General features: G+C 46.8%; 2 protein-coding genes across 2 annotated transcripts; both read right to left on the bottom strand.

Moving 5' to 3' along the window:
- Nucleotides 1–454: 454 nt before the first annotated feature.
- LOC144094579 (uncharacterized) lies at nucleotides 455–10,996 on the bottom strand. The gene is made up of 5 exons (XM_077628499.1): nucleotides 10,733–10,996; nucleotides 7,720–7,855; nucleotides 6,166–6,311; nucleotides 2,170–2,293; nucleotides 455–1,477 (listed from the first exon to the last, which is right to left on the bottom strand). Exons 1-5 carry the CDS (start codon nucleotides 10,767–10,769, stop codon nucleotides 1,231–1,233), a joined length of 690 nt encoding a protein of 229 aa, XP_077484625.1. The 5' UTR covers nucleotides 10,770–10,996; the 3' UTR covers nucleotides 455–1,230.
- Nucleotides 10,997–14,555: 3,559 nt separating this feature from the next.
- On the bottom strand, nucleotides 14,556–24,867 carry LOC144094578 (uncharacterized). Its single transcript, XM_077628498.1, has 5 exons — nucleotides 24,721–24,867; nucleotides 21,213–21,306; nucleotides 19,093–19,203; nucleotides 16,798–16,917; nucleotides 14,556–15,031 (listed from the first exon to the last, which is right to left on the bottom strand). The coding sequence occupies exons 2-5, from the start codon at nucleotides 21,295–21,297 to the stop codon at nucleotides 14,919–14,921; spliced, it is 429 nt and encodes a 142-aa protein (XP_077484624.1). The 5' UTR covers nucleotides 21,298–21,306; nucleotides 24,721–24,867; the 3' UTR covers nucleotides 14,556–14,918.
- Nucleotides 24,868–60,948: the final 36,081 nt, after the last annotated feature.

The following is a 60,948-nucleotide window of genomic DNA, read 5'->3' as shown; positions in this document are numbered from 1 at the left end:
TATGGTCGGTTCAGCGACCTTTCCCTCCTAACATTCTTAGCCGTACCACTTACCTTCAATAAATATCTCTTGTTAATATTTTCAGGTCACGTACGTGATTTAAAAATTGTGGTGATATATGCCTCGCTAGGTTTTAGAACATATCCATGTCTACATTTGTGTATTCAAAATATTTACATACCGCGCGCCAGAAATCCAAAGGAAGTAGAACCATTGGAAGGAAAACGTGGCCGTTTTCTAAATATGATGCGTGCACATGATGTCACCAGTTTTGTCATTTTTGGGTGTGGTGCGTGCGTGCTTGACGCCGGTGAGGCACGCCGAACGCGCCTTCTCCTGCTGGAAGAGAAACGGCTAACAGCGCCGGCCCCTCGAGAACAGACAGGAGGACCAAGCATGCTGCCCAGCTGAAAAAACAGAAGCGGGTGGTGGTGGCAGTACCTCCAGCAATCAAAGGTTCCGGCTGATGCCACTGCGTGGCTATATCATATTTTATGAGCCGTCCTACAATGTGGCATCCTCTGCAATGCATTTCATGCGTGCACGTACTCTTTACGGCAGCAGTTTTTTTTAATCGTCACCGCCACGTGACAATACAGTGTCAGACGCTGAAGGCAGGTAAGGCGCCGAGCACCTAAGTAGTCGGGAACCTGAGAAGAATGGATGTAGTTCGAGAGGGAGATGTTTTAAACATATATGTCTCAAGCTAAAACAAAAGGATTTGGTCAATTATATACACAGTTTATCATTGAATAATTCAGCCTACTTAATTATTCAATCAATTTAGTTAATGAGCTATTTAGGTAGTCAGTCAGTTAGTCAGTTAGTTAGTTAGTTAGTTAGTTAGTTAGTTAGTTAGTTAGTTAGTTAGTTAGTTAGTTAGTTAGTTAGTTAGTTAGTTAGTTAGTTAGTTAGTTAGTTAGTTAGTTAGTTAGTTAGTTAGTTAGTTAGTTAGTTAGTTAGTTAGTTAGTTAGTTAGTTAGTTAGTTAGTTAGTTGGGAAGGAAGGACTAACGAACGCGTAATGATAATTGATAACTTTAGCAGATTACGGCTGGAAACCAAGAAGATAAATTTTCCAACACTGCTTTCAGCGCCACACGCATCTCATTATAATTGACCACATGCAGCGGAAAAAAAAAGGTCATAACAACGTAACGCCATTGCAGCGGTGTAGGAGCAGGTCTTCAACACGGGCGAGGCGTCCCACTATTAGTGCTTATCCGGCTGCTCACGACTCCTCGAGAATGATCTTCAGCTGTCTCGAGAGCACGGTGCCCCTGGGCACCCTGTCCCGGTCGACGGCGATGTAGGGCGCGTTGCGGCACCTCTCGGATCCGGGAATGTTGTGGCCACAGCTGGCCAGTATGGGCGCCTGGGCCATGCCGTTGATGAGGTCCATGACCATGTCGGCGGCGCTCTCACCGCACGCCTTGGTGATGGAGGCGCGGGCGCACAGCGAGTAGAACTGCATGTTGCTGTCAGGAAGAAGAGAGGAGGGCAAGTTACGCTTAGTCTTAAAAAATCATCACCACAGAGAGGCCGGCTGTTTTCAAAGAATCTGAACTGAAATATTTTCGTTAAAAAAATTGAACAGACACTTAAGCTCCGCCTTAAAGATATGACGGGATAGCTTTAATGGGTTAATGCTCATATATACGAAACTGTTCGTTCTCTACTTTTCGCTTATTCTGTCTTGTGTTGGCTCTAAAACTGCGTTAAGTACTCTAGCTTTCTATTCTTCACGTTTCGCTCTCCCGAAATTATAATAACTACTTTATTTCAATGCGTTCCTCTTCGGCGTTTCAAAATGCTGGCAAAAAAAGAAATTCAGCCGTTTGCGAAGAACTTGACGCGTCCAATCTCGTAATCTTGAAGAATGAGGAAAGCAAGGTTTCGAGCTTTCTTTTTCTAACTTGGTGGTCTCAACCTAAATCATTCTTGAAGGGTTCCGGATTCCATTTTGGATACGTTTTTTGTTTCGTTATTGCCTTGTACCTCTGGTTTCCTTCAGGGCGGGAAAAGAAGAATGACGTTGAGGTTAACCAGACATGATATCCGGTTCGTCCCAGAACTCCCTCTGTATAGGAAAACTGATACTTTCAAAGGCTAGCAGGGCGTCAACACTACGGAGAAAATTTTAAAAACTCAGAGTCCAAAATTTACCCACCAGCACGCCATCTGCATTTTGGCCGTTGAGTTGGATCCGGCGATTGAGTCGAGCTGGTTGATGTACATGTACATGCACTGCCTTGCTGGGTTCCTCTGCACGCACTGCGCGTTGCGGAGGTACACTGCAAGCAAGAGAGTCGCTTGTTGAACTCGTTTATGTTGCAGTGAATGGAATCCATTATTGACCCGTTTCAAGAACGCTGCAGGAGTCGGAGGTGCGCATCTCCTCACAGACAGCTGTGTGGTATAAGTAGATGAGGTGTGCAATGCAAAAAATACCAATAGCATTACTCACTTCGTGTAGCACTAAATCAGAAAATCACGCCTGAGTCGCTGCTGTGGCTCAGTGGCTATGGCGCTCGGCTGCTGACCCGAAAGACGCGGGTTCGATCATGGCCGCGGCGGTCGCATTTCGATGCAGGCGAAATGCTAGAAACCCGTGTACTGTGTGATGTCAGTGCACGCTAAATATCCCCAGGTGCTCTAAATTATTCTATTTCCCTATGAATTCACTACGGCGTCTCTCATAGTCTGTATCGCTTAAGCGTGTTAAACCTCACAAACCAAACTAACCATACCTCACAGTTGCCATTCTGTACAACAAACATCCAGCTGCTATCGAAAGGCAATGCTAAATAATAAAAAATATTTCTTCAAGAACGAAAAACCGTTACCGCAGCTTTACCGCTAGGCTTAATTAAAAATCCCAGCACAAAAGCAGCAGTTCAACTTCCCAAAACATTTAATTAAATCGAAATCCGTTCCAGCAAGTTCGTTAATAGAATTATCTCTCTGCATCCAAATCTATTTCCTTAACCCTGCATTTAAAACGCACGTCCGTAGGAGGTCGGCATCTGCCACGATTTCTTTTCGATGATGAAGACACCTTTCAACAAAATTATCTATAAGCTTGCAAAACATGCGCATTCCTTTAGGCATGCATGAAGTCAGTGGAAAGAGCATTCTACTTTATTTGGCTTCAAATTAACTTATTTAAACATTAGTCGGCCTGTATTTTTTATACATCTCTGATTATAAGTTCTGTGAACTTAACAGATTCTCAAAGTCGCTCAAGAAAAGTGAGTTTACCGCAACGCGATCGATCATGTATGTCTCACCTTACCGTGACGTTTCAAATTTCAGTAAAGAGTTCTTAAATATAAAGATCGCTTCTGCTAAACACATCATGTAAAATGTAAACATCAAATCATCAAATTTAAACATTGTAAACAAATATAAACAAATGTAAACACATCAAATGTAAACATTAGTCGGCGTGTATTTTTTATACATCTGTGATTATAAGCTCCGTGAACTTAACAGATTCTCAAAGTCGCTCAAAAAGTGAGTTTACCGCAGCGCGATCGATCGCGTATGTCTCACCTTACCTTGACGTTTAAAATTCCAATAAAGCGTTTTTAAACATAAATATCGCTTCTGCTAAACACGTCATATTTAATTTGTTTTGAGCAGGTTAAGGTCAGAAACTGGTCGCAAAGTTGCACGCAAGAAATGAGAATGCTGTTCAGAGAATGAAGATATAACGCGCTGCAAAAACGCTGAAATGTAGCTTCTTTGCTGCCATCATGTTTGACGCAATGCCCTTTCTCGCTTATTATAACTATACACACGACATAGTAAACCACGCCGGGTTTGATAATTTTAAACCGTACCTTTCTACATGTGCTTCAAGCGGACTAGCTTTATTGCCACTATTTCATTCAGTGCAGCACAACAGTCTCATAAGGAAACTCGGGACACCTCCAGCACGTCATTGTTCTGAATAAAAATTGATTTCCGAGCTTTTCTTGGAGACGTTGACGCTTTTTCTCTCAGCAGATGAAGCCTTTATTGCCGGGGATGTTGAATTTTAGAAGTCTTCCCGCCAGTCGGTCCGAACTCATGGAGTTCTTAACAAAAAGGACGGAAACATGAAAGGAGCAAAGTGGGACTAAGCTGCCCTCTAGCGCACTCTCTTTACGGGACAGGATATTCCGCCCAAGCCCTGAGGTGGATTTCCGTCAATAAAAATATGGAATGCTTACGGTTGGGAACGGAAACAACTTTCCTTTTCAAAACAGGCTAATTTCTAGCCGCTACAAAAACTTTAACCGAGGTTTCAACCCCTTGTATTCGCTAACCTCCACACCTCCGGTGCCATGTTTAAAAGCCTCCTCCAGTAGCTAAATGCATCAAGCTACAATGCTTTGGAGTGGGAATATAGCTGCGTTGCCAACAGTAAGTATCCCGTATATTTAGTGATCGAAATCTACTCCGGAGCACGGGCCAAATACTCTGCCCCTTAGAGGGGGTGCGTTAAAGGACAATTTACTCCCTTTCCGTGCAAAAGCACTACTTCATTAACAATCCTGAAAAAAGGCGATGTTTGCCTGAAGCCTATCACACACCTGCACAAATGAAATTAATATTTCCGCGACTGGGTTTCGGATCCACGGCGGCACGAACACGTCAGCTTCTCTGGCCACAGCACGAGGGCACTATGCTATCTCTGCAACCGATCACGCCTCGTGTTAAACTGCCACACTTTCGCGCTGTGCATTGCACGTCGTCGTTTTCATCAACATCCATTCGTGCGCAAAAAGCAATATTAGACTCCTACCCCGCAAAATCCGCAGGTGGACGTGAAGTTTCTGAGACTATCACGAAAGGAAAGGAAACGCCCGTAACTGGCTACCTGGGTGAGTGGACATCTCTTTCATGTTTTGAGCTACGTGGCGCTAGTGACAGGGAGATGTGCGTTGCATGCGTTGATAGAAACGCGGCAGACTCTGATGATTTTGAAGACAGGAAAGGCGAATAACTGCAACCCCGCATCAGTGGACACCTTAATCGCGCGTTGAGGCACGTGGAGGTGGTGTCCGCATTCAAAAAAAAAACGTGCGTTTGCACAATATTCAATCTTTGGCAATGCTAAACCACCGGCTGGAATTTTTTACTCCCACACAGGCTTACTCCCGTGTAGAGTGTAGCCTCCGGGATGCACGGCCAAGATGTTCCGGTGTCGACGCATGCATTTTAGTTGCGAAGTCGGCCGGTGATGGCGACACATGTATTTCGTTTCTTGATCTTTTCTCTCTTTAAAAAGCTCCGTTTTTGGTGAGTGTCCTCATTGTGATTAGAGCGCGGAACACTATGAATACAGGTAAACTTCCATTTGTTGCCAGTGTCCCTGTAACAAACAATGTGAGAAGAACTTTTGCTCTTCTTGTCTCACAGTGAACATCTCTTGTTTTTTTTTGTTTTGTTTTTTTCCCTCAAGCTATCAGCGCAGAACAAGCCGAAAAGGCCTACTCCGATTTATTTTCATGGGATGAAACGTGTGTACAGTTTTAAAATAGATGTTTATTTAAATTCACTATGTTGTACAAGCGGAGCGAACTCCATAGAGGATTACGCAGGGCTTTTAAAAGACACTTACAGGGACACTTTATCAGATAACCACACTGTTCTCATCAACATGAGTAAGGAAGTATTTGTACCGGTGACCCAGTGAACCGACGTTGAAAGAAACATGCGCTCCTAACTCGGTAACGAAACGACGCTGTTGCCTGATGTATAAGCTTCGACAAAAAAAAAATACCGTCTGTTCGATTTTCGGGTTAAATCAACTGCTTTCTGTTGCCTGTCATCTAAGGGTTAAAAAAAGATTTCATTCTAGCCGGCAAAATCACGGGACCGTTAAACTTAGCAAAAAATAAAAAAATTCACTGAGTTCTTTTGAGCTATTTTGCCACTTCGCAATTCGTTTGAAGTGAGTCCAAGAAAACAGGCATATCTTATGCGCAGCCAATGTGGAAACTTTATTAGAAAAAAATTTATTACGTAAGCTTTCCCAATGGTTCTGCCTTTTTCATCCACGTCACTACGAAAGCCGCGATGGCGCTGGCGAGCCCGAACACAAAGACTGCGAGCAAAGCGGCTGTCTTGATCGGTTCGTCAAGAACCATTGTCACGTGACGCAGCAAGGACGTACCCGCGTGCTTTTCCAAATTGTGCTTCTTGCAGAGGTCTTCGTAGGCGACCTTCAGACCTTCCATGGTAGCTTCCAAGAAGGACCTCGCTTTGTCTGGACACCCCTCGGACTCCCGCATAATGCAGCCTCTCGCCTCGACTACTCTTCTGGAATGGCGAAGAAGACGCGCCACAACACTTCAGTCTCTCAAAATGTAATCTGAATGGCCTTGTTAAAGTTTATCAATGCACAACCATTTTCAAATGTGTAAAGGCACTAAGCACGTGACCATAACTTCTGTCGGGCCTCACGATGGAACGACCCTAGAGGTACTCATAATGCTCACGCACTCTAACACGCGAGAAAACTTGCTTTTCGTGTTCATTCGAGTTTTATATTGCCTGGAGCTCTCCAAAAGCATAACGACACAACACGTCATAGAGACAGCTTTGTTTTATGCTTTGCAGATTATTCCAAAGCTCGCTACAGCTCTTCACAGATATTGCTTTAACACGTCGATAGGTATCCTCTCATTTCAGGAGTACCTCCCTCTGGGTTGACAAGCCTTTTTTTATGGCGCAACAAATTTCTCTGCTGTGAGAGGTGGAATTTCCAATGTTATACTTGTAAGTACAATGCTTCTGACCAAAACTAGCCTAGAATCTCTGCCAGAATTAGCAGAGAAGGGTTCCAGTCTGTAAAAACCAATGAAAAGCAACCGCTGTTAAAGTTAATACGAGCAGCCATTAAAGATACAGCCATGATGCATCTTTAAAAAATCCTATTGGGATGAAATGCTCTACCAACGAGTTTCGCAGTGTGCCCCTTGCATACTTTATAGAGGCTCTACCCTTGGTCTCTGATGAAATAAGAAAGAATGAAAAGAAAACTTTTGCATGCTTGTTGTCCATCGCCTTTTTTGGCATGCCTAAATGTTCAGATACATCGTTTATCTCATTTTAACTGGCCAGTGTCTGCACATTCTTTTCTGCACTGAAATGTAATCACACGAAATTCTCTGGAGCCATTGACTACGTGTTTTAGCAACACCAATATCTGGTCTAGCCGGTGTCGTGTGTTGGCAAAACAGCCCCAAATGCAACGGCACAGCGAGAAGGGATCGGGCCTTTACTAACTCTCAACTGAAGTTTTATCGGAAACACACACAGATATAGGAAAATGCGAAAGCTAACCTCTAATTTAGAAGTATAACAAATAACTAACATCTGGAACGTGAGCATGAATGCGCTTTGTTGATTATTATTACTGCGCATTCGTGATAAAGCATTAGTTGATAATCAGTGCTGGATTTGTTCTTTTTTTCTGCCCCCTTTGTTCTTCGCACTGTTTTTCTAAATGTCTGGGTATATATACTGTATTAGTCATTATTCACACGTTGCATGTCCCTCAACAACTTCCGTAGCACTTCCATTTTTGCCCCTCTTGCGAAACTGTCTACCGCACATGGTGCAAGTGCGATGTCAAAATTGGGGCTTACACGTGTTTGCTGCATGACGTTACAAACGCGGGGATGGGCTGCAAGCAGCGCTCAGCGAATACGTCATGTATACGCACGTGCAGAAGTGTGTCAGTTGCTCGGCGCTGAGTGGCAGGAAGGCGGGGTCACCCTGGGAGCTGTCGTAGACCCCTTTCACGCAGTGGTCTACATTCTCCGCCTCACACGCGTCGCCGTGTACGAAATCCGCCAGCGCTGGGGGACCGCGTTGTTGGCGAGAGAAGAAAAAAATGGAGCATAAACATTTAAAAATCCTCGTTCACGACAGTGTGGGATATGAATGACAAATCAAGCGCTTATAGAGGCAAAAACTGCACAATGTCATGCAGCGTAAATCGCTAACCTAAACGAGAGCATGGCGTCCGGGATCTGAGTGCGCTAGGCTGCAGCACCAGGAGGCCCAACTCGTCACTGGCGTTACAACTAAGTATTACAGACGGCTGCAATCATTGGTGCATAGATCGCGTCATCGCCGCTATGTGCTCTAAGGCTGTGTCAACTTAAAACTACCATTCCTTAAAGTTCCGCATCTTCCAAACACCGTAAACTACACTCCTTTCGTACCTTCAACAATGCCGTGCTGTCTCTCGCTTAGAAGCTATCGTAGGCAGCTCCCTCCCTGTGCGACACACCCCACGTTACCACGGTGGTTAGTGCGCTCGGCTACTGAGCCGGAGAACCCGAAATAGATCCCCTTTGCGGCGGCCGCCTTTCGATGGAGCCGAAATGCAAAAGGCTCCGGATGCTGTGCGATGTCAGTGCCAGATCACCAGGTTGTCCTGGTGATCTCTCTACTATGGCACCTCTTGCTCTACTCTTTCGCTCCTTCCTCCGTCGCCTCCCTGCCAGCACGGCTGAGGTGTCCAGTGAGAAGTGAGACAGTTCTGCGTCATTTCCTTTTCTCTTTTTTCTGCGCGAGGCTTTGTGTGTAGGTACTCGTTACTTAGCCCACCTGACTCGATGACTCACTGGTTAGTTGTCCGGCAGCTGATTTGGAAGGCATCCGATCAAATGCCGGCCGCGGCGGCCACGTTTCCGTGGAAGGGAAATGCTAAAAGACGCGCCCGTGTGGTGTTGTTGAAATTAATCCTTTAAAATCCTTTAAATTAAAAATGTATTACCGGCGAAATAAAATTGTTGGAAGAGTTCGAGTGGTGTTCCGAACATCTTCACCCCTCTCTTCTTTGTCTCCTTAAGGACTGGTTTTGTCCTGGCGTTGAGACTCCGTGAGGTGGCGTCTCGCAACCTCCAAAGAGCGCAGCACGCTCCCCTTATGAGTTTGAGAGATCAAGCTCGTTATGATTATGATCATCAAGATTTTTAGATTACGGGTCAATTATTTTGTGACTCAAAACTTAATAGGATGAGTAAGCACGGTCAGTTGTGATCCAAAGGTCCTAAAATTTCTGTGAGAAGTTGTCCTTTTTTCTATCAGTAAAAGATAATGACGTGCATTTTCCAGTGAGCTTCGTGGTACTTGTCTGGGTACCTTTAGCTGCACCCCAAATTATCAACATATTCTTTTTATTTAGCCCGCATTTCGTTAGGACGGTTCGGACTAAACACCAATAGAACTAGAAAATTCGTTTTGGCTGTTTCTTGTCCATGAAATGTAAGTTCATGTTTTCCTTTCTATCTCCGAAAAATTGTGAGTGTACTTGTGAGCAAGCTCATGTCTCCGTACTGTGCGAGTGCCCCAGCCCAACTTTCTCAAGTGTGAAGCCGTAAGCGGTGCCTGTGGCCAGGCTTACTTTTCAGTCGCCATCGAAGACTTAACACCTCTCTACCCATAATTCCGAAGTCACCAGCCAGAAATCATTAGTCGCTCAAGTTCCTCTAGAAACTCAGTGGTACATGTGCCAAATCTGTATTGCGCCAGGCACTTATTAATGAAAACTGGGGATAACTAAACAAAATTGTTGGTCTTAGTAAAATTCGATTTGTCTTTTTGGGACAGTGTTTGACTTTGTTTGGCAGCAAAAAATATTTGTTTTCGAAATACTTTGGTTTAGTTTAGGTTCTCTTTCCCGCCGCGCGATTTATTCTCGTTTCGCTGATGATGATGTCGAGTGGTTTCGAGACTGCGATCGCCAACGGGAGCTGCTTGGCGGTGTGGTCGAGCCTCAGAGATCCTCAAAATATAAATGTACTTGATGTCATTGCAGCTACTTTGTGCAAACCCTGTGTGGCGGTGATACTTACCGTTCATTTTTTGTTCTTTTATAGTCTATGAAAGCTGCATTTTCCATGAAAGCAACCTATTTCTCTTCAGAACACGGTAATCAGTCGATACAGACGAACTTGAAATTTGGCTCGGTGTACTTGTAACAAGTCGAATCTGGAAAGCTCAAACAAGTGATGTCTATTTTCTTCATTATGTTTTGTTTCCATGTCAGCTGCACCGCTCTTCTCTACAAAATGCACTCACGACTGTGTTGTCGTAACATGATGAACAAGCTTGTTGTAGACAACAAAATTTGATTTCCTTAATATCGCAGGCCAAACGGCTCTTCGCGGTCCTCACCGCAATGTTTGCTTTTTTTTTGTCGAACAGGTGACGTGAGACTAGGCTGTCAGTGCGTGTCCACGCCTAATATACTTCATTTGTTCATTGAAGATGAATAGAGAGCTGGGGGGTTGGTAATAGTGGTTTACTGTGGGTGGTACAGCACGAAACAGACGAAAAACAAAAATATAAGACGAGAACTCATCTGCGTCGTCTTCTACTTTTGTCATTCGTCTTTTTCGCGCTGTACCACTTATGTGTGCAGATTAAAATAAACACTGATGATGTTTTTGAAATCTTCACGCTACTTCGCATACTTTGAAACACAAGTAATGCAGTTGTGCTCGTGGCGTTTCAAGAAAAGAAAAAAGAACTCTCTAATTTAGCTGCTTTCATTTCCGAAAATTCGTCGATTAATGGCGATCAATCAATTGTCTCGTCTTTCGCTTAGTTCGGTAGACTGCAGTTTTTATCCGTGCTCATAAATACTAAACTTTTGAGACACACGACGTTCAATTCTGTGCATTATATGACACGATTAAGGTATGAGGAATGTTGCAACTTACCCAATGCGCCCAGAAGCACGATGAGGTAGTTGGCCATGCTCCAGCTCTTAGAGAGCCACTTGTCAGCAGCCAACTTTTGTCTTATGCAGAAAACAAAATGAGGCTCCGTAACGCTGTGAGTGGCAGGTGAAAGTGCCCGCGATGCCAGCCCGTTCTTCTGGCAGGAATCTCTTGAACTGGACTGCCGCAGCAGTGACGACGTCGCCTCGCAAGACGACACTCCAGAGAAAACGATACGTGCACAGGAACCGGCAGTGTACTGGTACTCTACTGCTACGGTCTTCCTGAACGCGTGTACAGTGCGCACGAAGCGAACGCGGCGCTGAAAGCTTCGGTACAGCAACGCGACTGAAGGAGTTCAACGTTCGCGCATTAGGCTTAACTTGTTTGAATTGTGACTTTTCATCGCAGCTTTTCTACTGCTGTTCTCCTTTTTTTGTTTTTTTAGAAGACGCAAACTGTTTTTGAGTTTTCTCTTGCTGTGGCCACTTTTGCACAAACGCAAATTCCTGTCCTCACAGCAAACAAAAACGGACTAGCCTGGGTCAGTACACACTCGGTTGATCGCCTTCCTACCGCATCATACTTTACCCTTGACCGTTGAGAAGCACCATATCGAAGTTCAATGTGTATTACAGTATTCATAAGAGGCTGCATTTTGTGGGCATTCTTTTTCTTGTTGATGTCGTTCCGGGCCGCACCTGCTATCACTGAAGAAAAATAAACGGCAAACCAGTTTTACGACAGAGCAAATTATAGACGGTGATTTTGATTAGTGGGTTTTAGTGCAAAGTATGTAGCCGCGCCCACAGGAATCGCGGAGTAAAGAGCGCATTAACACTCTGTTGTTACCGTATTCGGCCATTGGTAGCGAAATACACTGCATTCCCTCCGCTACTCAAGGTTCACTAACGCCACTACGAAAAATATGCTTGTTATAAAGCAAGCCCTCAGAATTTTAATCCGTCAGTCAAAGGTGGTGAATGTTAATGCAGAGAAGACTGGAGCAAGCGGCTGCTGTTTCGGTGCAGATTAAATGCATGTAAAAAAAGAGGCAACAAGAAAGGTTAATATTTCTACTCACACTACGACCCATAAGTTTAGCAGGCTTTAGAACAAGTGGCCATTACCCCTTCCGCGTACTTGCATACCCTGCTTCCGCCTCGGTCCAGGCTGAGTATCTATGAATACGGTTTAATGTCTATCAGCTGCCGGCACATCTTTCTTCAGTCAAGTCAGCCCTGTGCTTCATATCTCTGATTCTCTTTATTTTTTAGCACTAATGATTCGGGCGTTCGCAGTTCCGGCACACCTTCGGCACTCAGAAGCAACGGCCGCAGGCAGCCCCGCGTATCCATTCATTTTACATCAAAAGCTTCCTTTTCTCCTTCTTCACTGCGACGGCTTTGAAAGCCCCGTCACGCTGCTATTATGCAGCCCCGGCCGTGAAAGACATCTGGTACAGCCGGCGCGAGGCGCCAAAATTGATTACTTCTTCAGTGACAACGACTGCCCGGGGGCGATGGGGCAGGCTCAGGCCGTGCAGCCGTCTGTGGACGGCAGCGAAGCTAACGATCTCGGCAGTGTTGAATGAACGGGGCTAAGCGGGAAAGGGCTTCGATATTCCTTTGAAGGCGTCCCGAGAAATAACCGTATAACGACGGCTTTAGTTAGCGCGCCTGCAAGTAAAACGTCGAGAATCAGACTTGCGGTAGGAAATGAAAAGAAGAAATTCTCATATTTCAGAGCACATTCCATCAGGGAATTCTTATTTTCCAGCTTTCCATAACAGAGAATGACGTAAACGAGAAAAGTTATTTGTTTGCATGTGCACATTCACCCCCGTCGATGCTTTCGAAAAGCTTCATTTTCTGTGACCTTTAGCGGACTTTTGCGTAAGCAAATAGGCGCATTCCCGGTTTTATTCTTGGTCTTTCCCCGACCATATTTTTTTCCAATAATGCTGTATAGTAAATGTTATTTCTTTTCTCTTGCTTCCAAATAAGTTATACAGGGTACTTAAAGTTGAGGAGCTCTGCCGAGTGAGTGTGCTCCCACAAAATGCCTATAACTTTTTGCTATTTTCTAATTATTTAGTGTGTCAAAGAAAAAACAGCCAAGCTTTCTCCCTTCAGAGGGAACGAAACAACGATTACGGTATGAAACCTCCCCCGACGCCCCCTAGCCACAGGCCCGACTCGCAAGTATCACGTGACCATAACAAAGGCACATTCTGGAAAGTAGCTAAATGCAGGCCCACCGGATGGGTGATCCCCTTCTCTTACCGAAGACAGACAAACGGACGGACGGACGGACGGACGGACGGACGGACGGACGGACGGACGGACGGACGGACGGACGGACGGACGGACGGACGGACGGACGGACGGACGGACGGACGGACTTGTATCGGGGTAGTGATCGTCTACAGAAGCCATGTTATATTGCGCTAAGACCCCAACACAAAAGAGAAGAACACATAGCACAGGACGAGCGGTTACTGGTTGAGCATCCGCCTCTCATGCGGGAGTTGCGAGGTTCGATCCCCAGTGCCGGCGGGTACCGACCGGTGATACAATGGGTACAAGCTTTCCCCTGGTCTGGTCCTTGGCTTATTTAGGGTGAAAGGCTTGCGAAATTGCTCTTCGACCCCACCTTGAGAAGTCGAAAATATTCTGTGCCATGGCGCTCTTTGGCCATAATTCCCTTGCGCCATAAAATCCATAATCATCATCAGGTTAGCTTAGGTTAGGTTAGGTTGGCTTAGATTAGCTTAGGTTAAGTTAGGTTAGGATGGTTTAGGTTAGGATGGTTTAGGTTAGCTCAGGTTAGGTTGGTTTAGGTTAGGTTAGCTTAGGTTATGTTAGTTAGGTTAGGTTAACTTAGGTTAGCTGAGGTTTGGTTGGCTTAGGCCAGGTTAGGTTAGTTTAGGTTAGCTTAGGTTAGGTTGGCTTAGGCCAGTTTAGGTCGGCTTAGACTAGATTAGGTTAGTTTAGGTTAGCTTAGGTTTGGTTAGGTTAGGTTTGGTAAGGTTAGGTTAGCTTCGCTTAGGTTACGTTAGCTTAGGTTATGTTAGGTTAGATTAGCTTAGGTTAGGTTAGGTTAGGTTAGGTTAGCTTAGGTTACGTGAGGTTGGCGAAAGTGCTTGATGGCGAGGTACACAGCGAGCAGTTCTCGACCGAAGTTGCTGCATTTAGTCTCAGGTGGCTTCAACTTTTGGGAGAAAAAACCGAGGGGCTGCCGACAAGAGACGTGCTTCTCGAGAACTGCGCCGACGGCAATGCTCGAGGCGTCGGTGACGAGGCGCAGTGGAGCGTCAGGAACTGGATGTATGAGCAAAGTGGCGTCTTCTAGCGGCTTCTTGACACCAGAAAATGCAGCGGTAGCGTCCTCAATCAACTCAAGTGGCGCAGCAGAATCTTTTTTGGCAGCCAAAAGATCGGTCAGAGGCTTCGGGAAAGATGCGCACTTCGGGAGAAAGCGGCGATGAAAGTTCAGGAGGCCCAAGAATTCTCTGAGCTTTCTAAGCGATGTGTGGGCAGGAAAATCTTGAATGACTTTGACTTTCCTGTCAAGAGGCCGAATACCTTGTGGAGTGACAAGGTGACCGAGAAACTGTCCGACAGTCCACTGCCGGGAGGGGGGGGGGGGGGGGGGAGCAATTACTGGCTTTCGTTTTCAGTCGCGAAAACTGAATTAAAAAGGAACGCGAAAAATGCTTACTTCTCTTCATTATTGATTCTGTTCATATAAAACTGTAGTTCAAAAACTTTATAGATATCGACGGCAGGAGCACACCTTTATTCTGCGAATGCACCGCTTGGGAAGCGTAAAGGCCTTTTAGTGAGAGGCAAGAAGACAGAACTGAAAATTTGGCAACCAATAAAACTAAGCATCGTTATAATTATTTTCGCTGATGAAGCTAGCTGTGAAGACTAACTGACAAGGACAAGAAGTCCGACGCTTTGAATTATCTATGGTGACGACCCTCTTGAGCACAATTCAAGCAGGCGGAGTTGGGTAGGTCGCAAAGTTGTCTATTTTCACACAGCACCACACAGGGATCAACATTTTCTAATCAGATATTTGTACACAGCCCATTTTCCCTGACGCACGCACAATACTTAAAATGTGTTATTATGGGTGACAGACCACGTCTGTCGGTATTAAAACAACCGAGGAGAAACTAGTTGGGGTCTGCTAATGGCAGGTTCGCTTCAGTCAGCTCGTCCTTTGAAGGCGTGCCCAGTACGATGTCCTTTGTTCCCAGCAACGCCAACAGCACATTCCTGACCAGATCTGGAAAGTCAAGCGTACGTGTTGAATTAATAAGCAGTTTAACAGACATATGTGACCTTGCCTTATCTCATATTCGGTAAGCCTTAGAAGGTATGAGAACTTTTCAATACAAGTACAGGGTCTATTATGCTCGAAAATGAAGAATCAATATAGTCCAGCAAAGATATATTGTGCCCGGATATATCAAATTGTTGTTTATATCGAACAGTGCGAACATCCCCTTTAAATACATATGCCAAAGTATAGCCTTACTATTCCCGTTCATCGAACTCGTGTACAGCGAATAATTCGATATAGAACCGTGCACCACGCCCCTGCAATTAGCGCTTCTCTTAACGGCGCTCCTGCGATCACTTTTTGATCGCGGAGATGGGTCGGCTGAGCAATCTTGGTGTATTCACCATAACCTTGAGCCCCTCTTGGCAGCACCAGCGCAGCGAAACTGCATGCCGAGGTAAACAATAGGTGGGCTTGAAAGTGGCCTTTGGTCTCTTGGATTCATTTTCCACGCCACATCACATTCATACGGTGAAACCAACCTAACAAGGCCTAGCGGCAGCCCTCGCGTGGCGTGCTTCGCGGCCGAAGGCGTTGAGCAATCCGACTGTACCTCAATTTTAATCAAATATTATTATACTTATAGTGTACGGATAACAGGATTGATTACACATATTGTCATTTGCATGAATAGTTAAAAGGCACCGTCCACTGCTGTTTCAATGAGAAGCGGGGTTGGCCTGGCAAAGCCTACGAGCTGTACGCTGCCAGCACACCGGCGAGCAACACGTCTCCGCAAGAAGCGCATCATTAGCATGGGTTCAGTATATTTATGCTTCTAGGTCACAGATAAGCTTAGCTACTCTCATTTTATGCATCACATTATCCTTATATCCAAGAATTTGGCAATTCCTTTCGACTTTGATAAATCCGTGTTCGACTACTACGATTTGTGTTGTGAATAGCGTGAGCCAGGAATTATTCTTGCAGCTGTCGCCATTCCGTAAGTAAAAGCTAAAGGTATCCAGATGGCTTGCACATGCATGAGTGGTCAAGGTCGAAACTTTGCTTCCTAGAGCAGTACTTTCATCATCTGTAGTAACAGATGAGCCATTGCGTGGAACGAGACAGAGAGACATAGTGCGCTGTGCAGAGTTTCTGCGCAGTTAATATGATAAGGACTTCAACAAAACCTTTCATTGCGTCAAGCTGTGTTGCTTCGGCCAATCTGGCAGACAACTTCGGGGCTATTTAAACGATACCGATGTCACCTGCTGCTTATTTATGAAAACATGCCCATTATTGACACTAAGGACTTGTCTCGCATTATAGAAAGCAAGTGATCACGGTGGTCTCGCGAAGTGAGACTTCCGGATCAGGGTGTTTATTCGCGGCAGTAATAACGGCAATTGGAAAAACTGTACAAGCTAATACTTTTTTTTTCAGAGAGAAGCGTTGCGCGAATAAGACACAAAAGGGGCAGGACTCACAGAGGCGTCTTGTGAGTGTCTCAGTTCTGCCAATTTTCTAGCTTAACTCTAAATGTGCCAATTCGCCAAGCAGCGTATCCGACTGAAATACACTTGTTTTATTCTTTAGCTGCAGAACGAGGTAACCGAAAAAATAGATGTAATTGAAGCGGGCGTTTCGGGGCAGGATTGTCAGCATTTTTCATGGCAGCCAGAGCGGATCAAACTGTGCTGACCGAAGGCCATGCACATAAGTCGAGGAAGAAATCTTTAGCGACCGGCACCCAAGGCGCTACTCACCTAAGCTGACACTGACGCCCGTGAAGAGCGAACCGAATAAGCCGAGCAGGCCTCCGTCCGGCTCTCCAACTACTTCTTTTCCCAGCCTGCCAAAGGACTGCAAAAGTCCCACTCCGGCTCCTTGACGTGGGGTTGAAAGAAAATAAATTGTCAGACGTCATTGGTCGCCCTACCCTGGAGAATCGCTAACAATGCAAGATTCCTTCCCACACAACAGCGTACCTTGCTCCCCGAGGTGGTACTTTCGTGGACGTTGCGTTAAGAAAAGTTACAGGTGTTTCTGCCGAAGATAAAGTCTGGTTTTACAGGAATACTGCACCGCTGTACACATGTGTCTTGACGTAGCAGACAATTATATCAGTTGGCTCCTGAAGACTGGGGACTATGCATGTCGATATCGTTTAACAGACAGAACCTTGGAAGTTTTCAGATGCAGCTCACTTCACTTTCAAGAGGATTCATTCATAATGCTTACAATATCCGCAAATTTGCACAAACGTGGCAATGTATAAACAGGCAGTTTATACACGCTAATTTGTTTCGAAGGCCCTTAAAATCCCTTCATAATGTGATATTCGTTTTAACATATTAATTTGTAGTAAGCAATCCGGTACATTATAACCTGCCACAGAGAGTACCTTGGACGCTTACGCCCACACACCACTGTTATCCAGCAATACCGGGTGCGAACCACGTATGCACCATCTCAGTGGCATCCATGACCACGTTTTTTCAAGACGCTGAGTGTTGCTTAATTCATGCACAAAAAGTGTAATCCGTAAACGAAGCCGGCGGCATGATAAAAGCTGAGCAGTAATCGACGCCTCGCCACTACCTACCTTGTTTAGCCTGAGCCCCTGCATGCATGCAAACAGAACTATCACCAGCTTGGATTTAACCAACGGCAAGCGCGAAGCGAGTTCGTCATTATCATCACCAAGTAAGGCTAAATAACAATGCGCTGCAAATGAGTCTTCCAGCGATCTTTCATATTCATCCATCGTTAACCATCCACGGCATTCTTATCCGAACCAAAAATGTTTTAGCGCGAACATGTGTATAAAGAAATATTTGAGTGCAGTGAACCTTTCCCACAGAAGTATTCCTTTTAAATTTTCGAAACAACTCAGTCTTTTAAGAGATTCACAGCCACAAAATGGCGAAAAAACCGGTTTGCTAACCACTGCATATAAAAGAGAGCGGACACGTATGTATCTTCCAATACAAGTGAAGGGTTGACCTGAAGACCACGATTCTTTCTGATGCCACCTCTGGTTTAATAATGCAAGCAAAGCATTGTTAGAAAGAGGCTTTTGCACAAGAAGCTCTTTTACTCAAAAGAAGACTGCTGACATATACAAACGCTGTTGTCTGCGGTACATAATCCAACCGTCTGCGCTTGTCCCCTTCTTTCTGTCTGCATTTGCTTGTGCGCTGTTTTTCACTAAGATGCAAGCAGAGTTGCGGTGTTTCGTAAACTGAACAGCCTAGCGAGAAAGAAAAGACAACATGGCTCGGATTGCAGCGAAATTCGCCACCGAAAGACTTACCTAGACAGTTTCAAGTTTGCAAAAACTGCGTTTTGAGCGTTTTGCATCCTTACAAGAAACAGCTCAGGTATGCTGCTGTTTGTGCGCGAATAAAATGTTCTGAAAGCTAAAAGCGGAGATTGGGGCAGAAGGAGGGCTTTTCCGTCCACCAGCGGGAACATTTCCAAAGTGTATCTTCATATTAAAGAAAGTTATAATGTTGCGTGATAACTCTATCTCCTTTAAAGCTTGGCTTGTCCTTATGTGAACCTAAAATTTACATGCTTGCGTGCATTCAACGCACCGGATTTAAATAACAAGATTAAGGCGGCCTTGGAGAGTGCTTGGAGTGACTTCAAAGAAGGCCGCCTCAGGCCGGCACCTAACAAGCAGTGACAGCAATACTAATGGACCGGGAGCGTGTAATCACATCATCTTTGCGAAACAACTTTCCAAACAACACATAGATAACAAACTTCCCTCTCCAACAAAACAGTGCTTTAAAACATACGTGAAAACCAGTTCGCGTTGTACGCGATAGCGTTCGATATTTACGAAGAACCAGACGAAGTTAGAGCTCTCTTTCGAAACACAGTTAAAATAAAACATTGAAAGGAAAAGTTTTCACCGAGAGATCAGGTGAGTACAGAAAAGAACCACGTGATCTTAGCGATCCAGACGAGCCCAAATTGAATGCGCATGCAGGACGACCGTAGCAGCTTGTCGTAAGTGTATGTTCTGCAGACATTTCCAGATCACGACGTACCAATGATGAGCCTTAATCCCGAGCTTATGGTGGACACGACTTCGGAGAGCTGCCTCTTCTCGCGATGGCTGCTCTCATTGTATGACGCTCGGTGGCTCCCGCTCCCGGCGGCTGTAAATCACGCCACTCTCATTAAGCAACAGCGTCCCCCTGTTATGCCACACTGAAAGATTTCGAACGAAAGAAGAAACAAAGTTGGTTTCAAGTATTCAGTGGACATGTAACATCAAACTTTATTCACCAAATAGTCTGATGGGTCAGCCTGCATAAAAGCTGTAGCCAGACAGCTTGACGAGGCCCAGATAACACTTTCAAGGCGTCGTACACGTTCCTTCGATATGAAAGAGAACAACGTTTGAGCATTTGGTTGACGATTACTTCATAACTACGTTTGACAAGCACACTTTTTCTTATTTCTAATTAGCTTTCCTCGTAGCGTACAATATCCAAAAGTTCTTTTCAACTTTAATAGATAAATTACCAAAAAACGCGTCTTTTAGTGCAAACTGGTTGTTCTCGTTCATACTGCAGGAATCTGTACATAAGGCCCAAGACAAGATGATGAAATGGCATATATATATATATATATATATATATATATATATATATATATATATATATATATATATATATATATATATATATATATATATATATATATATATATATATATATATATATCAAAGTGTGCTGCTTTACGATTTTAAAAAGGTACAAGGCTGCAACATAGTATGAGGAGATAAATGCAGTGCACTTTACGATGCCGCAAAAACAATATAAAACAGGTTGCTTCTTATGTGCAACGTGCTTGCACATGTATAGGCGGCGTGCCAAGCGAAGTCTGCATCGCTGGTGGCGGGCTTGTTAAAAGGGCACTGAAAGGAGCTCTCGATAAAGTTGCAGTATGCCTGGTATGTTAAAGAACGCCGCTTCACGAATATCCTCCAGTAAGAATTTTTTTAATAAGTTTGTTAGAAGCTGAGCTTTCCGTAATCAACATTTAAGTTCCAGTGTCTTCGCGCCTTTCCCTCTCCTCTCGTCACTTTTTGCGCACTGAAAAGTCGGGGCTCCCCCGTCGGCCCCATCTACTCGAATTCGCCATCGGCTGCCGACGGGCGCGGGAATTCCCCGGAAGGCACAAGGCAAAGGTTCTTGGCCTATCTTAGCGATGCGGCTCACTGGACGCGGCCACGGTAGCTGCTGGATGTCTCAAAGAGTCTATTAGTCATTTCTTAACCATCATACGCAGACGTGCGACACGGAGGAGAGTAAGAGTTTCAGAAAGTCACTTGAAAGGGATCGCCAATTATCGCGCACGATTGTGGTTCCTCTGCTGTGTGTAGAGGTGTGCTGTTCGGCTCAGGTGTTCACGAAAGCACATTGTGGTGATTGAGCCAGCTTACGTACTCTCCTCAGAAGCTGTTTCAGGCACCCTGTACTTGCACTCGCGAGGAAAGGAAATCTGCGCACCAACCGTTCGCCGTGCTTTCCTACGCTTTTGTCTCATCTTGAATTGTACTATATCTTTTCGACCATTGCGTCTTGATATAATCAACATTTGCTGCCTTTGCGCTCGGACGCAAACTTCTGGGCATGTCTAGCGAAATAATCTTCCTAGCTGGCTGTTCAAACTTCCATAAAATGCACCACAGACACAATGTTACCAGCTCCCAAATCAGCCGGCTACACGACCGGAAAGCTGTCTGATCCCACTTCGCTTTAATTATCCGCTTTTTGTTCCCACTTTTTATTATTTTGATATCAACAAAAAGCAATAAGTATTTCAATAACCGTCGTGTCGTCATTAATCCTCAGGCGTTCGCTGTGATGCATGCTTAAGTCAGTAAGAAAATTGGTTGATATCTGCGTATTGCTATTTTGACTTCGCTTGTGTAATACAGTGCAGTATATTTTTTGTGGCGCTCTTCAAGGCTCTTTTCATTGGTTTCTAGTAAAAATGTGCCCTATGGGCGTGAGAGGTAAACAGGTTAATGAATGCAACGCGGTGCAAGCTCCCGATACGTGTATTTAGCGCTGTGTGACGTTTATTATGAGTGCTTTCGTTCACTATATATACCCGTACATTTATCGACAACATTTTCCGAATAAAGGCCGCTTACATGGCGAAGCAGACAGAGCCAGGGGCACAGCTGAACATAGAAAAACAGAGAGACCAGCACAGGCTGCCCTCAGTAGCACCGCCATCCGCTCCGCCTGAAACAGCCCGGCGCCACGCACACAACGTAGTTAATGACAATGAACAACCTTTCAGTGAGCTGTAGTCTTATAGCGTCGCTTATTAGCAAGCTTGTGGGATCACCATGCATCGAGAAGGTGCACTCTTATCTTATAAGAACTATGCCCATATCCCTACAAGGGGCATAAGACTAAGAACCCCAATAGACGGGAAGGAGGAAGAAAGAAACGCACAAGGAAAGAACTGGGCGCTGTTCCAGTCACTTTCCTCGGCTACGCGTCAGTTCCAGCAGAAGTGGAAGGTGTGCTACAGCATGGGCCCAAGTGCACCCTGGAACCATCGCTGGACAAGTACGACCTTCTAGCGTCTGTGCGCAGGGTGGTCAACAAGGCGCCGGCAGAAGAGAGATCATCCTGCCTTCTGGAAAGTGTGGACAGTCTGCGGAGAAATTTCGCAAAGAATTCCGGCACCACCCTGTGCTGTCGCCTGCCTCCGTCCCGTTTCTGTTGCGGTTTTAGTCGTTATGTCTCGCAAACTGACCTACAATTTTCCCCTCCTACAAGAGAGTCCTCAACAACCGTAGGCAACATCTTCGTGTGTTTCAACGTAAACATGCCTCCACAGCCAGCTTTAACAAGTGGTGTCTCAAGGTTAACATGCACTATTAAGGCTGTAAACCGTTCCAGGCAACACCAAGTGATTTCAATCTCTCTGCATTCACAGTCAGCCGGATTACGTCCACTGCCAGACAAAGGCCGCTCACAGTAATCTCCAGTTATGCATGTGCTTTGCCAGGTGCAGTCAACATATCCGTGAAAGTTCCCTGGGGTTATCTTGCCTCTCGACCCCTCAGCCCGGTGGGTTGCGTTTTCCTTTCCTTGGAGTGTCCTCTGTTACCCCTTATGGGGCATCAGTTAGCATCTTTTCTCGTTTTGATTTTCTATTAAGGTGTTATTAACTCGATATAGTTATCTAATCCACATTACTCTCTTCGTGTCTCTTAACGTTGTTCCTTTATTTTTATTTTCCGTTGCCTGGCGAGCAGTTCTCAAATCAATTTAAAGCCTTTTCACTGCCCCCAGTGTTTCGGTCCCTCAGGCGAGTACCGGCGGGTTGCAAAAGTTTGAATATAACGTTTATTGATTGCGATATATGACATATAATCGTAAGAAAAGCATATATTCTTGATTTTTATTAGTCCTTCCTTGGATTTTTTAGAGCAAGTTCATGATGGATTAATAAAAATGCGATTGAGCGAAAAATGTTGACTACTCGGAGAAGTTAGGAGTTGTAGGACAGAATGAAGGGGGGGGGGGGGGGGGGCAGCACCATGTGCAAAAACAAAGTACAGCACTCTTTTTTCAATAAGGTGCTAAATTAACCTTTTGTAGCTGTAGAATGGAAATCTGCAGAATGTTACGGTCCACGTCGTGTGCTATATAAGAGTCAATACGAGGTCTAGCCGTTATCGAGCACAGGAAAAAAGCGCAAAATGCGGATACACGTGTATCCGCACTTATCTGTGCTCGATAGTGGCTTGGCAACGAGCCCTTAGGACACGTTGTTCCCTGACACCACTGCACAAGCGAAATTTGCTCTTATACTATTGCCGTGCCTTCCGGCGTGGTTTGTGTAATAGAATAGAGCTTTCCCATTGCTTCCGAACTATAGTTTCGACAACTCAGCACCCTCTGTTTGAATAGCCCTTCTAAGCGAGCCCCGCGGCTACAACTCTTGATGGTACTAATGCATGCTTTACATTCTTTTGCTGCCGTCTATGCGCCTACTCCTTCCCTCTGTTTATTCCTCACGAACACCCGGAACTGACACTATGTTGTCACAGCCCTTATTGCTTCCTGTGTCGTACGCCTTGGGTCGTGCCACGGTGGGCAAACGAGCCTGGAAAGCCCGACCTCATCATTTCTCAGAGGTCTTTTTCTATTCAATATGATGTGGTTCCTATTCATTTAACGTGCTCTTTTGTAGGTCGTACAAAATAATAGATCTACTCAAAATTAGTTTGTTTTTTTTACAGCTTAACACGCCCTGTCAGTATTAATACGGGATGTGTCGCTGCTGAGTCTGTCTGAGCGAACTTTTTCATAGCACACGCGTTCTTATTGAAAACTGAAAGGCTAAATCATGAGAAATAACCTTTTTTTTCTGCGCCAAGCATTGTCTGCTAATATTGCGGGAAAAAAAAAGATATGTAGAAAGGTCGATCGAAATTGGTAGTAGCCGTGCGTGCGTCTTGTCGGGGTTTTATAATGTGCATCTCTAGCCTGTGCTTAAAAGAGCAAACAAATGCAACAAGGAAATACCCCCATGTGATGCTTTTGACACCTGGTAGCCCTAAAGATAAAATTGGAGTCAGGTAGCTAAGAACAGAAAAAAAATGGGCAGCAACTCTAAGAGAGTTTTTTTTTTTTTAACAGGTAAGTAGGTCGACTAATATACAGGGAGCCTAGCGCAGTCGCTAACGGTATTTTAACAAAGCTCGTGTTTGTGTGTTTCTGAAAGGGTGCCGAAAGAAAAGCTTGACAAACATCAGCCTCGGTAACAAGAGGCGAGCAACGCTTTGAACGCTGTATCATTTCCTGTGCTTTTTACACGCCAGTCGAGGTGCACTCAAGAAGACCTCTGTCGACAGTTTGGATGTTTTTTTTTGTTTTTTTTTTACCGGAAGAACCCTGATAATTGACGTCACAGGCTGTTCTACGTTGAGTCCTCCCCTGTGGACCACGTCGCTAGCAGCTGTTCTTTACGACGCTCGGCCTGCCCTCACTACACGGCAGCTGCAACGAAGAAGCGCTGCGCTGTCCTGAAACGCGCCTGTCTTTAAGAACACACGCCTCCTCCACTCGTTGGCGATTTCCCTGCAGGTCGCAACACAGCGAAGCTATTGCAACTTTTTTTTTACCTCATTCGTGCGTGTACGCCGACCGTCTTTCGTCATTTTGTAGTCCAAATCTTTCCCCCTGAACGCACGTCGCTCATTCTGTGTCGCGAAAAATAGCCCGTCTCTACTGCGCATGGCGTTAGTTCATCATCCGAAGCGGCATAAGCGCACATGCGTGCGTGGGCGTAGCACTTTGTGTCTGAAACACCCTGTTTCTATAAAACCGTACAGCACTGTGAAGGCTCAAGGTACCGCGGAGAGGAAACTGTCAACACTATCAGGATGCGGTAAAATCAGTTCGCCACGGCTGCCCTAGACCGGTCGCTAACACGATTTGCCAGCGAGAGTTCACCTGGATAACATGAACCGCTGGCGTCACCTTCGTAGACCCGGTGGTGGTGCATAGTTCTAGCGACAGTATAACGTTACCTTTCCGTCATAAACGAAAGGGCGCGGCTACCGCCGCGCGCTAGACACGCCTACGATGCGCGGAGCGCGTGGCCCGGACCTCTCTCGGCTACGTCTCTCTCACCTCGTGAGATTAGCGCTCCCACAGGACGTTCCACTTCGATCGACGAGGCCAGTCTCGCCAGCTTCAATCGACAGTCACTCGACTGCTCCTTCGTGCAAGCTGCCGTGTTGCTGCAATCGGCCTCACCTTAAATACACAAGATTGAAGGAGCCGTGCCGCTGAGTTGGGCCACGCGGCAGCGTTTGTCACACCTTGTGTAAGGCCGCGCCCCTGGTGCCTTATTTGCTCTCTCCGCAGCTGGGGCGTGCTGTCTGCGGCGGCTTGATTTCGCTCGGACACGCTTCGAGTCGAGCGCAGAACAAACACGCCGCGATGAGGCCGTGAACGGCACCGATTCGTTCTCTTTTCTTGCGACTGTACTTTTGTTTCATGCATGCTGTTGCTCGCTTTCCTCGCTTCAACTATTTAGTAGCTGCTTTTGCTGGAATCCGCCCGCTGTCCTGTCACGTGTGTGGTTCGCAGAAAAGCGAGCCCGTACGCCGGTGGACTTGTGTGTCATGGACACTAGCTCGATTACGGTCACACCCATACCTTCTCGCTTGAACGTGCTATGCGTTCCCTGTTTAAAGCGTGCTCTCAGTGGTACACCACAGTGTTCGCCCTTGACTTGCGGAGTAATTCCGGCTGCCCGCTTCCTGCAGGGTGCTTGCGGCTAGATGTCCGTTTCCAGACCGTCTTCTTATTCCTACGTTTCTTTAATATCGTTTTCTGCTAATCATCTTCTTTGCTTGATGATGCTTTGATTTTGGTAGGCGTTGCACTGCATAGGAAGAAAGCTGATGACGTACCCACGCAGGTGTGTGTATCGTCTGTTTCCTTTGTATGATTGTTTCTGACGACGTGAAAACTATGCAGCGCATCGCAGACCAAAGTCAAGAAAGACATCAAATAGTCATGTTCCTTTATTGATTGGTTGCTTATTCACTGCGTTGTTGGTAGTCAGTGCTCGTGCCTTGAGTGTTCACGTTCCTTGTTATCGTTCATATTGCGCTCCAACTGTACTCTTACAAAAAGAGGTAGTAAAAAGGTAGTCACTACTGCTGTTACCACCTTTTCTTGGCCGTTGCTACATTCTCACTAATCCGTAATAGGTATAATCACTTATTACCTCGAAATGAAAATACCATATAGAATGCTTAACCGGATTATTCGAGCACTGATAACTGCACCACTCCAGACAATACTGCTGTCTTATACGATAGGCATCTGTTCGCAAAGATCGTAATGTGCAGCAGCCAGTTACTGCAAATCAGGAAAACTGATGCATAAAAAAGCGAGTAAAAACGTGAGTTTTTCTCATTTCCTGAAGCCTCCTGTTTCTTTAAAAACCACTTGCGTAAAATAAATAAATAAATGATCAATCGTTTGCGGTTGAGAAGTATTCAGCAATAATGTGACCAACCGTGCCGCATTGCATGCGGGCACCACCTGACGATGCACTTTGCAGTGAAGCAGTGTTTCTAGACTACAGCCGACTTCTTCCAGGTTGGGAATTTTGTAAAGTAGGTGCAGCTTATATTCCATGCATTCTGTTGACCCTTACGATAAGGTTGTCGGTCAAAGGAATATTTTTTATACTGTTTACTTATGATTTACATTGCGTAAATCAAGGAAAAGCAGGCAAAAAAAATTAACTAATCACGCGCACAACCTGGACACATTTCTTACTGTGTAAATAGTATTTACATATTACTTCTCCCCCTATCCACTCTTCCTGTCCCCCCACCTCTTTCATTTCATTTCTCCATTCTGCCTGCTAACCTTTATTTCCGCTGCCCCAGCTCAGGTGCTTCTGTATCGATGGCAGATGCCGGGGCTAGCAAAAATCGTTTCCTTCCTTTTTATTATTATTTTTAATAAAGCCACTACCACCACCACCACCACCACCCACCTGACAATGGCCTGCTCTGCCTGAACAATCAAGCATACTTGAACACTAATACACTAAAACCTGAAACACTGTAACACTAATACACTGTATCGCATGCATTAGGACTAATACATTGAGCGTAGTACAGGAAAAAAGAGGAAAAAAAAGGAAATCCTCATTCTAGCATTGCATGAACAGCACTTGTACTACTGGGGACAAAAGTTTCCGGGACGCGAGATCTAAGAAAAACGTTTATCGCTACCCAGTCGCCTGATATTGTATGAAGGCATTAAAGGCCTAAATGCTCTTTCCTCTCCTCACAATATCAGGCGACTGGGTAGCAATAAACGTTTTGCTTAGAACTCGCGTCCCGGAAATTTTTGTCCCTAGTAGGACATAGTAAATACTTGAAAATACAGCAAATAATCTTGTTTCATAACAAATAAATAAAGCAAAAAACTTCAAGCATATTAATATGGGAACAAATAAGACAATAGGAAACAGTATTTTGTAAACAAGGAATAACATCATAATGTTGTTATGATGAGTGGCCAGCAGGCACAATATACCACTTGTTTTCTCGCCGCCAAATAAGTTGGCTACACTATGCCTCCCCCCCCCCCCCTTTATCTGCGGGGAGGTTGAGTGCGGTTGGAAGAAGCAACATCAAGAAGCCTTCGCCAAATGTACCTTGGAAGTGGTCTGCATCATTCCTCTGTCCTGCGGAAAATGCTGTATAGGGCAGACGGGGCGCTGTCTTAATGACCGTTTAAGGAAGCGCGCTCTAAACATAACACAAAAAGATGAGCTCGCGAATTTAGTTTCGCATGTTCTGTCTTGGGTGTGCCAGCCCCGCTTTAAAGAAGCAAAGATTTGGGCAGAAGTGCAGACACAAAATCCAGAGCTTTGCTGGAGGCTTTCGACATCCACAAAAAAGCGAGTCGTTGTATTAGCGACGCGTTAGTAAGTTTGTACTCCTCCAAGCGCGCTTTTCTGGAGAGTTATCAGTAAGAAGAACACCGCTTCTTACATGCGTGCCTGTTTTTTCTTTAGTTTTTCTTCAATGTCTGTTGATTCTTGACCCTTTTTTTCGCTGCTGATACACTTGATATCTGTTATTTCTGGGATTTCAGGTATGTAATAAGATTTCTTTTTCTTTTTAGGTCAAGAAGGCCGGCGCCGCCTTTTATGTCGAGTGCGCATGCGATGTGTGCACCTGAATATTGTTAACTGTTCCGGAAAATAAAACCAGTTGCTAGTAGCGTTCATGTTTGTGGTGTCTTCCTCCTGTGGTCGTCTTTTTTTGCGCTGCATTTTTATTCAAGTATGTGTCACCAACTATCCCAGCAACAAGTTTTATTGAATCATAATGGTGCTTTCGTTTTTCTGTTATAAACAAAGCAAAATTTCTTGAACATGATTTTTAAATCTTTCTGAAACTAGATTTTTTTGTAATAAATTTTCGATAGCCGGGCAAGTCACAAGCAGACGCGCCATGAGGATATTAGCTGCGCGACAGTTAGCCCTTTACCGGATATACATGCCGACTCTACCTGTCAGGTCCTCGCCGACACCCTTCACGTCGTGCCTTCGTGCCCCGCCTCTCCACCCTCTTTCTCCTCCCCTTTCCCGATCCGTACTACAGCGGCCTAGGAGGAGTACCTGCTCGGCTGCTCCACCTTGGAAGCTCAACGCTCCTTGCTGGAGCGCGTCCGGGCAGCTGCCATCTCCAATGGCGTCCGGGACTAGGGGCTGCCATTCAGGCGTTCAGCAAGCAACTCTCTTGTTCACTTCCTGAATAAAATGTTTCCTACTACTACTACATGCGGTATCTCGGTTTCATTCTTGTGCATACTGATCGATCTACTCTTCAATGTTATTCTACATCCGCATCTGTAGTTCCCCAACTGTACGAACGGCGGGGCACTTCAATTGACACAAACCAAACAACATTAATGGCTGCCTACATATATTAATTTTTCTTTATGTTCTTATTTCCTTGAATTTTGCAACATTTTTACGTGATTGCCTACTGTTCTACTCCTATGTTCCTGCCAATTGTGTGTTCATTTATTCTGCTTTAAATTATTCAGCATTTACTGTGATTACGCTGGTCATTAATGTTACCATTTTTTACATGTCCACTCGATTTTATGTAATGTGCTTGCTGTAGTTGTTGCTTTTTTTCAACTTTATGTCCTCTGTACTTCCAGGTTCTTTCAATATGTGAAAGGAAGTACCCGGCGCTGTTGCCAGACGCCAACCTCTCCTTTCATGACTATATAAATAAAAACAAGATGTATCGATCACCGCTCTTAAATCTTTCAGATCAGTCAGTTTGGTTATTTATTTCTGTTTTTTTTTGCTGTTGAAATTTAGTAATAGTACTTGTGCCAACGCAACATGAGATTCGCACCTGTCATCTGGAAACAGTGTCGGCACCAACCTTTTCCTCGAGGAATGCAGGCACGAAGTTTTTTCCTGTCAGTGTCATTGGCTTGAGAGCACAGAGTTACCAATTAATTGAAAGTTATGTTTTAAAATAAATTTCTGTTTCCATTTGCGCCAGTGCGCGGCTTCTGTGTGACGTCACAGTCGTGCTGCTGAAGGGTTAGTAGTCACGTGGGAAGTCTCTGAGGTGAGGATAAGTTGGTCTTCTTGACCCTCCACCAAGCTCAAGCACTCAAACCCTCAACCCCTGCGTCGCCGGTGTTACAAGACAGACACAGAGAAGACATAATATTTAGTCCTACTCGGGAGCATGTCACCCGATGTCTATTTCCGTGTTGATGGAAACACCAAACCTGCCCGCCGTCTAACGCTGAAAACCGTAGATTGCATTCCAATCAGCTCCCGTCATTGAAACTTGCTGAAAGGCATCCCTGAACACCGAGTAAACTAATAAGATCATTCAGTGTATGAAGCATCGCGCTTAACGCATTTAATCGTCAAGCAAGCTGCACCTCAGTTTTTTTATAGTTTCAATCTGTGGCAGCAGTGAGGCCATACGGAAGGTCTTATGCAAAAAAACCTTTGCAGTTATGCTTCCGCATCGCATATGCGATGTGCTGCCATTAACGTCTGGAAGTGAGAGCTGCACTAAGTGCTCTCTTTGCAGCGCACTAGAGACTATTAACCATATCCTCTGCGAGTGCCTTTCACTATCCACGTGAGATGATACCACTATGAACTACTTTCGAGCGAGTTGACTTCTGCCTCGTCTCCTGGGTGAGTGTCTTATGTGCCTGAGATCAGTCAAACCCAGCAGGTAGCGATGGAATGCTCCAGTTTTGATGTGAATTAAATCTGACCTCATTTATCTGAAGCGTACGTGTGAGATGTACAGGCAGGCTGAAAAGTGAAAAAGATTTGTGCTACATAAATGGTCGATCCACTCATTCTTTTGCCACTACGCATATATTGAAGAGGGGCTACGACTTGCGGCCACAACTAAACATGTGTTTCATAGCCTATTCCAATCAACAATCCGAAGCACATTTTAACGCAATAGCGTGAAGAAGCTCGTGTCCCAGAAAATCCGGTTTCGCCGTCAGCCTCGTCAGCGCTGTTGACCGTGAGCGGAAAATCCGCGAAAAATTCCCAGAGAAGCAACCTAGGAGGCAGGTGGATCACCTATATCAGGCAACCTTGTGGCATCATCACAACCTGCCCACCGGATTGTTGGTTGCCCGCAAAGAGCCACCTGAGTCGCACAAGCCCCACCGATGGCAGCACCTGCCATCGCAGGGCAGTGGCGCATTGTGTAACCACTGCACCACTGCTTCAAGAGCGGTATGAACACTCCCAGGGACGTATGAATGTTAAGTAAAGAATCACTAATTCTGCATATATGGGCACTAACCAGTTAAAGCTTTCGCGTCATACCCTTAATGCGGAGCTTAAGTGTCGCGTGGAATTTTTTTTTCTTCCTGCATGAATTGAAGAGCATGCTTCAATGGGTGATTTGGGTTCAAATTGCGAGCTTTTATTGGACGAAGCGTATCTTGTGCTCTTTTGTGGATTCAGGGCTCCGTTTCGGAAGGACGACTGTAGTATACGCCGTTAATTTCGGTGCAGTAAATTTCTAGCGCTCGTCTCAGGATAGTTCCTAAGAATGCGTGGCTAACGCGATCGCAACATGGTGCTGGCTTCCACTCTGTACCATTTCTACCCTGTCAGATCACCAGAAGGGTATTGTCTACCATTGTTATAAAATGCTTATAAATTTATCCTCGCAAAGCGCTTAAACTGCTCTTTCGGGGTGAAGAAGTGACGCTAAGTATGCGAAGATAATGCAATTTTGTCGAAAGAAAATCCACACCCTGCAGAGCAGCAAGCACTGATAAATGAACAGAACCAGGGCATAGAAAAAAAGAATCTGCTCTTAGGACTACACGCAGAAACATACTCGGGTACCGCTCTTTATCCCTGTCGGTTTGGTAGGGAACTTAAGCGCTCTCCTCGCTACATGCAGAGTCTTGATGACGGTCCGGTGTCAGTGGCGTGTCTCCTAACGGAGCGGGGTGGGCTAAGCGAATAAGATCCGGCGGCCGCTAGCTGCATTCGCTGACTTGAGTGACATAAGTGCCCCCGGGGGGACATCAGAGCCATTCGCAGGGGTGCGCGGCTACCTCGGAGACCTCTCCATGGCTGTCGTCCCACCATCCGAAGCGTCGCTAAGTGACCAAAGCAATGCATTAGAACGTCGAGAAGGATAGAGAGAGACGCTTTCCTAAGTGCTGATCTGTAAACACGGTATGCGGTCGGTGCTCTCCTGGTGTTAGTACTCGAGGAGCTGCTGTCTCAATGCTTCCCAAGGGACGTGCAAGTGCTAGGTGCATCCTCCTCTTACGTAGGCAATGCCCGCACTAAGGAGAATAGCTGCTGCCTTTGAGCCCCTGTGTGACTTTTATGTGTGCGTCAACGCAGGACCAAGTGCCGTCCCCAGGGCAATACTCAAGTCCTCTCGTATCCTATCTGTCACGGTAACGTGCTCATATGTTTTTCCACCATGTGGCACGAACACGAATGTCCAGGACGACTACAGCGCCATGGTCTACTCTACCGCCCTTTGACCATGTAAAAGAGTACATTATGGGACATTATTACAGCTCACAAAAACACACGGACGAAGAGAGTAGACACAAAGGACGCCGGCGTGACACCACGCCGGCGACCTTTGTGTCTACTTTCTTCGTCCGTGTCATTTTTTTTTTTTGCGCGCTGGAATGATGTGGCTCATAATTATACTCAGAACCAACTAGCCCAGCTCTCTGCGCTAAGCGAAATGAGTAACAAGTAATAAATGCACGACTCAGGCCGGCAACTAAGGTTGCCGTCTTGGTTACTAAGATCACTCACTGGGAGGGACACAGCGGGAGATTAACTAGTTGCTAGCAGCAGTTCATCGTGTTCGTGCGTTTCGTAGTTTGTTTGTTTTTTTGTAACAAACCTTGTTGCACTATTCCATGCAGAAACTCAGCTTAAGTTCACTGTCACGTCCAAACAAGTTGTTCTGCTTTCCCCCAGGCACGAGCGTACTGGGCCTGAAAGAGCCACGTGCACCTGCTTTAGAAGCGGCGTTACCACGGCGGCCCCTCATAGTCGCGGACTCCACTCCAGCTCGAGCGCTATCCCTGTAAGCACGCTACACTGCGTTCTTAACATATCGTTACCAAGACTTGGCCGGGAGAGCGGAGCAGCGTTATTCATATAGCTTTCACAGGCAACCCGTTTCTCCACTCCGCCACGTTTTTCACGTCTTTCTTAGTTTGACTTTCATGTGCTGCTCCTGCACAACTTGGTCCTTTGATGTCCTGATTTAGCTGCGTATTTATTATACCCGCTGGGCACGACCGGAAACTTCCACAATGGCACAAGGATCCCTTCTGCCCGCAGCCGCCTCTCTGCCGTAGTCACCTGGCGACAGTGCGCTTCATTGAGCGTGTTCTTTGCAGCTAGCCGCAGTTTGAGAAATCAATATGGCACGCGCGAACGTTCGACCGGAGAGGTGGTTGCTTAACCTCGCATGAAAACTGATACAACTGCGTCAAGGGCCTTCCACGCCGTCGCAGAACTCTCATGTCTCAATGTCTGTGCTTAGGTTGAGTACCGGGTTTCGCCAAAAAAAAAAAAAAGAACTCTAAAGAGTTCGGAGTTGTATGCGGGCTTTGCATTTACAACGATGAGAGCTTTTTGTTCAGTTCCTTTCAGTGACATTCACGACAGAAACTTCAACAGCACGGAAGGGATTGAATACCAGAAGTGCTAACACTACCAGGTCATAGCAGCATACATAATGAGACCCTAATAACAGCTATTGAAATGTCTAAAGGTAAGAGTTTCTTAGTCCGGTTCCAACGTATGGACAAGGCTAAGGAGATGCCCTGACGATCATGAGCCCCTTTTCCCATGGTGGCACGTGGAAAGGCATTTCCACCACCCCAGTCCCGCTTTTTTTTCCACCGTATAATAAACTTTAACGAGGCATATTACCCACATCCCACTACTTCTTGCTCACAACTTACGAGAAATAGCCTTTGGCATGTCAAGAATAACATGCTCAAAACTAACATTGGAATGCTCAAATTCATTCCATCTGAGACACACTAGAGTTTGTCGTGAGAGATCACCTTCGATTTTCTTAATAATGTCACCCTTTACTTCACGACGTGAAATAGAGCCACTGCTGTGGAGAGTAAGGAACTGGAAATTTCCTGCAGAGATTGCATTTGGTTTTGTTTTTAAATCATGATTCTAGATATTCCGATAAACACCTGAGAAATTTGCGCAGGAGTTCCGAACACTTCATGCAGGAACGAACACACATGCACACGCAGCTCTCATATTACAACTCAAATACGCCTGCGCGAAATTTAAATTCACTGAGAAGAGTTCGATCGCATGTTGTCAAGGCGTGGGCCTCTACTTCCGCGTGTTGTTCGCAAACAAACAAGGTCTTGTGCAGATATCGGTGGAGTGCATCCGCTAACAGGTTAAAGTGGAAGATGAACAGGCGATGAACTATGTGAGATGCGTCGAAGTAGCGCCTATAGTCCACATCAATCCATTTCTTTCTCTCTCTCTTTTTCTTTTCTTCTTCAGGGAACTTCAGCAGGAAAATGTGAGCAGTGCATGTGACGTGGCAAACATTTCGCGTAACGAAGTCTTTGTGTTGACTTTTTATTCGCACGATATTATTGGCTACCTATGTTACCGTTAAAGCTAGCTGCACTGGTTGCTAGCGTGTTGGGAGCTCGGTCTTATTCTTGAGAATGACAATATTTTTTTTTCAATTTGTTGGTATCCGGTTTGTGTTTTTCACTTTTGCATGTTCTTATCTTAGGTCGTTTGTCATTTTACATCTTTTTACCTCAAAGTCTCTCACACAGCCGCGGCCTATTCTCCATGAACGATGCTCTGGTACGCCTATCGGCTCATCTGTCTCTATCAACATTCAACAATGTGCCACTGCCACCACAGCCGACAGCAACGCAAAAAAAAACAGTGTCCCATCACTGAACATCCCTGAAACACTGTTTTCCTCATTGCGCGTTTTCACTTGAAACGTTCAAACAAAAATTTCAGATAGAACGGGCCTCAAAACCGAAACACTTTCCACACAAGGCAAATCTTCCTTCGCAAAGGGAAAAAAATGCCGGTGCTGTCATCATCCGCTGTCAACCCGCTCTTTGTATTTAGTATAAGGGAGAGTTCGTTTACGATGCTGTGACGTCGCGCTGTACCGTACAAATGTCAGCTCTCGGCTTTCTGCTCTTCCCGGTGCGGAAAACACGACGTGATCGCGGCGCCGCAAGATTGTCATCGCTCTCTGAGTACCCTTCCGCATGACCGAAATGCGGCTTCTGAGCGACCTAAGGCGTGATGACTTCCAGTGCGGGGATCTCTCCTCTTGACATTCACTCGTTTTTTGATAACTGTGCGGTGAAGGATCAAAACGAAAGGGAGCAAGAGGCATGGCTTCGGATCTCACTTTTTCGATGTTTGTTGCGTTATTTCTTTCCCTCCGAAGCCTAGCTGTGGCCTTTGCCCTCCGTTCCTTTATATCTCCTTTCCTTGCAACACGAGCGCGGCGACAGAGAAGGCGTGTGGGCGACCGTCTTTCCTGTTCACCTCGGTCCCGTCACCGACAACCGTGTTAGTAAAGCATATGAACTGCGCAAAACTGGCGTGCCAGAGTCCGCGGGTCGATGACGACGTTACTAGCGCTCTCTGAACCGGTTTCGGCACTGTGTAGCACCACTTGGTTAGCTCCGGTAACGAAAACGACAGCACGAATATAAAATGGGCAGTTTTATGTTCGTGCTCAGTCTTCTCTGAAGTCTGAATGAGCTACCTCGCCCGTCTGGTGCTCGTCTGGCCCTTCGGCGGCGCCAAGCAAACGCACCGAGAAACTGAAGTGCTTGGTTCGACGGCCAGCGCTCAGCGGGGACGAAAGCCACGGGACGCAGCAGCGAATTTAGAGAAATCAATAATGAAGAGGAGACGGACCATCTCAAGCAACTCACCTGTTTAACGATGGGGTTCTCATAGCGGCGGTACAGAAAACAGGAATGTGACGAAAAAGTAAGGGGGTGACCACTGAGAGCAAGCAGAGAACGAAACCCCACCTAAAAAAAAAACGGGCAAAAACACTACGTCATGTCCGCTTTGTTTTTCCTATCGCCGCTTCCTCCTGTCGTATGCTCAGAAACATATCGGCTGTCGATGCACGCTGTTTTTTGTCTCTCAACTTCTTTTTTCACCGAGACACCTTCTCCGGAGACACCAGTGGAAAAACAGAACGCATACTCTACTCCTTAAACAAAAAAAAAGACATCCTGTCAACCTAATTCCAGGCAGACCTACCTTGATGCTGTTCTGTGTGAATACGTGTCCCCGATGCATCCCTACTCTAGGTCAGGGAAACTGTATATGCTAACTGGTTCATTTTTCTTCGAGGTAAAAGCAGCACAGCAAAAATGAGTGTCGTGTAAAAGGCAACAATGCAAGCGCTTACACAATTCAGCACTCACTTGTGTTGTCGTCTTTTAGCCGTCTTTGTTTGCCACGCTGTTTTTCTCTCGGATATCATAAACTCCTTGCATTAAACGTACAGTCGGGGACAAAATCTCTGGACCACGCGTTCCTCAAACGAAGTTGATAGCTCTACTATTAACCGGCGGCTGGAGATAAAACTGGTGCAGATGAAAGAACAAAATTCTGGCTTTCACCTCCGCAAGGGTGGGCTCCAGCCACTGTCTGATAGCAGAGCTACCGGCTTCTTTTGGGGAGACATGTGGTCCAGAGACTTTTGTCTCCAACTGTACATCCACATCGATGAGAAATAGTCAATACCTTTTGCTTTCAAATGCCAGTGCAGAACAAGAGTGAAGCTCCTTCATGTAAAAAAGAAAATGTCAGTATGCGTCGCATATTAAAGTTTTTTCCAAAATATTACTGCGACACGGTTAGTATGCTCCTTTCCGAGAAACTTCACACGATAATCTTCAAAAGTGTCGAAATGATTAAAAGCGCATTTGCGGTGTTTCAAAAGCTGCGAACGCTCTAGCAAGTCTTGTAGTCCAATCAGATCACTCCCTCAACGGCAGCATAAAACTGCCTCTAGATGGTTGCAGAGCATGCTATAAAAGTTGCACAACTAGTGCCACCAGTTTCTATATCGCTGATCCTTGAAGTGGCCATCAAGAAGACTGATTTACGGCGGTTGAAAGCGTCGGGGAGAACGAAATAAAATTCCACTCTAGGGTAACAGCGAAGCTGTGTTGCGTTCGAGTGCGTCTTGTGTTCAATAATGCATATGCATTTTTCATAAGAGCACGTCCGCGCTATAACTATGCGGGCAGAAAGCCCCGTTGTTTTACCTTGCACATAAGCGCAATGTTCGCCTGAGCGTGCTGATTCTTTGTGGATACATTTTTCAAATAACTGCGGAAACTATGGAAATATTAAAAGACGTTGACAGGGTGTAATATTAGTATCGAGCGCTGCGGCACGTTTCTTGGGCCTATTTAAGCTCCGAAATCTAAGAAAAACAACTAGCCTCAAACGAACGCAGCGAATGACACGAAAGTTATACAACACGTGCCATCAATTTCCAAGCTGTTGCTCTCCGAAGCCGCTCGCTCGGTTGCGACCCTAGAAAGGCAAAGCTCGCTGGCCCACCCTCAGGCGACTATAAACTCTTGCGAAAGACCCAAATTTAGCAAGAGTAGTCTCCGAACAAGATTTCTTAAATTAAAGCCCCCCAAAGGCAAGCTTAGCGTCGACACAAGAATAAGGAGATCCGGGCGTTCGTAAAGGGAGCACGTGCGAAAAGTGCTAACAATGCTTCCCTCGCGGGAAGATTTTGTAATCACACCCACGTGTCGCAAGTACAGCCGGCTGTGCTTTCAGATGAAATGACTGAAGCGATAAGGACAAGCATTAATTGCTTCTGAAAAGTGTTCGTTGAATGAATTTTAGTTCTCTTAAAAAGTATGTAGGTATTAAGTAGATGCGACGACACTTCTATCTGTAGCATTCAAATTTTAGAGTTTATTCCAAAATATAAAAAAACCTGCAATACAGAGGAGAATACAAAAAGAAGTGCCGAAGTTGAGCACTATAGTGAGATTTCTTGCAATAAAACGCAGAAAAAAAATAAAATTAACCAGCTTATACATCGCTACAAAAATGTTAGCAATACATAAGACAAATACAGTGGAATTACATTAAAGAACAAATGCACCAAATAATAAAGAATGCAAGGACAGAGCAGACAACACGTAGATATAATATGGATTAAAACAGTATCAAGATAAATCAAGAGTCAAAAATGAAAGAATGAAGTGTTTAAAGTCAACATTTAAATTGAATGAGGACACATATAACACCGTTTTTACAGTTTACGGTGATGAATCTCATAATTTGTTCGAGAGAAACTACCCGTCTGAATTCCTTAGTTCGAACTTTTGACAGTGCAAAATTATGCAATGCAAATCCCTCAGATGTTATGGTTACCCAGTTCTTGGATGTGTATGTACTGAAGAATGTTACGGTTATTTATCACGTGATAAGCAAATACGCCAAAATTGAATTTTGTGAGGTCTGCTGATGTCGCTACGGGGATGGAAAGCGCCGAGTGAGGAGCTGATATTAGGGGGGGGGGGGGGGGGGGAAGCAGATACTGATCTGCTCGTGGGCATTTGTACTTTACTTTGTGTGCATTATGCCTTTCTGCGTCTTTTGTTTATATTTGTAGTTATTAAAAGGCCTCAGCGTTCAGAAATCAAGCGCGACATTTCAACAAAGAAACGTACTTTCGTGGACGTATACCAGCCGGCAGTCCACTGCGCACGCGCCGTGGCAGGGCGCGCCCCCACCTGGGCGCTCGTGGCATCAGTGGCATCACTTACTATTATTGTGAGCAGTTACAACAGCCAAATTATATGTGCCCGCATCAAGTGCATATTTTTCCTATTTGTCATTTGTCTCATTGGGTTTTGCATTTGTTACTTGCCTTGATGATCAACCTTCGCCGGCACTAAACCCAGCATCCGCTGCTGCTCTTCGCATCGTTTTTTTATATTCTTCAACTGCAGTGATCATCTGATCAAGACCCCATAATTTTATTCTTGTGACGCAACACTGCTGCTGAGTTCGTCGACGGCACTTATACATACAACTTGATTCCGTTCTATTGCGTTACGTTTCGTCTCCACCATACTTTGACCATCTAGGAACTTGTGCAAATTCACTGTGGTTGGCGGCCCTGGCTTAAGCTCGACGTCACGATAAAATAACAAATAAAACGAGATACAACGCACCAAACGAAAGCGACAACGCGGACAATCCTTAAGTTGCGAGTGGGTTATGTGACACGCGTGGGGCCTGTAAAACTAAATACGAGCGAGAACGATGCAAGCTTGTGTTACTAACCTTGAGTTAGTAACTCAAGCTTGAGCCTGAGTAAAATAGTAAGCTTGAGTTACTGAGTTACTAAAAGCAGCAAGAAAAACGGCACCGCCTCTGCCATGCTGGTTCCACGCCCCTTTGGGTCACTTACAGATCCCAGTATTTTAAGGCTGATCATAGGACGATCACTGCACCATTGTCCACAGACCGCCACCGGACTTCCGTCAAAGTCAGCTTTTTCAGCAATTTCTGCACATCAGCAGAAATGGTAGAAGCCACTCTTTTCTGACATCTTTGTTACCCAGTAGATACGGGTGCCAGTTTCGCGCTGCCTTCGGTGGCGATACCTCTGCGGTGCGTCCTCTTATTTTGTGCGAAAAAAATATTATTATAATCAATAAAATTATGCCGTGGAGACCAAAAGTGGGGCGCACTTGTCGTCATGAAAATATGTTATATGCACTTATGTTAACCCCACCCCTTACGTAATACCCCCTGATGGGTTCTTTAAGGAAATAAAAATGAAATGAAATGAAATGAACCGTGCCCCACACCGATTGGGAACGATTCCTCTGAATCTATCAGGTCCGGGTACGGTTCTAAGATGGCGAAAAATATATTGGTGCGGTTAGGTTCTGATTCTGGGCAAAATTATGGATTCATATCCCGTTTGTTGTTCAGATTCGCATCCGGTTCGACACACTGGAATGCACGTCTGCCCATGTCTTGTCTGCGATCTTCTAACCGCAGAATTGCGCTTCCAACGGCATCTGTCGGTCCGTTCTGTAATTAGTGAAACAACCGCACTTTGTTCGTTTTCCTTTTTTCTTCTTTGAAAGAATAGCGAAATCTTGTTTCCTTCAGGCGCTTATAAGAGTGTGCGCCGAATGAAAAGGAAAAGCAACCTATAGCGCTTGGGGTGCAGATGTAATCGAATCAGTTCTTGAGCCCGAGTAATTCTGTAGACTTTGCTGGAGAGCTTCAAATCCGTTTCGTCGTCAGTGAGCTGTTGGGCCATCGCAAACCTCAGGAAGCTAAATGATACCGCGTATCATGGCACCATTTTTGAGAACTCATATTTGGTGGCGGTATTGGGGAGTCCTTAAGCCGTAAAACTGATAAATGAAGAGTTCATTGTAACTGTTGGAACGCGTGATGTTCCTTTTCGACGAGGCAAACTGTGGCAGAAAAAGACAGGGGGTAGAACGACGAAATGTAATTACGAGCAGCCCATTCCTGCCTTCAAGAAATCCCTTTAGTCCTTCCTTGAAGGAATCGAATGAGCGCGTACCACAGGCTCCGTTTCTTCGGTCCATGTCGTTGAATGATGCGGACTAATTTCCTGTTGCAAAAACAGACACCACCTTGCTTGCGGCCACCGGCTTCACCGCTTTGTGTTTTTTTTTCTTCGTTCATTGTGTGAGCCCCCCTCATTTCCGTTGTTGCACAGTTGTTTTCTGCCTCTCGTGGTCCCTCCCGCTACCGCCATAAGTTAAATTACCAGCACATTGCCACAGCCAGCCAACGTAGTTTCTAAAGATGGCTCCGGTGTGAGCCACTTAGGCTTCGCATTGGTTTCGGCCAACACCACAAGCAAGGAGAGGCGGTAACAGCAAGTTAGGTGAAAGGGAGAGAGAAAAACAGTTCTGTTGAAGCTGTGCTTCTTAAGCCTTGGTGAGATTTCAGGTTTCGAAACAGCCTGACGACGCGGACTCAGGAGAACGAGAGAGATATTGAGTTTAGTGAAGAAACTCGTTGCGATGTGCCGGAGGCTCTCCGCTAAGGTGGATATGAAAATTCTAACTAAAGAACAGCGGCATTGCTAGAGCCCCACCCGGCTGTCGCGAGACACAGGCGCCCGCCAATCCTTAACCTCGTCCCACTCAAAGCTGACACTGCTGACCTTGCACTCTTCTAAAGCACAGGCTCAGCGAAAATCCTCACTCAAGAAGGGTTTTCTGGCGGGCTAGTTGGTGCTTCTCGTCCATGATTAAACTGCGCGAAAAAAACGGGGACAAAGACAAGAAAACACGTACACACACAGAGCGCAGACTTCCAACTTTTATTCGAAAAACGCTTTCGAGCATTCCTTTTAAACGCACCACCCACCACGTGACACATCCTGTGTTGGATCCTGGATGTGTCACGTGGTGGGTGGTGCGTTTAAAAGGAATGCTCGAAAGCGTTTTTCGAATAAAAGTTGGAAGTCTGCGCTCTGTGTGTGTACGTGTTTTCTTGTCTTTGTCCCCGTTTCTTTCGCGCAGTTCAATCATGAACGAAAATCCTCACGGCGATAAAAGCCTCCGGAGCCTAGTTTCGTCATCGAGAGCACGTCTCTAGCATCGGAATGCTTTCTCTTCGAGGCACACTTGAGCCCAGCCAGGGGGCTGCTCATAACCTCACGGAACGACAGAAGGTACCTCACGGCGCACAGGGCCTAAAAGGTCGTCAAAGAATTACCCCGTGTCTTTGATGTATGCCGCTACCACGCAAGCGGCTATGGACAGTGCTTGATTAGCTCTCGTTGTCTTTGCTGCCGCTGGCCTGCCGCAGCACCGTCATTGCTCCAGACTCAGAGTTCCTCCTGCCAGCTGGCCCCGCGTAGAGGCTATTCTGTGGACTGCCCTCTGAGACTAGTGAGTGTGCATTGTTGATGATCTCAGAGGCCACTTCATGACAGGCGTACTTGCGCGCTCTGCCGCAGTGATGCTCGCAGCTCGCCTAGAGAAGGGTCATTGGAAAGGTTTTCATAATAGTACGATCCACCTCCGCGCGTAGTTTTGCACTCCTATGAGAACGTTTAATAATAATATTAATTAGTTTTTGTGGAAAGGAAATGACGCACTATCTGTGTTATGTATCGTTGGACACCTGAACCGCGCCGTAAGGGAAGGGATAAAGGAGGGAGTGAAATAAGACAGGAAGAAAGAGGTGCCGTAGTGGAGGGCTCCGAAATAATTTCGACCACCTGGTGATCTTTAACGTGCACTGACATCGCACATGTAGCACACGGGCGCCTTAGCGTTTCGCCTCCCTAAAAACGCAGCCGCCGCGGTCGGGTTGGAACCCAGGAACTCCGGATCAGTTGCCGAGCGCCCTTACCACTGAGCCACCGCGGCGGGTTGAGAACGTTTCCAGTTGCTCTAATCAATACATCTACGCTCGCGGAGGTTTTGTGCTAAAATGTGTCTCAGATCACTCTGTTCACTTCATGATGTTTGTGTAAAAGAACTTGTGTAGCTGGTAAAATCAAATTCGATGATACCGTTATGCAACAATCTTTAACAATAATAATATTTGGTTTTGGGGGAAAGGAAATGGCGGAGTAGTTGTCTCATATATGGTTGGACACCTGAACCGCGCCGTAAGGGAAGGGATAAAGGAGGGAGTGAAAGGAGAAAGGAGGAAAGAGGTGCCGTAGTGGATGGCTCCGGAATAATTTCGACCACCTGGGGATCTTTAACGTGCACTGACATCGCACAGCACACGGGCGCCTTAGCGTTTTGCCTACACGAAATGGGGCTTTTTGTAAATTGTTTAAACGCCAACTATGCCTATATGATATATTTATAGGATGTACAAAGGAGCATCAAAAGCCCAACAGAGACACAACTGTCAAGCTGAAGTCTACGGATGATAACCTGATTAGGGATCATAATTTGGTAAGGGCTTGCTGAAAACCTGCGAAATCAAATTATGTCTGCTACTTTTTGTTCCTCTCAAACCGCGGGCAATTTGCATAGAGATAGCATTATTAGAGGCTTTTAGCATAGCGGAGACATACTAGTGTAGACGTACGACAGTTCAGCACACGCCGGCTGCACAAGCACGTGGCCTCGCCTGGCCCCACCCATGCCAATGCGCATGCGCAGCAGAAGGTGTCTGGTAAACTGGCATACGTATACATTAGTACGTCTCCGCTATGCTAAAATAATCGTCTGTTGCCCGAAGATTGTAGACAGCATACTTGAAGCTATGTATCAGCCCTTCGCTACAGAACTCGTAATTCATCGTACTCGACGAAACCACTTTTATTATGACCGCGTTGTGACCAACGGAAATTGCCTTGGTCTTTAGTTTTCCACTGCCGTCACGAACCTTGCGCTTCTGAAACCACCAGCGCGTCGATACCGACAAGCACACCAAACATATAACCAAATGGTCAACCTGCGCTCGACCACGCCGCAGTAACTGAAGCCAAACCGTGCACGGCACCTCAGCAGCCCAGGCAGCACAGCGGAACCGTAATGCGCAGCGATGAATTTGGAAAACGGGACAACGTCAGCGACATTCAGGACTCTATCGAAACACAGCGGGCGCTCTGATATTGTTTAGCGGGCCGGGTACCCGAGATTCGAGATTCAAAGAAAAGAGGCGCGCCGGAGTTCCACGCGGACCCTACTTCGGGCAGGAAAAGCTTTCCGTGTGTTTTCTGCGGTGCTCACTAGAAACGGCAATACGCTTAACCCGTACTGCTCAACTTTTGCGCACAGTTGCAAATCGATGATACTCAGCGCGAAATGGCCAATCAAGTTCATTTGATGCTCGTATCGTTTTTTAGCAAAATTTCCACTTCGTAAAAGCGAGATGTGAAATAAATGAGTTTCTATGGAAGCTTACAACGGGAAAGCCCATTCATTCCGGAAATCCGCTTCGCTATAAACAGTTGCTATAACGCAGTTTGTCTATTTGCATAGCGAAGCTCCAATCGGCATATTACCATATGGAATTAAGGTCAGGAGTCCTGTATCATTTTTGCCTAACTTGTCTGATTACCAGCTGTGCACGTTTACGACAATCGCGTAGTTCGACGAAGACTAAATCACCATTCAGGCGCCCAAAACCAAAAAAAAAAAAATGACGCAGCTTGTGCAAACTGTGATTCCAGGACCCCCCTTTCTTTTTCTGTCTCTCTCTCTCGCTCTCTGTGGCAAGACGGAGTTGTTCCTCCCCACTGCAAATCCAGTCGCATGATACCATTACCAAAACCAGGGAAATCCCCGCGCGACCTGTTATCATACAGGCCAATAGCTTTGGCCAGTTGTGTGGAAAAAGCCATAGAAAGAATGCCTCTGGCGCGTCTTGCGTGGTACCTTGAGCACAATAACGTGTATCCTAATGCCATGGCGGGTCTCCGACGGGGTCGCTCCTCTATAGACAACGTCATTGATCTTGTGTACACACTGCAGCAACAGAAACGCCAGAAGCACATGTGCGCGGCACTTTTTCTTGATATCAAAGGTGCATACGATAACGTGGCACATGAGGCCATCCTTGATGCGCTAGAGCTGTTGTAATCGGTGGGCGGATGTATAGGTGGATCCAAAGCTATCTGACCAAATGGACATTTTTTATTATGTGTGAAGATGGCTCCACACCCGTGCATTACTCCTACCGGGCGTGCCCCAGGGCGGAGTGCTCAGTCCTACTTTGTTTAATCTCCCGGAGTACCTACCTAATACCGTCCATATCTCTATGTATGCCGATGACATCTGCATCTGGGTCTCCTCTGTGACGCACCTCCAGGTGCGAGCAAGACTTCAGAGGGCAGCAACCATAACTTCCTCCTATCTCCGAGAGCAATGTCTGAGCGTGTCAGCCGAGAAGTGCGCTATAGTGGCATTTACGAGCAAAAGTATGACTCGTTATCCGCTAACTATTGACGGCCATGCCATTGCCTATCGTGCATCTCATCGTTTTTTAGAAATTGTTATAGATCTGAATTTATCATGGAGCCCGCATTGCAGCATTGTAAAGAAAAAGCTAATCTCTCACACACCTGCTCAGATTTCTTGGCGGCAAATCATGGGGCTTGTCGGTTCTATCAATGCTGCAACTCTACAGAGCACTCTTTTTGAAATTTTTGCGGTATAGTGAACCAGTGCTTTCAAGAACATGCAAGACGAATTTGTATGCCCTCCAAACTATACAATGTCAGGCACTTCGCACATGCATGGGTCTCCCTTGCACCGCATCAACAGTTGCTACAATTGCAATCGCCCAGGACTACCCACTCTCGACATATATAACCCTTGACACCCTGCGGATCCACATACGGCATCTAAAAAGGATTCCCAAGCACCACCTTGTGTCAGTGGCGGATCAAGAACTACACGCAGCGTTTTCAAAGGTTATAGCAGCCCACCAGTCGTCCATCCCATCACAGTTCACCCCGGCAGCACGGCCTTCCTCTGTGCTGTGGTGCCTGCGGGAGCCATGCGTGCGCCATACAATTCTGGGCATAACGAAAAAATCGAACTTATCGACACCGGCCATTAAACAGTTGACACTCTACCTACTACACGCCGCATATAGTGACCGCACTCATGTGTATACAGATGGTTCGGTCTCAGGTACAAGCTCAACCTAGGCCGTGGTCATTCCTGCGAGACAGACCAGTATTATTCAGCAAACTTCGCATCGGACAACTTCCACCGGGACAGAATTGGCCGCTCTTCGTGCGGCTGTGCAGTACATCGGTGCATAAACACCCCACAAATGGGCGGTCTTCTGCGACTCAAAAGCAGCCCTACAATGTCTTAATTCTGCTTTACGCCATGGCGATCACGATCAACTCGTAGCTGAGTTAAGACATCTCCAGAACCAGGCGCAGAAAGAGGGCCATGACATCGTCTTCCAGTGGATACCGGGACACTCTGGCATTGTCGGAAACGACTGTGCAGCTCGAGCGGCTCACGGCGGTGCCAACGTTGTCCAGATACCGTTGACAAGAGCCGACGCAACATGACATCTGCGAATGCTTGGCCGAAGAGAGATTTTAGCGCCATTGTCTTCTCCTGGCAACTTCACATGCCATCTGCACCGCCTAGACCCCTCACTTCAACTCAGTCGTCCGTCCGGCCTCTCCCGCTGCGATGCTACGCTGTTGTGTCGCCTGTGGCTGGGAGTGGCTTCACAAATGCCTACTCCCACTTAATCGCAATGGCAGACTTTCCTGCGTGTGACATCTGTGGGTGCGACGAAACTATAGAACACCTTCTTTGTAATTGCCCTCGGTTTCAGCGTGAGCGTGCACTCTTGGCTTCAACACTCCGCCATTTAGATCCTCGGCCCCTTACTGATGCCAAGTTTCTGGGTCCTTGGAGTAAGCCTCCATCGCAGAGGACAGCTTTGAAGGCACTTTTCAAGTTCTTGAGGGACTCAGGACTGAGTGCAAGGTTGTGAACTATTAGTGTGTACCCTGTGTGCCCACCCTGCAAGTAATGGCCAACGGGCATGTGGAAAAGTGATCATCTCCCTTTGTTCTCTCCCCTTTCTATCTCTCCGTCCGTTCCCCTTCCCACGTGTAGGGTAGCATACCGGGCGCTGCCTATTTAACCTCCTTGCCTTTCCGTTTGTCTTTCGCTCTCTCTCTCTCTCTCTCTCTCTCTCTCTCTCTCTCTCTCTCTCTCTCTCTCCCAGCGACCTTGAGAAATGAGACAGTTACTGCGCCCTTTGCTTTCCTCAAAACCAATTATATTTTTTTAAAGTTTTCTCTCCTGAAGAGCTTCGTGCACTGCATGGAGGCGTTGGACGATGACCACGAAGACAGCATCTGAGTAAAAAACGCAGTGTCCTCAAAGTTTGCCCAAAGTATTGAATTAGTAGTTACAATGGCGACACATGTGACACCATCTCTAACCTAATCTGCACTTGGCTGCTTACGACAAAGCATTACCTTATTCGAAAGACGAAAGACGGACAAACGCTTTCAGCGCTCTGATAGCACGGTTGCAAAGCCGGTTGTTTCGCTTCAGGTGGCCTCGGATCGGGGATTCGCGAGGGAGCGAATGCACTCGTTCAGCGAGATGACGCAGGCCTACAGAGCCTCGCGCCAGCTCTAACCCCCGCCCCACCCCACCCTAGATAACAAACACGCAACACTCTGGCGCAAACTACAGACACACACACTCCCCTCACCCCTGACCCTAGCCCACTATCACCCCTCCTTCCCCACTCCTGCCTGCACCTTGTGTCCAGAACCATTCGCCTCTTACCTCGACATCCTCTCCCTCTGCCCGGTTGACCCTCCCCCGCGCGGCCTAGAGGACCTCAAGACCTGGGAGGACTGGGAGACCCTGCTGCGCTCGGAGGACCCGGCCGTGCAGGCAGTCGCCACCGGCCGGGCTGCCAGTGTTATGGACCTTAGGGACATAAACACTTGAGTGCAGTGGGGTCGTGCGGAGACCCAGGGGCGTGCCCCGACTTCCTCTCCAACAATAAAGTTTTTCTCTCTCTCTCTCTCTCTCTCTCTCTCTCTCTCTCTCTCTCTCTCTCTCTCTCGCTCTTTTGCTGTCTCCATGCTGTCGAACAGAGCATGAAAGCGAGCTCAAGCATCGGTTGTAACATGGGCCTGAATATCTTTCCTAATTTAAAAATTCGTCACGTATCCGCACAGCTGTCGTCAGACTCCGCCAATCGTATAAATATCTTTAGCAAACAGTGCATGCGAATGATAAAAATTGCGGAGTAAACGGATTTAGTGCTTACATTTTTCAGATGCTACAACAAAAGCTCCCATGCCCACTAATTTTATACGAAAAAAACAAACGCACTCAGGTCTCGGAGGTAGAAAAAATCCGCGTGTTAGGGCTACAAATCAACAACAAAGGCAATAATGCCGTAGCGATTAACAAACTAAAGTCCACGTGCGAGCAAATCAGTAGGATAATTGGCAGGGTATCTGGCAAGCACGGTGGACTTATGGAAAAGGAGACGTTACGCCTGGTGCAGGCTTTCGTCATTAGTCCAATAACATAAGCAGTGCCCTACATCAAACTGCAGCATTGCGACAAGAAGAAATTAGACGTAATAGTCAGAGCGGCCATCAAGAAGGCGCTTGGGCTCCCCTCCAAGACGTCCACTGATCGCCTTCTCCACCTAGGAATGCATAACACTTTGGAAGAACTACTCAAAGCTCACCAAACAAGCCAAATAATGCGGCTATCAACGACCAAAGTTGGTAGGCGAGTCCTCGAGGATCTGCACATAACGCTGCCACCAATAACAGAAGACAGAGGGAACATTCCCAAGAACTGGAGAGATAAACTACTAGTTAAATCAATACCAAAAAACCTGCATCCCGAGCACAATTAAGGTAGGAGAGAAGCCAGAGCTAGAGCTATAGCGAAGTATTACGGCAGCAAAAATGGCACGTATTATGTAGACGCGGTGGGCCCTACGCAAGAGGACATCTGCACCGTCGCGGTCATACACGAGGGAAAGCAGGTGGATGGGCTCTCGGTGAAAACTAGTAAAGTTGCGTTAGCCGAGGAAGTGGCGATAGCGCTGGCAGCCACTCATTCCGACGCCACGCACATAATTTCTGATTCTCAACACACCTGTCGAAATTATATAAGGGGAAGAATAGCGCCGCTTGCCAGCAAAATTTTAGCAAACGCGCAACATAGCTCAATGCAGGGAACAAAACAATTGGTATGGGTGCCCGGACACCAGCGAATAGAAGAGAACGAGGCTGCTCACACAGCCGCCCGAGCGTCTCTCCCCCGGAGTTCCACTGAATTCCCAGACTCTTTCGGGACTCCTGTACCGAATCCGCTTACCACATATGCGGACATTACAGCACATCTGCGCCTCAGTATGCAGACGTTCCCAGAGCCCGCCAAGGGCCTGGATAAAACTGAGGAACGACACCTCAGAAGGCTGCGATCGGGTTGTTTCTAAGCCCTGCGATTCTAAAACACATAGACCCAACTTTTTCAGGGTACTGTAAATTTTGTGAGACGTGGGCAGACACATATAATATGGTATGGGCCTGCCAGAAAATTCCGCAAGTAAAGAGAGTAAATCAGCCAACGAGACAGGGCCGGGAGGGGACCTTGTCCAGCTGCTTGGACCTGGAGTCCCAGAGGGCTCTGGTTCAGAGAGCGCGGGCAGCGGCTACTGCCAATAGTATCCCGGAATGAGGACCACCACCCAGGAAAGGGAGCGGTGAAACCCTCCACTCTCCTCTAAAACCCGCCCCAGTGCATCCAATAAAGTTTTACTATCACCACGCCACCGTTGGTGTTATCAGCGCGGCGAAAATTTTCAGCAGGATCGGACGTGAAAGAATGGCGCGCGATTGAAATGATATCCCCCTAACCGCTCGGATGCCCTAGTTCGCTGAGCTCAGCGCAAACTTGAGCACCTCATCTACTCGCCTCTCCACCTATCCCTCACAACCAGAGAACAGTCAATCTGGCGTCACCTGCAGACGTGAACGCTGCCTACACCAGGCTATATCTCTAAATTTAAGCCGGTACCTCCCATATGCACCTTGTGCTTCCACCCCAAGGCCGCCCTTGCCCACACTATCCTATCCTGCCCGGCGTCCCCTCCCCCCGCCAGGCCGGTGCCTCCGTGAACCTGAGAGGAATGAAAGACCTCAATGCGGTCAAGGGACCGGATCAGCGAGAAGACCGCCGTCAGCCGGGCCGCATACGTCATGGACCAACGTCACATGAACGTTTTGACCGTGAGCGGGGTCGTGCGGAAACTAAGAAGGCCAGCATGCCTCGATTTTTCTTGCGAAATAAAGTTTTTTTTTTGCCTATCCGACGCCCTAACTTTTCAGAGGGCGAGCTTGCTAAGAATGCTGGCCGCAAAGCCGCTGTGCGACAGGACACCTAAAGATCTGGGAGGACTGGGAGACTCTGCTGCGCTCTGAGGGCCCGGTCGTGCAGACCATCTCTACCGTCCGGGATGTCCGCCTTATGGACCGCAGGAACATAAACCCTTGAGTGCAGTGGGGCCGTGCGGGGGCACGGGAGTCTGCGTGCTCCAAACTCCTCTGTTTGATCATAAAGTTTTTTATGATGATTATGATGACCCGAATGTCGCTGACACGGAGGCAGAACGACCTAGGTAAGAGCATTCAGCACTGCGTACTGCCGCTGTGGTAGTCGAAATTTGCGTTACAGGCTGCAGCCACACTCTGACTTTTCTTTGGCAGTTAAACTGTAAATCTCGAAAGGCGCGCAATGTGCCCACATAAAAAGATCATCAAACAGTGAGTATACTGCATATTCTGCACACCGTCTTCCTGAAACCGGGCCAATGGATGCATAACGCCACGTAAGTTGAGGCATGCAATAGCGTTCTTCTTTTCCTTGCAAACCCGTCAGGGAACCACGTTTTCCAGCGTGCTGATTGCTGCTGATTTGTGTGAAACGATAGAACTCCGCTCACGAATTGCGCCGCAAAGCCCAAACGACCTGCGGAATCGCGAGAAACTCGCCAGGCGCCTCACGCTGGCTGCCAGGAGACAGAATATGGTTCGGAAGTGGCAATGACCTGATGGCTCATTTTACTGATTGCACTCGTATGGGGAATCTAAAGCGGTGCAGTGGTGTTAACGTGCGTGCCCATCGAAATAAAAACGCTCAAAACTCTATAAACATCTTATGCAGAATGCCTTCTGTTGACGTAACCTGCAGAGCTATAGCAAAGCGAAAAACGCGGCGAAGGATGACATTAGCGTAATAACGAAGGAAGGGAGAGAGTGAAAAGGCGGAGGAGGGGGTAGCGGTGGAAGAGAGAAAGGCGGGAGCGTAAGGTGAAACGTGGAGGACACGGCGGGGCAGCCGAGAGGATCGCGCTCAGTTTGTGCCGGCAGTTGCGCAATGACTTCCTAAAGGCGTTTACCGATAGCCGTCAAGTGCAACCACCAGCGCATAAGCGACTGCATTGGGTACGGCAGCAGGCAGATATCCCGGAACCCTTCCGTTTCAGTTGTTTTCGCGACTGCAGGAAGAATGAACAGGAAAGTGCACGGGCCAGCTCACTGGCCCTAGTTGAGCCACAATCGCTGCCACATGCAGATAGAAGAGATTTGAGAGATGCGCGTCGTAAAACCTCGTCCGCCGAAGCGACGACACATTTTCAGCAAACAAACCCCCCGCAAACATCGATCGCCCCTCGGACATGCTGTTGTTGTTGCGACTGCAGGAAGAATAAACAGGAAAGAGCACAGGCCTATCCACTGGCTCAAGCTGAGCCGCAATCGCTGCCACGTACAGAAAGTAGGAGAGTTAAAAGAGAGGGGAAAGATTGAAAGAAAGGACGCACGTCGCAACAACCGCGCTATCTGAAGAGATGACGACGGTTTAGCAACAGATACCCCCAGTGACAAGGAGCCCTCGCCACACGTGCGAGAGCCCCTAGATCCCAGCCCCGTAAGGCCATGGGAATCCAGCTCTACGCTCAGACATCGGAGCACACATTTGAATGTAGCGCGTGCCACCCGGCGCGGTGGCTCAGCGGTTAGGGCGCTCGACTACTGATCCGGAGTACCCGGGTGCGATCCCGACCACGGCAACCGCGCTTCGATGGAGGCGAAGCGCTAAGGCGCCCGCGTACTGTGCGATGTCAGTGCACGTTTGCAATCCCCGGGTGGTCGAAATTATTCCGGTGCTCCATTACGGCACCTATTTCTTTCTTCTCTCAGTCCCGCTTTTATCCCTTACGGCGCGGTTCAGGTGTCCGCCGAGGTGTATGACAGATACTGCGCTATTTCCTTTCCCCAAAAACCAATTTTCATTTTTGAAGTAGCGTGCCCGTTCCCATTAGGCTCCCATGTATGTACTTGTTGACGGTTCGACTGCCATTTCATGGCTGACTGAAGTTGCGACTAGCAGTGTTGGGTAGATAACAAGCTGATTCGAACATTATTAGCCGTGTACTGATATCCAATTCAGGTGCACACAATATTTGCACAAGTGGTCACCTTAGTTTGGCAAGGTAATGCCTACTTTTGACAAAACCTCGAAAAGGACGCACTACCTTGCCGAAATAAGGTTATCATTTGCGCAGTTATGGTGGGGGGTCATTAAATGTGTCACAGTACATGGCTGATAATGTTGGAATCAGCTTATGATCTAGAAGAATAATGCTAGTCACAACTTCAGTCAGTCATGAAATGACAGTCGAACCGTCAACATGTACATACATGGGCTCCTAAGAGTCCGTTTATGAAATCCATGCCGTTTACCATGGGAACGGGCACGCGCTACTTTCAATGTGCGGGCCATGCGCCTCGTGGCCCACTCCAAACGGAGACGGATTTTTTGTGGCTTCACTGCCCTACTTGAAGCAATGATATAAGCACGTTTTAGAGCGGCAGCCCTACACAAAGCAAAAGTCGCTCACCATTTCGTGCCTGATCTGACCTTGGTTTAACCTCGAAAAGCCCAGCATAGCAACAGATCGACTTTGACAGATAGACCGTAACTGATTTGGACCAAAATCGATGTCCAACCATAAGTGAACGTTCCAGACACGATGGCGACCTCCAAATATGAACTTGGCCATTGCCAAAATTCTATAATAATATTAATTGGTTTTGGGGGGAAAGGAAATGGCGCAGTATCTGTCGCATATATCTTTGGACACCTGAACCGCGCCGTAAGGGAAGGAATAAAGGAGGGAGTGAAAGAAGAAAGGAACAAATAGGTCCATAGTGGAGGGCTCCGGAATAATTTCGACCACCTGGGGATCTTTAACGTGCACTGACATCGCACAGCACACGGGCGCCTTAGCGTTTTTCTTCCATAAAAACGCAGCCGCCGCGGTCGGGTTCGAACCCGGGAACTCCGGATCAGTAGTCGAGCGCCCTAACCACTGAGCCACCGCGGCGGGTGCCAAAATTCTATAGCTCGACCTTTGAGTGTAACCGTCGTTAAACCCCGAAATTGAAAATAGGTTTTTGAGGAAAGGAAATGGCACAGTAATTGTCACATCTCCATGGGCATCCGAAGCACGCCGTAAGGGAAGGGAGGAAGCTGGGAGTGAATGTAAAAGAGAGAGAGGTGCCGTAGTGGAGTGCTCCGCAATAATTTCAATGAACTGGGTACAGAGAACTAGAACCTAAACGTGCACTGTCATCGCATGGCCCATGGACGCTTTTTGTTTCGCCGCCTCCATCGGACTAATCACGCGCGCAACCTGTACCCATTTCTTATTGTGTAAATAGTTTGTGTATATTACCTCTCCCCCTATTCTCTCTTCCTGTCCCCTCACCTCTTTCATTTCATTTCTCCATTCTGCCTGCTATTCTTTATTTCCGCTGCCCCAGCTCAGGTGCTTCAGTATCGATGGCAGATGCCTGGGCTAGCAAAAATGTTTCCTTCCTTTTTATTACTACTTTAATAAAACCACTTACTACTACTTACTATTCTATCGAAATTGAGACGGGGTACCCGGTTTCACCTGCGGGGCAGGAACGTGGAGGCTAACGAAAAGTGTTCAGCTTAAGTTAAGGACAACGCAGCGAGCCATGGAAAGAAAAACGATAGGAGTAATGTTAAGAGAATGAAAGCGGGCAGAGTGGGTGAGGGAACAAACGCGGGTTAATGACATCCTAGTCGAAATCAAGAACAAGAAATGGGCTTGGGCAGGGCATGTAATGTGAAGGCAAGATAACCGCTGGTCCTTAAGGGCAACAGAGTGGATTCCAAGAGAAGGCAAGCGTAGCAAGGCGTGGCAAAAAGTTGAGTGGGCGGATAAGACTAAGAAGTTAGCGGGGATACGGTGGCCGCAGCTGGGAAAGGACAGGGTTAATTGAAGAGACGTGGGAGAGGCCTTTACCCTGCAGTGGGTGTAGTCAGGCTGATGATGATGCTGATGATGACCCGAGTTCGAACCCGACCGCGGCGACCGCGTTTCGACGGAGGCTAAAGGCGAAAGACGCCCGTGTGTTTTGCGATGTTAGTGCACGTTAAAGATCCCCAGGTGGTAGAAATTATACCGGAGACCTCCACTACGGCGCCACTTTCTTCCTTTCTTCTTTCACTCCCTCCTTTATCGCTTCCCTTAAGGCGCGGTTCGGGTGTCCACAGAGATATGTGAGACAGTTACTGCGCCATTTCCTTTCCCCAAAACCAATTTTCAGCTGATAGATCCTTGACCAGATACCAAGCCATCAACTTGCGCCGGTTACAAACATACCCCTTTCCGAACCTGGCCCTCTGGAATCTTATGTACCCAGGGCAACTTTCAGAAAAGTGCGCAAACTGCGAGCTTAGGGCCACCTTGGACCACATACTATGGGAATGTCTTCATGCCCCCCGGGAGAGACGAGGTATTAACACAAAAGATCATTGGGAGACCTTACTACTGAGCTCCGACCCGGAGACTCAGCTACAACTCGTCCGACTGGCCGAAGCCGCCGCCGAGAGTCAAGACCGTTCGGCTGTCGTCTAGGCGGGTAGCTCTCTGGCTACTCTCTTTCTGACGGACATTAAAAGTTTTCCTATCCTATATCTAACCAGGGTACTCCGGCTCAGTGTATGGAAAGGACAATTCAAGGCAGCTCCACTACGCAGGAATTTGCACCCCGACTTTCACCAGTCAAGATGACAAGCACGAGCAGAAGCTATGAAAAGGCTCTACGGCGAGTGCGAGGGCGTGCTTTATGAGCGATGCAGCGGGTCCCGGGCAGGGAAGGACGGCTCGTCGTGGCAGTGCACCAAAATAAAACAATGAACGGACTAGTACTGGCCTGCCAGGACGTACTGACAGCGGATTAAGTGGTGATTGCTCTGGCTGCAACATACACTACCTAGGAATACATTCTTACAGACTCAAAGACAGCGTATCGCAATTACTTCAGGGACAGGATCGCACCACTGGCAGCTAAAATCCTGCAAGAAAGCTACACCCGTGGCTATCAACCCACACATAAACACTTAGTATGGGTACCAGGTCACCAGGGCATCCCCGGTAACGATAGCGCACATGTCTCAGCTCGAGCATTTCTCCCCCGGACACCCAGTACGGATGCCGTGGTACCTCCTACCCCACTACTAACTTACACCGACTTACTTCAGCGCTTAAAATTATCCCGTCGGGTCTACTCTCCGCCGGCTAAGACACTAGATAGAGGGGAGGAAGTACACATCTGAAAGCTACTGACCATCTCTTAAAACAACCCACGAAGACTATATGAAATAGATCCGGAGTCATTTGACGCACAATGCAAATTCTGCGCAGTGAAGGCGGACCTGTACAATAGGGTATGGGTCTGCCAACGAAATCAGGTGGTCACTATTAATAACCAGCCAATGCAGGATGGGTAGGAAGCAGCTCTGACGAGTTTGGACGAAACGAGTCAAAAAGAACTCATCAGAATAGCCTGCGGACAGTAGCCTACGCCAATGGGATTCCGGACTGAGAGTTCCAACTGCCTTTGCAACCTCCTAAACAATTTCATGAAATATTTTCACCACCGCCAGTAGACGAGCGCCCTAGCCACTGAGCCGCCGCGGCACCTGTTTGGAAATTTTCCGTCCAAGTGCCCGCGTGCTCTTGCCTTTGGGACTTGATGAAGACTACGTCATCCAAAACATAGCGCGAGGTGTCAGTTTAAAAGGGGGAGACAAAGGTTGCGACGATAACCAAGTGGTCTAAAGCACATGCAAGCGAAGGTGGTCTATTCGCGCCACCGCTGGCTCGAATCCCCGCTCGAGGGTTTCTCGGGAGCTTGAAAGTAACTCTCAATGCGAGTTTTTTTTTTTTTCTTCGGGCATGGGGCTTCTAATGCTAACGCATTAAGATATATTGAAAGACGAGTTCGAGAAAGCCACGTTGCTGCAATAATGCACGGCTATCGATTGCGCCGGTATGTACAACTTCAAGTCCGTTCAGTACTTGCGCACCACTAGCGTTGCACCAAATTTAACGATGAATGAACAACAGCAGCAAGGAGTATAGATGCATTAACCATAGCAGTGGCATCTGCACTAATTCAGTTACCTTCCCGCCATCTCTCAGAACATTAAATGATTTACTGCTGAGAAGACACCCACAGATGGCCCACGTGCACCCCGCTTGCTTCACCGATAACCCTATTTTTGTTTTTATTTCTAAAAGCTCTGCCACATTTACAATGCAATTCCCAGTATATAGTTGTTTTTTTTGTTCCTCACCTATATGTTTTAGAGCTAAGAGCAGAAAATGGCAATACTCACTGAAGTTCCCGTGCATGGCACTTAGCTAAGAGGCTTAGGGGCCTTTTCTGCGGTTATTTTGGCTGTATACTATGACGTTAAGGTTTACTGTGGCCGGGATTTGGAGCGACGCCGACTATCCTACGGAAACGAGCTGAATGCGTTCTTCCGAAATGGACTGAAAGAAACCGCGCGATAGTCTGGGTTCGCGCTTGCCTGAAGTCTGAGTGCTATTTCCGCGCGCTTTTCCTTTTTCCTAGGCTCACTCCCTTTCGGATTAACGGCTTTCAGCGGCGACGAAATCAGAGGAAAACACACGGCTGCATGATATCCCAGACACAGTGGCAACAGCAAGTAACAGCTAAAAAGTAAAAATCCATTAGAGCAGCCGAATGTCTGGTGAGGCGGATCTTGAAGTCGGTTTGTTGACGCAGATGTACTTACTGGCGCGGTTCACGTCTGGATTGTCGCTGCTGAAATTCCTGCTTCCCTTATAAGACTCTCAATGAAGCATCGTTGCCAAAGAAGGTTATCTATCTGTCCGTTCAGAAGTAGGTCCTATCCACTCATCCATTGCTTGCCGCAGCGAATTTCCCGCCACGTGAAGTTTTCATTCAGCGTAAACAGGAGGCGGTTAGAGTAAACCAGTCCTTGTGTACTTAGAACAAGTAGGGACACGAGTAGAAGTAAGTTGCTTTCATGGAGGGGTCGGAGTTTTTAGTTTTTATTCTTTGAAAATTCAGTAGAATTTCTGTGGATGTTTATTTCATAAGGCAGTTTTCGGTTTTTTTCGGCGAATAATATTTTCTACAGGTCAGCTGCCGGTATTTTTCGGTGGTAAAATGCCGTACTAATATGCGGTCAGGAGCTACTTAGAGCTCATTTCGACCTTTTTGTTAGTCCAAGCAATCAATTTACCTGTAATTAACGCACGAATGACCATACTCAGCTGTTTTTGTAGAAGGAATTAAGTGCTCTCGCCAATAAAAAAAATTAACGAAAGTGAAACGCGTAACCGTTGAACAGAAACGCAAGTGCAAGTTCACGCCTAAAACTGAGTTGAAATGTTAGCGTGCAGTTGTTGCGACGGGATAAGCGAGGGAGCGGGCGATCACGTGGTCTGCGTTTTGCGGCGGCGAAGGAAGAATCGCGGAACAATCCCGGTATCCAGCAGTTGACCCTTTTTCGCGACTTTTTGAGCACGTCAAACGAGGTCAGCGTCCTTACGGGCTGATGAAGGGTGGCAATTTGGGCCTGTTGGTTCATCACAGAAGAGTAAAATATGCAGCGCAAAAAACACATGGACGACAGAAGAAAGACAAACACAAGCGCTGACACCAGCTCCTTACGGGCAGGGGAGGAATTTTCTCAATAAAGTAAATGCTCTAATCGGATGATGACAGCGAACAAACAGCGCTTATCTAGCAGGCGGCGAGGAGGTGGAGTCTGCAGAGGCATGTAAGGTATCGGACAATGCGTCAAAGCGCACAACTGCTTTAATAGAAGAATGCCAACATATTCCCACGTCCCTGGATTCAATAGCCTGTTAATCTTCTGCTTTGACCGAGTTTAATTTCTGCTAATAGCCAGCTAGCTGCGGAGTGCTTGCCAACGATACTGGTATTTTTCTGCTTAAAACAAATATTTGAAATTGAATTCAGCTTACTTTCATCGTTGTTTTTTTTTTTTCGGTTTAAACCAACCAAAAAGTGCAACCCCTACTCTTATGTTACCATCAAATGCTTTTTCCGAAGTAAATGCACTTCGCACGTAGCAGATGTATTCCGTCCCGTTCAGGTGCACCTTTTCACCATACCCTTCTGTTGAACAAAGTTCTCGTTTTCCCCACAAACAAGTGTGTTCCTGTGGAGTACAGTAACTTTTATGGTGGCCCTTCGAAACATAAACCGTGCTCTATGTGGTAAGGTAAGGAGTGGTTATCGGAAGGAAACAACCCTAAAATAAAAAAGAACGCGTATTCTTATCTACGCATAGTTTACGTCCAGCAACGCAATCTAGCCACTGGCAAGGGTGAATGCGAATCCGCGAAAAATAGTATATGCGGGGCGTTTCGCTCATGACGACACAATTTTTAAAAGTAGGCTTTTTAAGTATGAAGAGCGCTTTTTCGGCATAGTATTGCCAGTGGTGTGCTACATCAAAATACAACTAAGACGTGCTATCTAGCAGGCTGGTTAACAAATATGCAATAGTTAACTTTTAACTATTACAGTTAGGCTTCTTAATTATTGTGAGGCGTGCAGCCCACCGTAAGTAATATCCATATCAGTTCTTAGAATTTCAAAAACTCCGTTACTTTTGGCGCTGGGGCCCAAGAAATTTTGGTTACATCGCGCCAAAATACATGCGCTTTCGAGAAGCTTGCAGGCAATGCAACCTCTCCGGTGCACGTACCTCGTCGAAATAGCCTAATTTTGTTGGGCCACAGCCAACGGTAACCGCATTTTCTACATTCTAAAATCTGATATGTATGTTACTTAAGGTGCCCTACATGCCTATTTTTAAAAATTGCGCAAAGTCTTAGGTGAAACACCCTGTATATGATAGCCTGTATACGAAATTTCTTACTGGACGAGCCTGACATGTGAATACATTCGCGCTATACAAGAAGGAAGATAATCGGCTCTCCCCACTGTTAATTCTCTAAGCAAGCAAACAGGGAAAAACTTCTAGCGTCAGCTGCAGATATTGTGACATAATAAGTATTGACATCCACCGCATCGAAGTGAGGCCATAATGGCGCCTACTCGATAGAGACGAAAGTGGAAAGCTGCAAACTGAGTCCCGGTACCCACCTGTGACTCGAGTTGTAGCTGTCGCCGTTGCACGACGGAAACAGTCGGTGTTTTTTTGACATCCGTGGGTCCGTGCTCGAGGAGAACTAATAATAATAATTGGTTTTGGGGGAAAGGAAATGGCGCAGTATCTGTCTCATATATCATTGGACACCTGAACCGCGCCGTAAGGGAAGGGATAAAGGAGGGAGTGAAAGAAGAAAGGAAGAAAGAGGTGCCGTAGTGGAGGGCTCCGGAATAATTTCGACCACCTGGGGATCTTTAACGTGCACTGACATCGCACAGCACACGTGCGCCTTAGCGTTTTGCCTCCATAAAAACGCAGCCGCCGCGGTCGGATTCGAACCCGGGAACTGATCCGGAGTTCCCGGGTTCGAACCCGACCGCGGCGGCTGCGTTTTTATGGAGGCAGAACGCTAAGGCGCCCCTTGAAATTGTTTTTGGGGGAAAGGAAGCGGCGTAGTATCTGTCTCATATATCGGCGGACAGCTGAACCGCGCCTCAAGGGAAGGGATAAAGGAGGAAGCGAAAGAAGAAAGGAAGAAAGGTGTGTAGTGGAGGGCTCCGGAATAATTTCGACCACCTGGGCGTCTTTAACGTGCACTGACATCGCGCAGCACTCGGGCGCCTTTTTGAGTTTCGCTTCCATCGAAACGCGGCCGCCGCGGTCGGGTTCGAACCCGGGTACTTCGGCTCAGTAGCCGAGCGCCCTAACCCTGAACCACCGCTGCAGGTTCGATTTAACTGCAGTGGTAAAAACTGCTCTGGCTATTTTACTGATCGCACGAGTCTGTGAAGGCTAGAAGCTTAACAGAGTATACTGAGGGGCCAGTTGGTCAGACATATTATAAACAAAAACGTAGCTTATGGACGAAACGAAGAAGGGCGAAGACAGGACGGTTGCTACACTTACAACTGAATAGAATGAAATGAGACGGTAAACCACAACCCATTCCAGAGCAACAACACGCATGCGCATAACATAAAACAAGGTAAAAACAAACTGATAATCTTAAAACGTGTGGAAAGAGAGCAAAAAAAAGAAGAAAAGAGAAAGAGCGATAGCTAATGAAAGGTGCTAAGAAAACTCAAGTGCGTTTTAAAAACTTTAATTCCTTCTCCATCAGATGCACAGATGCGACAATAATGCACGTGCTTTCACTACATTTAGAAATTTCCTGGGCTTCCAAGATTTCCCTAGCCAATTGGGTTTTACCACGCCCTACAATCTTAGTACGATTAAGTAGGGGAAAACAACCATTGCACTTCTTGCAACGCACTGGTACGTGTTCCCCAGTTTGTTGGCGAAGTGAAGAGGCATGTTCAACCAGCCTCACGTTTAGACACCTGCCCGTCTGCCCAACGTACACAGACAGATTGTTTATCAGTTCCCTCTCCGTTGTGGGTTAGGGCGGCATAGGGCGGTGGCGCCGCCGCTCGGCGTAACATGTAGGCTCCCTAAAGCAGAGACTCACATTGTCAGTGCCGTACTGCCATCTATTTTCGCCGCCTTAAAGCTCTTTACACGCGGTTTAGTTTTCTTGACTCGAGGCCTATTCCAGGAAAAACGAAATCAATGTGTTCACTCAGCAAGTATGCTAACAGATAAGTTTGGACTTTTTCTTAGTAAATGTGTCATAAATCTCCGCTACATCTCAAATCTCAAAGTAATATCACGTAGTTGCAGCAGGACCAAGGGCTGTTTAGGACGTATATGAGCTGCTAGCCGTCTTAGTACTGCTGCGCACAGCGCTGCTCTAAATAGTCATACTCTACTGCGCATTTTAAACCACTATAATCAGCGCAGAACGACATAACATTATGCAGGGATAAGCATTACTGAATGAGGCTTAAAATGTCCGCACAAATTAACCATTTGTTTCTTTTCGAAACGTATGACATGCTGCTGCGAAAGTAATATCCACAGCATGGGCACGTATCCAAAAAGAAAGCCCGAGGGAACACCCTTTCCCCCCCCCCCCCCCCCCCCCTTTCATATCTTGGGGCCTCACCGAAAGAAAAAACAATTCTGGCCCTTTGCGTGATGCGGTGTGCAATCAGCTGCTGAATTCGGCTCAGCTGCTGGCCACGGGGCGTCGAATCCTGTACCCGGCCGCCCGGGCTATGGTCATTTCCAGGGACCACACCAGTGCTATATAATTCTCAACCCAGATGCGACGGTCACATCTTGCTGCAACGAGTGCAGAAGAAACTAGAAGGATACTCAGCTGTACCTCCGGATGACTTTAACCAGCCCGCCTGTGCATCCTTTCCTTCTCCCTCACCGTACCCCTTAATGGCTTCTCTCCTCCACTCGTATACCTACCGGTCCGCTCCCTGCTCGCCAACATCATCTTCACCACCCTGACTACCTCCACTGCAAGAATACCTCCTACGCCAGCCGCGGCCACCTTTTTCCCAAAAACTTCCAAATCTCATCCGCGCACCTGACTCGCTCTGCCGCCTTCTTCTACGTTTGCCTTTTCTTGTAATCAGAAAATTAATTCTGGTTAACCTCCCCGCCTTTCCGATTCCTCCCCCTCCTTTTCTTGTAATCCATTTCGTTACCTTTCAAGACATTTGGTTTTGTAGCGATAGCTACATTACGGTAGCATTCCCGAGCCTTCGGCGTGGCGGCACTGCCACCCTGTGGCGGCGCTGCAACCTTGTGGCTGCACCG

The sequence above is a fragment of the Amblyomma americanum genome, chromosome 6 (genome assembly GCF_052857255.1).
Source record: "Amblyomma americanum isolate KBUSLIRL-KWMA chromosome 6, ASM5285725v1, whole genome shotgun sequence".
NCBI classification, from domain to species: Eukaryota; Metazoa; Arthropoda; class Arachnida; order Ixodida; family Ixodidae; genus Amblyomma; species Amblyomma americanum.
This window is presented reverse-complemented; position numbering and strand designations above follow the sequence as displayed.

What these genes read in the sequence shown, in the direction of transcription:
- LOC144094579 (XM_077628499.1), bottom strand. Translation starts at nt 10,769, where the DNA reads ATGGCCAACTACCTCATCGTGCTTCTGGGCGCATTGG. An exon ending in CAATTTGGAAAAGCACGCGG is followed by an intron (nt 2,294 to 6,165) that starts GTACGTCCTTGC and finishes TCTTGCTTGCAG; the next exon opens with TGTACCTCCGCAACGCGCAG. An exon ending in AAAATGCAGATGGCGTGCTG is followed by an intron (nt 1,478 to 2,169) that starts GTGGGTAAATTT and finishes TCTTCCTGACAG; the next exon opens with CAACATGCAGTTCTACTCGC.
- LOC144094578 (XM_077628498.1), bottom strand. Translation starts at nt 21,297, where the DNA reads ATGGCGGTGCTACTGAGGGCAGCCTGTGCTGGTCTCTCTGTTTTTCTA. An exon ending in GGGATTAAGGCTCATCATTG is followed by an intron (nt 16,918 to 19,092) that starts GTACGTCGTGAT and finishes CCCCACGTCAAG; the next exon opens with GAGCCGGAGTGGGACTTTTG. An exon ending in GGGCGTCAGTGTCAGCTTAG is followed by an intron (nt 15,032 to 16,797) that starts GTGAGTAGCGCC and finishes TTGACTTTCCAG; the next exon opens with ATCTGGTCAGGAATGTGCTG.